Here is a 70242-nt window from a genome sequence, read left to right on the forward strand (position 1 = left end):
TCTCGGTAGTTAATTTTTAAGTACTATTATGAATGACACTTAAAGAAATTGCTAAATTCCAATTATTCATCGCTAGTATACAGAGGACCAATTGCTTTTTGTAGTTTGATTTTTGTATTCTAAACTTGATAAGCTTAATTATAAATTCCAAGGTTTTTTTTTTTGGTAAATTCCTTGAGATTTTCCACCTAGATAATTATTGACCTAGGAATAAAATGTTTTATTCCTTCCTTTCTAATCTACAATCTTTTTACTTCCTTTTCTGCCCACACACTAAGACTTCCATTAAATGTTGAAGAGAAGCAAGGAGGATACCCTTCCCTATAGTTTGTGGGGGAAGTATTCAGTCTCACTATTAAGAGAGACCTTGGCTGGATGTTTAGTCACATTAAGGTAGTTATTCCCTTCTGTCCCTGGGGCACTGACAGCTTTTATCTTAGATGGAAGTGCCACTTATCAATGCTTTTCCAACACCTGTGAGATGATCATCTGCTGCTACTTCTTCAGTCTGTCTATGTGCTGAATTATGTCAATTGATTTTCATTGTTGTGCAGCTTCTCATTCCTGGATAGACTTAACTTGGTTGTATTGTGTTCTCTTATTTATTTACTTAACAGATTTACTGCACTGTAAATTATGCACCATAAAACCACCCAGCGAATGACTTTAAAAACAAGTTTTTTGGGTTGTATATCTGCCACCTCAAACCAGTTGTGGAACATTTCCATCATGCCTGCCTTCTTTATATGTTGTTGAACCTGATTGGCTAATGTTTTCTCCAGATGTTTTCATCTTTGTTCAGGAGATGATGTTGGTCATGCAACGTTTTTGCTGGTTTTAATATTAGGGTAACGATGACTCAGAACATACAGAAAATTGCTGAATTTGTTCCTTTTTCTAGAGTACTCTGTGTGAACTGTCCTTTCTTTCTTAAGTATTTGGTAGGATTCACCAGTGAGATGATCTGGGCCCTAAGTTTTCAGTTTGGAAGGTTTTTAAACTAAGGACTCAAGTTCTCTAAGAGACACAGGATATTCGGGTACTCCATTTCTTGGTTAGGGACTTTGGTCATCTGTCTTTCAAGGATTCAGTTTCCTCACCACTGACAAATTTATGGGCAGACAGCTGTGTCCAGTGTTTCCTTATTATCTTGTATGTGTCCAGAGTCTGCGGAGATTTCAGTTCCTTAATTCTTGATGTTGGTAATTTGTCTTTTCTCCTTTCCTTCAATGTTCTGGCTAAAATGTACATCCAGCTGGTTGATCTCAAAGAACGAACTATTGGGTTCATCAATTTTCTCCTTTCTATGGTTTCAGTTTTGCTTATTTCCCCTCTTAAGTTTATTTTCTTCTGCTTGTTTTTTTCTCCAGTTTCTTAAGGGAAAACTTAAATTATTGATTTTAGAGCCTCCTTTTTTTTCTTTCATTTTTTTTGCTTTTTAAAAAAATTTTAAAATTTGTTCTAATTAGTTGTACATGGCAGTAGAATGCATTTATACATTTTGATAAATTATACATAAATGGAGTATGATTTCTCATTTTCTGATTGTACATATTGTAGAATAAATTGGTCATGTAGTCATAATGTACATAAGGTAATGATGTCTATTTCCCTCTACTATCCTTCCTACCCCCATACCCCTTCCCTCCCTTCACTCCCCTCTACTGATATAAAGTAACTCTATTCTTCCCTAGTGACCCTTACTTATTGTGAATTAGCATTCACATATTAGAGAAAAAATTCGGTCTTTGTTTTTTTGGGGTTTGGTTTATTTCGCTTAGTATGATGTTCTCCAGCTCCATCCATTTATCAGAAAATGCCATAATTTCATTCTTCTTTAAAGTTGAGTAATATTCATTGTGTATGTGTGGTGTGTGTGTGTGTATGAATCCATCCCATTTATTGGGATTTAACTTCTTGTGCTTTAGAGATCATGTTAAGTAAGTCAGATCCTAGGCTGATTTCTTCTATTAGAAACAGGGTCTCTGTTCTAGTGCCTAAGTCTTTGACCCACTTTGAATTGAGTTTGTGCAGGGTGAGAGATAAAGGTTTAATTTCATTTTGTTACATGTGACTTTCCATTTTCTCCAGCACCACTTGTTGAACAGGCTATCTTTTCTCCAGTGAATGTTTTTGGCACCTTTGTCTAGTATGAGATAACTGTATTTATCTGGGTTTGTCTCTATGTCTTCTATTTGGTACCACTGGTCTATTTGGTTTATTGTTTCCTTCATTTCGAGGATTTCCGTTTGTTTTTTTTTTTTTTTTTGAGAATCTCTATCTCTTTGTTGAAATGATCTTTTGCTTCCTGCAGTTGCTCTTTCAGTTTATTGGTATTATCATTCATTGCCTGCATTTGCTCTCTTATCTCATTCTTTGCTTTGCGAATCATCTTAATCATGTATAATCTGAAGTCCTTTTCTGATATTTCTTCTACCATACTGTCATTGAATTCTATTAATACAGAATCTAGATTTGTTTGGATCATTTTCTTCCCTTGTTTTTTCATGTGTTCATGTATCTTCCCCTCTAGCAGTGCAGATCTGGGGTATTGCAGATTTCCCCTATAGGCTTATAGTGGCCCTATACGTTTCCAAAACCTTTTCTGACAATGAGCTTCCAGTCTCCAGCAGGTGTCTCAGGATGGCATTTGCCCCACCTAAAGATTGGAGCTACGGCTTCCAGGATTATCCAAGATGGCTGCTCTGGCTTCCAAATGTGTCGGCAAATGGGGAGCTGCAGCTCAGGGTGTGGACATGGTCAGCTGGAGGTCCTGGAGGTGGGGTGCGGTTCGTCAGGCAGGGGTTCTGGATGTCGGGTGAGTTTGGTGTGGTTGCGGGATCCTGGAGGCCGGTACAATCAGTCGGTCTGGGGTCCTGGTGATAGGGCACAGTCAGTTGGTCTAGGGGTCCTGGCAGCAGGGAGCAGTCGGTTGACGTGAGGGCCCCAGAGGCAGGGAGTGATCAGTCGGGCTGAGGGATCCTGGAGATGGGGCTCAGTCAGTCCGGCCAGGGGTCCTGCGGGGCCTGGCAGTTGTCTCAAATGGCGGCAGCCACGTGTAATCAAACCTGCAGGTACTGTGACAGAGAACTTCAGGCAACAGCAGGCAGCTGGTGCTCCACTGGTGGTCAGCGATCAGTTTGCTGACTGTTGTCCGGACGATCAGAAGGTGAACCTCATGCGGTGGGTGATGGATAGGTGTAAGGCAGGTGATGGACAGGCAAGAGGCAGGCAAATGGTGGATGATAGGTGCCTGCCAGTGAGCAATCTGCACTCAAAAAAGGCGTCGATATGCTGGCAGGAATGCAGGTGATCACAGCAGACAAATGGGGTAAACAGCAGGGGATCAATAAGCAGCAAAACTGCCTCACCAAGAAACAGATATCCTCTGCTTGAAACTGGAGTTACAGAGCAACAAGGAACGCAGCCTCCCTCTAGTCCACCATCTTGGATCTCCTCAGTACCACTGGTCTAAGTGTCTGTTTTGGTGCCAATACCATGCTGTTTTTAATACTATAGCTCTGTGGTCTAGTTTGAGGTCTGATATTGTGATACCTCCTGCTTCACTTTTCTTGCTAAGTATTACATTGGCTATTCTGGGTCTCTTAATTTTCCAAATGATTTTCATGATTGCCTTTTCTAGTTCTATGAAGAATGTCATTGGAATTTTAATAGAAATTGCATAAAATCTGTATAACACTTTTGGTAGTGTGGACATCTTAACAATATTAATTCTGCCTATCCAGGAGCATGGGAGATCTTTCCATCTTCTAAGGTCTTCAACTTCTTTCTCTAGTGTTCTGTAGTTTTCAATGTAGAGGTCTTTCACCTCTTTTGTTAGATTGATTCCCATAGAACCTCCTTCTTTTTGAATAGAGGAATTTAATGTGTTAGTTTCTCACTAATCCCAGTTTAGTTGTAGCTCACAAATTTTGATATGCTGTATTTTAATTTTCACTTAGTTCAAAAGGTTTTCTGATTTCCCCAAAATAAAAGGCTTTATTTTGTCCCATGGATTATTTTGAAATGTGTGGTTTAATTTTCAAATATTTGGGGACTACCTAGATAAATATGTTGATGATTTTAACTTCAATTATAATAGGATCAGAGGGCATATTTTGCATAATATCTATTTCTTTAAATTTCCCAAGATTTATTATATGGCTTAGAGTCTGCTCTATACTGGTGACTTTTTGTGTTAAAAGAAGGGATTTTCCGATGCTGTTAATGGATGATATTTTGTTAGATAACTTCCTGTCCTTATGAAAAACTGCCTGAGAAATTCAACCTGAAGGTGGTAAGGCTTATTTTGTGTCAGTTTTAGAAGTTTCAGTTCATGGTCACCTGGTCTGGTGGCTTTGGGCCTGTGGTGGAGGAAAGCTACCCTCCTCACGGAGGAGGAGGGAGGGGTGGGGGAGGGGGGTCCCCTGCAGGATAAGTCCTTCAAGGTCATCCCTCCAATGACCCATGCCCTCCAACCAGGCCCCACCACCTCCTCTAAATTGTGAATCCATGAACAGATGATTGATTACTGCTCTGCTCAGAGCTCTCACGGCCTGATCACCTCTCACAGCCCCACCTCTAACACTGCTGCATTGGGACCAAGCCTTCAACAAGGAACTTCTGGAGGACATTTAAGATGCAAACCACAACAATGCTGGACATGAATTCAAGGTCAGTGACTGTTGCTCAAGTCTTCGTACCCTAGCTGACTGTCCACCTCCTCTACTGATTACTGAGAAAGGAGTGCTGGCTTGTCCAAGTGCATTTGTGAGTTTGCCCAGTGTTTCTTCAAGTTGTGTCGGATTGTGCTGCGTGTACTGAGGCTCCGTAGCTGTGTGCCTTTGCACTGAAGGTTTTGTTTTCTTACCAAATCAATCCATTTATCGTTGTATAATGCCATCTTGCAATATTTCTTATTCTGAAGTCTTTTTTATTTGATCTTAATACAATTAACCCATAGTTCGATTAGTATTTTTATTTATCTTTTTTCATCTTTAAATTGTAAACTTTGTCATTTTACTTAAAGTGGGTGTCTTGTAGACAGCATACAGTTAGGTCTTTGAAAATTTTATGTTTTGAAATAATCGTAGAGTCAGGAATTTGCTAAGAAGCATGTGGGGAGATCCTGTGTGTGTCTTACCTACCCTTCTCCAGTTTAGTTTAGCACTGTGCATAATTACAGTGCAATATCAAACCAGGAAATCAACATTGATACAACCTGTGGAGCTTATTAAGAGTTCACCAGTTACCTGTGCATCCTGTGTGTGTAACCTGTGATTTTGTCACACATGTGACTTCAAAGAGCCATCACAACGAGCAAGTTCCTTAGCTGCACCTTTACCACGGGCTCCCTGGGCTCCCCCTTTACAGTTGCTCCTTCATCGTCACTTACCTAATCTGATTGTGATCCATCTCCATGTTACTTCAAAAATGCTGTATAATGGAACTGAGCAGCATGTCTCCTTTGGGGATCAGCTTTTTCTATTCAGCATATTTCCTTGGGTTGCTCCAAGTTGTTGCAGATATAAATGGTCCATTCCTTCCATTGCACCACTGTTTCTTGTGCTCTTCACCCACTGAAAGACATTGGGACTTTCCAGTTTCTGGCTACTATGAATGTAAGTGCTGAGTGTTGTGTGTTCAATGTTATCACTATTTTAGAGAAGTCACTCTGACAATTCTGCTGTGATGGTTAGTTTCATGTGTTAACTTGACTGAGCCACAGGGTGCCCAGATATTTGGTCAAACATTATTGTGAATGTTTCTGAGGGTGTTTTGGATGAGTTAACATTCAAATTAACTGACTCTGTAATGCTGATCGCCTTCCTAACGTGGGGGAGCCCATTTCAAGCAGTAGAAGGACTGAATAGAACAAGACTGATCTTTCCCTGAGTGAGAGTGGATTTCCCTGTCTGACCGTCTGAGCTGGGACATCATTTTTATCCCACCTTTGGATATGAGTGGGAACATCAACTCTTCATGGGTTGTGAGCCTGCCCCTTTCACATAGAACCTGCACCATCAGCTCCCCTGGATGGATAGGTCCTAGCTGGATGTGCACCTGATGTGGATGTAAAATTCCTGGTTGGGTGTGAACCTACTCTGGATGCGGAGGTCCTGGCTGGATGTGCACCCCTCTAGATGCAGAGGTCCTATCTTGATGTGTACCTGATCTGGATGCAGAGGTCCTGGATGGATCAGTCCTGGGTGGGTGTGCACCTGCTCTGGATGTGAAGGTCCTGGATGGATCAGTCCTGGGTGGATGTGCACCTGATCTGGATGTAGAGGTCCTGGATGGATAGGTCCTAGCTGGATGTGCACCTGATGTGGATGTAAAATTCCTGGTTGGGTGTGAACCTACTCTGGATGTGGAGGTCCTGGCTGGATGTGCACCCCTCTAGATGCAGAGGTCCTGGCTTGATGTGTACCTGATCTGGATGTGAAGGTCCTGGATGGATCAGTCCTGGGTGGATGTGTACCTGATCTGGATGCGGAGGTCCTGGATGGATCAGTCCTGGGTGGATGTGTACCTGATCTGGATGCGGAGGTCCTGGATGGATCAGTCCTGGGTGGATGTGTACCTGATCTGGATGCGGAGGTCCTGGATGGATCAGTCCTGGGTGGATGTGCACCTGCTCTGGATGTGAAGGTCCTGGATGGATCAGTCCTGGGTGGATGTGTACCTGATCTGGATGTGGAGGTCCTGGATGGATCAGTCCTGGGTGGATGTGCACCTGCTCTGGATGTGAAGGTCCTGGCTGCATGTGCACTTGCTCTGGATGTGAAGGTCCTGGATGGATCAGTCCTGGGTGGATGTGTACCTGATCTGGATGCGGAGGTCCTGGATGGATCAGTCCTGGGTGGATGTGTACCTGATCTGGATGCGGAGGTCCTGGATGGATCAGTCCTGGTGGATGTGTACCTGATCTGGATGCGGAGGTCCTGGATGGATCAGTCCTGGGTGGATGTGTACCTGATCTGGATGCGGAGGTCCTGGATGGATCAGTCCTGGGTGGATGTGTACCTGATCTGGATGCGGAGGTCCTGGATGGATCAGTCCTGGGTGGATGTGCACCTGATCTGGATGTGAAGGTCCTGGATGGATCAGTCCTGGGTGGATGTGCACCTGATCTGGATGTGAAGGTCCTGGCTGCATGTGCACTTGCTCTGGATGCAGAGGTCCTGATTGGGTGTGCACATTCTCAGTCCCTGCCCAGCACCCTGTGCCCGTCTTGGTCCCCACACAACAGTTCAGGCACCACATCTCCCCAGGCTCCTCCTGGTAGTTTCTCAGACATCCTTGTTTTCCAGACCTGGACCTTTGGGGAGTGTGGTCAGGTGTGTGTGGGATGCTGCTGTGTCGGGAGTGGCCTGATCCCTTCCTGGTCAGGTAGTATTCTTGGGGTTTACAGCAAGGTGCAGAGGCCACATACTGCTCACCAGGTACAGCTGAGCTGCATGCTGCCAGCATGATCACCACTGGCTGAGTGGCGTCTGCCAGGCTCCTTCTGTGGAGTGAGCCTGTCTTTGCCCAGTCTGCAAGTCCTGCAAGACTGCTGCTGAGCGTGGCCTGCATGGGGTTGGCAGTGGGGTCCCCTCTGAGGCAGCGACCGCGTGACTTGTTTGCAACTCTTGTGGTAGGTGGTTGTCTCTTCTCCCTGTTATTCATTTACTCATTCATCTATACCAGTGTGGTTCATGGATGTCTACTTCAAACTTCAGATGATGATACAATACTGTTTTGTTTATTTTGTTGCTCAAATTAATGCAGTGCTGGTCACCAGGGGCTCTTCAGTTCCCAAAGTGTTGCTGCCCCCCTTTTGCCAGGACTTCTTGCTTTCAGGCACTACCAGGTGCTCCAGGCCATCTTCTGCCCTGGCACCGACCATTTCTCAGGGTGTGCCAGCCCCTTTCCTGGGTAGGGACCAGGATCTGGGCCTTGGGTGCCTGCTGCTCTTGGCCTTGTTCCTTCTAGGTCAGTCGGCTGGCAGCAAGGTGTGTGTGTGTCTGTGATGCTGTGCTGCATCTGTGAGCCCTGGGACAGTCTGTGTCTCAGGCAGAACCCAGGGCCTATGGCGGTGACTCTAGCCTCTCCAGCTTCCTATGTGTCTTCAGCTGCTTGCTCCAGCAGTGAGGAGCCCAGCCTTGGAAGAAGTTCAGTGACGATGTTTAATTCCTCACATGGCTGTTCTGGTTGCCTGTTTCATCTTGGCTGAGCTTTGGCAGACGGGCTTTCCAGGTCTTTTCTTTTAAGCAGCTGATGGACGCATGTGATACGCTCGCGGCCCACCCCCTTTTCCTTCTGGTGGCTTCAGAGTTCATCATGGTACCACCTCTCATTCCTCCTACTTGTGGTTTCTGTTTTCTCCTTTTAGGGGTTTGTCAGTTTTGCTGGAGGTTTATTATTTATTCTTTTATTATTTTTTTTTTTTTTAGAAAGGAAGCACCTTTTTTTGGCCTGGACTCTATTGTTTTCCTGTTCCTGGCTTGAGTTCTTCTTGACCACCCCTCCCAGTGCTTCCTTCTGCTCTTAATAGCCTCCCTTTTCCAGTTTTGTTCTGAGAGGGACTCAGCTGGCTGGTTTGAGTTCTTCTGACTTCAGCATCCAGTGCTAGGAATCTGCCTCTCGGCACTGCTTTGGCAGCACCTTGTGCATGCCGACAGGCTGTGTTTTCACTCTTATTCAGTTCCATGTGATTTTAGATTTCCTGCGAGGCCACAGTCATTTCCTCTGGCCCACAGGTTATTAGAAGTGTGATGTTTGGAGACTTTTCTGCAGTCTTTCTGTTACTGATTTCTTGTTGCTTTCCACTGTGATCAGAACTTACTCTAGGATTTCAGTCATTTCAAGCTTGTTTCCTGATTTGAGGCTGTCCCTTCTGGGGAGCTCCATGAGTGCAGGGGCCTCGTCGCCTCCTGGGGTGCCTGTGCCAGGCCCTATAGCTGTTGGTGACCCTGGTTCTTCTGGACCTTTCTGACTTTCTTCCCACTGGTCCTCTCAACTATGAGTTGACTAGAGGACCTGTTTATTTCCCCATATGGCTGTTGGTCTGGGGTCTTGAAGTTCAGTGACTTGGTGGACACACTTAGGATTGCTCTACCTTTGGGTGGATGGATCCTCTCTAGTGATTCTCTCTTGTCTGGAACCTTTTATTCCAGCATTAGTGCAGCATGCTGCTTTTTTTGGATCAACATACATCTTCCACATTTGCTACTCTCAGCTACCTGTGTCATGTTGTCATGTTGGAAGGGAGTTTCACATATTTTGATATTTTTAAAAAAATCGTGCTTCTAATGTCTGCCTTCTAATGCTCGAACTTAGTCATTTACATTTCTAGTTATGACTGACATGCTGATTTTCCATCTTACTTTTTGTTTTCTACGCATTCCCATGGTTCCTCACACCTGTGGGTTAGGCAGCTGTTTCTAGAGACCTAGTATGATGCCCTGCTGAACTCCTTGATGTTTCGCTCACAGGCTTCCTCACTGGTTTGCCCTTGGCGCTGCCCACATGCTTGTCTTGGTGACCACTGCTGACGTTTCTCGACTCTGGCCTGTGGAGACCCTTTTGGGTAGGTCTTTACTCTTGCCCCGACTAAAACTTTGACAGTCTGGAGCACTGCTTCTGTGCACATGGGGTGCCAACTCAGGAAGCATCGTGACTTTGCCTTCAAGTAAAATGTACATGACAAATTCAGGAGATGAGGGGCAGCTCATCCTGCCTGCTTCTGCTTTGGCCTGTCTTGCCCCCTTCCCTGACGGAATCCTCTGTTACTGTCTTCTTCCTGCTCAAGAGCTCTCTTTGGCCCAGGTTCTTTGGCAACTGTACTCTGGGGCAGGTCTTTACTTCCCCACCTCCAGCGGGCAGCTTCACCAGGCATGGGTGGGCAAGTGGCTGTTCCACTCCACTGGCTTCCCTCTCAGAGGGAGACTGCTGGCATCCAGGTTGGCAGCACAGCCTTCTGTGTGGCTGCTTTAGGACTTTTCCCCTAGTCTTCAGTTTTCAAGTCTCATTGTGATGTGTCCTGCTGTGACTTTCTTTGAATTTATCTTACTTTGGGTTTGCTCATCTTCTTAAATCTGTAGGTTTGTGTCTTTCACCAAATTCGGGGAGGTTTCAGCAATTATTTCTTCAAATTCATTTTTGGTCCTACACTCTCTCCTTTACTTCCTAAACATCCAGTGACACAATTATTAGAACTTTTTCTGTTCAACAGATTGGGGCTCTACTAATTTCTCTCCTTTTTTGGTGAATGAATTCTATTGGTTTGTCCTCAAATTTATTGGTGCCATCTTCTGTCATTTCCATTTTAGCATTGAGACCATTCACCAAGATTGAAAAAAGAAGTTATTATATTTATAGTTCTGTGATATCTGCTTTTAAATAGCAGCTTTATTGAGATATAATTAATGTACAACAAATGCACTCTTCCAAAGCGTATGATGCAGGGAATGTCAGGATATTTAGAATCATGCCACATCACCATTACTACTTTCAGGACCATCAGAAGGGACCCTTTGCCACATCCTCCGGCCCAGGCCCACGCCTGGGGCTCCTGTTCTGGACTTTTCGTGTGAATGGGATCACGCACAGAGTCCCTATGCATTAACTAACATGTGCTTCGGGGCTCATCTGCACTGCCCATCAGTGCTCGTGGTGAGTGACATTTGTGCAGAGGACAGGCCACATCTCTCTGACTCACTCACCACTGCTGGCTCTGGCCTGTCTCCATCTTTGTCGATGATGCGCATGCTGCTGAGACTGTTCCTGTACAGGTTTCGTGTGGACATAAAGTTCCATTTCCCTTGGAGATATGCCTGAGGGTGGGATTGCTGGGTAGCAGGGCACCTTATGTGGTGGCACTGTTCTCCCATCCCACCAGCAAAGGATGAGAGTTCTGCCTGCTCCAACTCCTCACCATTGCCTCATTGTTATAACTTCTATTTCTTTGGTAAGCTTTCTGCTTTTTTCCCATTTGTTTCATTTGAAACATATTTGCAATTTTGCAACTTACTGTGGGAGCATTTTCCTGACAGTTTCCAAACACTTTCAGGTAATTCTGACATCTAATCCCTCTTGGTATTGGCATAAGCTGATGGTCTTTTATCCCCCAGATTGTAGCTCTCCCAGTTCTTCATGGGGTGAGTGATCTCGGCCGTCCCTGGGCATTCTGCTGGCACACCAGGAGACTCTTGATCTACACATCTTCTCTTTGAGCAGGCAAGCACCCAGGCTGGCATGCGATGCTGCCTGCTCTATGGGCTTTGGTTTCCGTGGCACCTTAGTCTCCAAAACCTCCCAAAGTACCCTAGTCTGCCTCAACCTTATGGTGCTGCTGACTCTGCCCAATCTCTAGGGCACTGCCCGTGGGGGCAAAGGTGCTGGCCTGGCTGTCTGGGTATGGTCTTGCCAACTGTGCTGTGCTGGAGCTAAAGAGTTGGAGTGTGGAGAGACACCGGGCTGGCTGTGTGGTGCTGTGGGCGGATGGCCACCTGTCGATCGTGGGGTCTGGCTAAGGCTCCCCATCAGCAGTTATCAGCAAGGGAGGAAAGCCCCAGCCTGGGCCCCTTGCTCACGTCTGGTGGCGCATGGGGCCAGCAAGGTCATTGGCTGCTCTGCTCACAGAGGGAGACATCTGCCGACTCACTCTGGAAAGGCCTCCTGTCCCCATTGGCCCAGGCCAGTGGTGGCTTCACATCTATATACCCAGCTCCGGGCCGCGAACTCCGCCATTGCCTCAGCTGTGCTGTGAAAGCTGACTGAGCCACAAGCTCCGTGGAACCATGTGGCAGCTCTCTGGACCTTCTGGCTGGGGCCCTTTCTCACTCTCAGGGCAGCCCCCATCGGTGAGTTTCTCCTTCATCGTCCACAGGACTTTCTGGAGGCAAGTGGCTCTGTGGATGCCCAGGCCCTGGGACACGAGCATCCCCTGCTACCTCCATCTGTCTGCCTGACTCTCACTAGCCCTGAGGGTGGTGGGACTCCTCAGGAGGGATATGGGCTGTAAAGGACCCGACCTCTGACTGAGAGGTTCCAATCCAGGGTAAGCTTGGAGCTCAGGTGCAGGTCTGGGTTGGCACTGGCCCCAGGGACCCAGATGGACACTCAGTGCTGATAGGTCCTGTGGGGGCTGCTGTCCCCTGGGTTAGGGTTGGGCCCACAGGGCAGTGAGGGCAGCATGGAGTCCCAGGGTGTGGTGTGAGGGCCACTGGTCAAGAGTAGAAAGCTACAGAGAAGGAGACCTGCAGAAGAGACAGCACGTGAGGCGGACAACAGGGAGCCCAGGCTGAGTGTGCAAGAGTGTGCAGAGAAGGAGACCTGCAGAAGAGAGAGCACGTGAGGCTGGACAACAGGGAGCCCAGGCTGAGTGTGCAAGAGTGTGCATGCGAGAAGGCATGGTGGGCAGCTGCAGGGGTCTGCAGCTTGCAGGGCCCTTGAAACTGAGGGAGGAATACTGCTCTGCTGGGCTGGTCCAGGCTCAGCAGGAGGAGCCCTGTGTGGACAGAAGCCACAGGTGGGAGTGGAGTTAGAGCCTGTGGGCAGCTGGGGGACAGCGGCAGAAAGGGCGGGCACTGGCACCTACAGAGGTCAGTGGTGTGTTGCTGTGGCTGGGGTCATGGTTGAGGGCTTTGTGCTGGTGTTCAAGACGGCAGACCAGATTGTGATCCTTCCATAAACCAGGTGGGAAGGATGAGGAGGGATGAGGAGGCTCTTGGTGGAGGAGTGCAGGGCAGTGATGGCCAGGGCCCTGCAGGAGACACAGGCTCGAGGGAGAGACACAGGGCCATCTCCCTCTCTCTGAGCCCACCCCATATGGGACCTTCTCTCTTCTGAGGGTACAGGGTCCACTAGAGTCTCTGGAGGTGAGTCTGGGGTTGCTGGTAGGCTGCCCAGGTTGGAAGAGTGGTGAGGTTTTAGGGGACCGCAGAGTCTCAAATGGAAGTGGGAGCACAATATCTGGGAGCTCCTGGCCTCCAAGGACAAGGGGACTTCCTTGCTTTGCGGGGCATCACCATGATGTTGGTGCTCCAGGCTAGGCTGGGATCAGGGAGAGAATGGGGGGAGATGTGGGGTAGTGGACTGGTCTCCATGCAACCCCCATTATCTTTCCAGAATTGCATGGGGTGCTGATTTGCAGAGCAAGTCCTTGGAAGCAGCCCCAGGAGGATTCAGGCTGCTCACATGTGCTGGTTCCTCTCTCCACCAGACCCAGGGGCATTCTGCCCTCTAACCAGACCTGCCCTTCCCAAGACAGCTCTGGTGACCTGAGGCTGGCACTCAGACAGAGTGCGTGCGACGGAGTGGTGCAGGTCCGACGTGATGGGGAATGGGGACACTTGTGCAACCAGGAGTGGACGCTGGCAGAGGCCTCTGTAGTCTGCAGGCAACTGGGCTGTGCCGTGCAGTTGGTGCTCCCAAGTATGTTCCGCTACCAGGAGAGGTGGCTCGGCCCTGGCTGCACAATGTGTCCTGCCAGGGCAGTGAGTCCTCCCTCTGGGAGTGCAGCCTGGGCGCTTGGAGTCAGAGCGCATGCCCCCACGAGTGGGTGGTGGTTGCTCTCTGTGCAAGTGAGTAGGGTGGGAGGTTGGGGGTGGGTCTGGAGGACCCCTGTGAGGCTGAGGAGGACCTGGGGAGGGTTGGGAAGGGGATAGACCTGGGGGAGTGAGGGGTGGGTTTGGGGCTCTCTGGCAGGGGTTCTTGGTCAGGGCCCTGGAGCACTCTGACTGCAAGTTGCTGCCATCTCTTCTTCCGGTTAGTCCCTTGTGTGTTAGAATCCTTTGGCTGTTCTTTCAGATGCTAGGCCCTCCTCCATGGGCTGGTGCCGGCCTTAGGTGTAGGATGATGGGCCAACTGAACAAGGGTCCTGCTCCACTGAGCTTAGGCTGCTTTAGTGAAGCGGGCAGGCTTTAGGAGGCCAGAGGCCACACAGGCGTGCATTACGGTCTCTACATAGGTGGCTGACAGGCAAGTCCTTTCCTTTGGATGTCTGGCTTGACATTGTTCAGCTGTGTCTGGGCGCTTTGTGTGGCCTGGAGCTAACCGACCCCCACTGATTAGTGTGAGGCCACCATGAAGGCCTTGCTAAAACATGCTGAAGACTTCAAGGGGGTGACCACAGAGCATTGGACAGGGTCACTGGACTCTGAAATCTGGTTCCTGACTCCATTTCCTGCGGGAGATGTAGGCAGATCTGCACTGTTACGGGCTGTCCGGCTGAAGGCACACCAGGTAGGCACTGTTATGGCCACACAGAAGCATCGGGAAAGATCTGTCACAGGGTGCTGCAGCCTTCACGCTGACCATGGCCTAGCAGAGTCTGAATCATTTTGTAACATGGGCCTGTGCTTCACAGATGGCACTTTTACGGGAGGTCCGGCTGGGTGAAGGGCCACAGTCCCTGTGCAGGACTCCCTGCGATCAGATGTGAATGGGGTGGACCGCCTCTGTGGCTTGCCACCTGGAAGAGGCCACAGTGTTCTGCCAGGAGCTGGGGTGTGGCCCTGCACTCCAGGCCCCCCGCCAAGGTGTGGGCATCATCAGGAAGTACATGGTTTGCAGGGGGCACAGGAGCCCACCATCCGCAACTGCAGACTCAACAACAAACCTGCGTAGCGGCTGTGACCTCCAGCTGGACGCAGAGGTGGTTGCTCAGGTGAGCTGTCTGCCATGCTCCCAGGGTCCCTCAGGTGATGCCAGGCCTGGGCACTGCAGAGGTGCCAGGGAGCCATCCTGCCTGAGGCCTTGGGTGCAGATCACTGTGGGTGCAGTGGGAGGGGAAGGCCTGAGTGTTCATGGTGGTCCTCTTCATGGACACCTGCACAGATGGCTCACAGAAGGGATGGACAAGCAGGCTGGGAAGTCAAGGGAAAACCAGAGCGGAGAGGATTGTTTTGAAAAATCTGAAATTCTCTAGCTCATAGTTGCCTTTGGCAGGGACCTAGAGACAAAGGGCCCAGGAAGTGCTTTAGTAGGGTGCTGCCAAGTGCGAGCGGCATGGCTGCAGGTGTGCTGAGTCTGTGTGCTGCACCACACAAGAGTGGATCAGGTTTCTGGCGACCCAGAGAGGTGCCAACTCAGCACACCCAGCCATGTAGGGTCCTTGCTGAAGGTGCAAGGGCTGACCCAATTCACCTGAGAGAGTTGCAGGCTAACAGGCACTTGGTGAGCAGCAGGTCAGTTCCTCCCAGCCCTGTCTCAGGTGTGGTGAGCTGCACTGCGCTGAGTGTGGGGGGCACAATCTACCTGCCATGGTGCCCACAAAGGCAGTGCCCTCTGGCCTGAGGGGACCTTGATCTTGCCTCTGAGATTGCAGACGAACTTGATACTACCACCTGGACAGGCAGAGGCTGTGACAAATGTGCCTGTCGGAGCAGGTGACCCTGACCTCTGGCCTTAGGTCTAGGGTGATGGGCCAGTTTGGGCTGTGTCTGGCAGACCACTGGACCCAGACGATATTCCCTGGCTTGAGCCTCCTGTGGGTGTGGTTGAAAGGGTTAGCTCAGGGCCATTCATCTGACAACACCTATCTCCTACCTGAGTGAATGTCGATTCTCCCAGGACACATGGAGGCCCGGCTGGTGGGCGGCGAGCACCCCTGTGCAGGGCGCCTGGAGGTCCGTCGGGGCCTGAGCTGGGGCACTGTCTGCCACATGGACCTGGACCTGCCCACAGCCCACGTGGTGTGCCGGGAGCTGCAGTGCGGGTTGGCCGTGTCCCACAGTCCAAGGGCGCCCTCTTTGGCCAGGGCTCAGGGCCCGTGTGGACGGAGGCCTCCCGCTGTGCGGGCAACGAGTCCCTGCTCTTCCACTGCCAGAGGGAGCCGGGGCACCAGTGCAACGCATGACCAGGATGTGGGACTCAGGTGCTCAGGTGAGGCCTAGCGTGGACCACAGAGGTCAGCCCTGTCTTCTTGCCAATGTTCTTCCATGGACCAAACCTATGGCTCTGAGGTGAGGCCCTAAGGGTCCTTTGGGGCAGGAGTGTGTGTGCAGGAAGTGTTTGGTTCTGCTGGTTGAAAGGAGGGGAGGAAAGGAAGGGGAAGGATTCTGGCTATTTAGGGATAGACTCAAGGGCCACCCTGCAGACTGAGGCTCCTCTGCAGTTGTAGGAGCTGAAGGCTGATCTCTGGTAGGTGGGGGGCTACAGGAATCAAGGTTCCACTCTGTGCAGCACACTGGGTACAAAAGAAAGAAATGGCCAAGCAGGGTGGCATTTAGGGTGTTCGAATCTGGGGGCCACAGGACTCTGTCTCTCCCCAGAGTTCCGGCTGGTCAATGGCAGCAGCAGCTGTGAGGGCCGCGTGGAGCTCCAGGTGCAGGGGTCCTGGGCGCCCCTCTGTGCCACCCACTGGGACTTAGAAGATGCCACCGTCCTCTGCCACCAGCTGAATTGCGGCAGGGCTGTGGCCACACCCCAAGGAGGCCACTTTGGGGAAGGAGGAGCTCCCCTCTGGCCAGATGTATTTCACTGTGTGGGGACAGAGCCCTATTTGTGGAATTGCCCAGTGAGCACGCTGGGGGCACCAGGCCTGTGCCCAGGAAATTCGGCCTCTGCCCTCTGCTCAGGTGGGTGAGTAGGATTGTGGCAGAGGAAGAGGAAGGTCAGCAGGAGGTTGGAAAAGTGTTCAGAGAGCGCACTCCAAGTGTGCGAGAGTGGGAGGGGCTTTTGTGGGGGTGGGCTTGCCCTTTCTAGGCCGGGGCCACTAACCCTGAGACCATGGGACCCCTCTTGCTCGCCCAGGTCTCCTCGACGCCCTGCGTCTGAGCGACGGTCAGAGCCGCTGCGATGGTCGAGTGGAGATCGCCCTAGACGGTGCATGGGGTCGCGTTCTGGACGACGCCTGGGACCTGCGAGGCGCCAGCGTGGGTGCGGGCAGCTGGGTGCGGAAGGGCAGAGCGAGCCTACGATGCGCCCGGCCCCTGTCCGCGGTGCCCTGCGGGTGTGGCTAAGCCGCGCAGCGCTGCATGGGCTCCGAGACTCGCCTGACCCAGTGCAATGTGTCCAAGTTCCAGCTGGTGCCCGCGGGGGCCTTGCGGACGTGGGCGTCGTGTGCTCTGGTGAGTGTGGAAAACAGTCTCTTCCCCCAGTTCCCAGGCCCCCAGAGTCCAGGCGCCCCTGACTCAGTCTCTCCGCAGGGAGCCTGCGGGTGCGGCTGGCCGCTGGGCCAGGGCGCTGTGCCGGGCGCCTGGAGGTGCTGCACGGGGGCGAGTGGGGCACCGTGTGCGACGACTCCTGGGACCTGCAGGACGCGCACGTAGTCTGCAGGCAGCTGGGCTGTGGCCACGCCCTGAGCGCACCAGGGTCCGCCCACTTTGGGGCTGGGGCTGGACCCATCTGGATGGACGAGTTGGCCTGCGTGGGCGACGAGTCTGCTCTGTGGCAGTGCCCGTCGGGAGGCTGGGGACAACACGACTGTGGGCACAAGGAGGACGCTGGGGTCTTCTGCTCAGGTGGGTGCCTTGTCTCCTGGTGTCTTCAAGAAGGGGATGGGCATCTAGAAAGCCTCAGGGTTCCTGGAATTCTTAATTTGGCCCATGTTACTGTGTGGACTTTCTGCAAACCACATTTAAGGTGGTATATGAAGTTCTTGGCTCACACACCTGCCTCCCTCTTGGTGGACATTCTTGGGTCAGGGTTTGTCATTGTTCCCAGAGATAACCACTGTTGTGGTGGCCAGTCACCCTCAGGGTGGACATCGCCTCGGGCGGGCACTTATGGAGGTCCAATCCTTGGCACTGCTTGGTGCAGGTGCAGTGGAGCCTCTGTTCTGTCATGACCCACAGGCTCCAAAGGGAGGGAGGTGGTGCTGATCTTACCCCAGTAGCCAAAGTTCCAGGCAGCCTTCCTTCAGTGCTGCTCCTAAGTTATCTTACTTAGTTATGACCATTAAAAATTGTTATGATCTTGCTGGAGGCAATTTTTATCAAATTTTCTATAATTATCTGGCACAGTTACATAATGTTATTATCGCTCTTGAGGTATAATTTAAAGGGTCTCCATGCTGTACTCTGGGGTGTATCACACAACCCTGCCACACATCACCCAGGGCCACACTGGGCATATCTAGACCTTGAGCCATCAGGATCAATGCCAATTTACTGCATGAAGCCCTGGACTAAATCATGGTTTTGACTTATTTTTTAATGTCATTAATCAAATTTTTAAAAATTATTTTAAACTGACACACAGTAAGTGCATATCTGCTGGGTGCAGTGTGGACATTGCAGTGCACAGTGTACAGCGAGCCCTGGCCAGGCCAGGGCACTGGCTCGAGCGTCCCCTCAACGTAGCCCACCTCTTGGTGTTGGGAAGAGTCCAGTCTTCTCTACTTTCCACTCTGCAGTGTCCAGTTCATTGTTGACAGCACGGTTATCCTACCTGCCACGGGACACTGGGGACCAGCCCTCCTGTCCAGCTGCACTGGCAGCCATGTCCACCTCCCTCCCCTCCCCTGCCAGAGGCTGCTGCACACTGGAGGTTGTCCCTTCCCCTTCCTTTGGGTGCAAGGCTTCTCAGGGAGGTGCCATCCCCCCCTGTGTCGTGGCCTTGTTGTGCAGACCAGGTCCTGGGTGTGCGTCTTCCTCCAGGAGGTGGCAGTTTGGGTCTTGCCCCGCCCGAGGTGTTTGTTCCATCCTGATGCATCTGGCTTCCTCCTCCTGAGTGGCTCCCAGGGCCCCCACTTCCACGCAGCAGGCCTTCCTTCCTACAGGATGTGCTTGTGTCCTGCAGAATCTGTGGCTCTGAGGCTTCAAGGAGGTCCTGATGGCTGTGCTGGCTGGCTGGACATACTCTACAATGGGACCTGGGGTTCTGTGTGCAGCAATGCCCTCAAGGACATCTCCTTGACTATCATCTGCCAACAGCTGGGGGTGCGGGGATCTGGGCTGGCTGGAGAACAGGCCATTCCCAGGGGCAGGTTCCAGCACCTCCTGGGTGGACAATGTCCAGTGCCGCAGGCTGCACAGTTCCACCCTGTGGCACTGCCCTTCTGCTCCCTGGGACCCACACTCCTGCGCTCTGGGAGAAGAGGCCTGGATCACCTGTGCAGGTGGGCATGGCTGTGCTGGGTGTCCTTCTGACAGTCACAGAGGGCTGAGGTCAAAGCTGCTCTGACCTGCAGCCATGGGATCTGCACACTTCCTCTGAAGCTGCCCACCCATTAACACGCTTACACGTGTTGGGTGCTTGTGTACAGGACTTTCGCCGACAAGGGCAAGGGCTTCTGGAGAGACCTTCAACTGTTCATCAGCCCTCAGCTGCCCAGGTACGCCCCTGTCGGCACGCAGGTGCCCTGCCCCCGCTGGTGCGCCCGAGGTAACCTCTGTATCTTTCCAGAGGAGGGCGCAGTGCGCCTGCGCGGCGGCGAGGACAGCTGCTCTGGACGCGTGGAGCTCTGGCACGGGGGTTCCTGGGGCACCGTGTGCGACGACTCCTGGGACCTGGCGGACGCCGAGGTCGTGTGCCGCCAGCTGGGCTGCGGACCGGCGGTGGATGCCTTGCGGGGCGCCGCCTTCGGCCCTGGCTGGGGGCCGGTGTGGCTGGATGAGGTGGGGTGTCGCGGCAGCGAGGCGTCCTTGTGGGGCTGCCCGGCGGAGCCCTGGGGACGTGGAGACTGCGAGCACAAGGAGGACGCGGGCGTGCGCTGCTCAGGTGAGCTGGGGGACCCCGGGGGCGTGTGCCTGCGTCCCCCTCCTCTGCTCGGCCACATGCCACAGCGTTCGGTGGGTGCTCCTGGCACAGGCTGCCACCTGGGTCCTGGGTGCCTCTGCCGCGGGTGGCCAGCAGCCCCTGGGTGCTGGCAGGTGGGTGCTGCTAGGGCGTCTCTGCCTCCCCATGCTGGTGCTCAGGCCCTATTTCTCCAGCAGGTGTCCCTGGGACCACTGCATCTGGTAGGTGGCATCCTGTCCACCCGACCCCAGTCCTCGTGTGCCTAGAGGCCCTGCAGTGGGGCTCAGCTCTGACTGCCTGGGGACCTTTGGGAGCAGGTGTCTGGTCAGACCCTGTTCAGGTGATCCAGGCCCCTTCCCTGAGGACAGCCGCTGACCCTCCAGTGCCTGGGTGGGCGAGGAGCCTGTGAGGGGACCGAGGCCAGGCCCTGGTCTCATGGGATTTTCCATGGTGCCTGGGGTGGGCCCTTGCTTGCTGTGGCCTCTGGGGACGTCGTGGCTGTAGGTCCACAGCAGAGCAGAGGTAGGGGCAGAAAGGCGCATAGGTGCTCTTCCCTGGGTGCATGGGCTGGTCCTGAGTCCTGTGCCCCCAACCTGGGCCTTCGCACCCGGGCCTTGTCCCCTGGATTTTCCTGGCTGAGCTCCAAGCCCTCTACCCAGGCCCTCACACCAGGACCTTTGTTCTGAGCCCTCTACTGGGGCCTGGGCACTTGGCAGTCCCGTCCGTATCCTCTCACCTGAGCCTTGAACCTTGGGCCTGCCCCCTAGGCACCTCTGCCATGGGACCTCTGGCCATCTGAGGGGGGCACTGCCTGTCCCGGGGGCACTGAGACCCCACCCCCATGCACTCACACCTCCTGAGAGGCTGAGGTCATCCAGACCCAGGGTCACAATGCCCCAGGCAGCCAGTACTCAGGAGGCCCCTCCTGCCCACAGCCCCTTCCCTGGCCCCTCCACCTGCTGCTGAGGCCTGGACCCTGCCCGGGATCGCCTGCCTGGTTCCTTGGCTGTGTCCTGGGCCTCGTCTCTCGTGGTGCTGGGTGTCCAGAGGTGCCACAGCAGCGCTGCCTGCATGGGTAGGTGGATGAGTGGGCATGGGGAGCAGGTCCCTGGGGGCAGAGGCTGGGGCAGCTCTGGGAGATGCCAGTGGGCAGGCCCTCTCTGTTCTGGCCGCTGTCCTGCCTGCTGCAGGTGTCTTCCTAACAGCCACCGCTAGGTGAGTTTCTGTGGAAACCACAAGGTGTTGGGGACCCGGGACCCTGGGCTTGAGTCTCACTCCGTTTTGAGAAGACCTATGAAGAGAGTCCTCTTTCCTGGGCACCAAGGATGTCTCATCCATCCCTACACTGCCCTTTTATCTGGGGCCTGTCAGGGCGTGTCCAGGGCCTGGGACTGACCCCTTCCCCCCAGGACCCTTTGATCTGTGGTCCAGGGTGGGGCAGAGCGTGACTGAAGGTCCCTGCTGTGCAGGGGCTGTTGCAGAGGAGCCGGGGTTTCTGCATGTGTGAGAGCCTCCAGGGGCCAGTGGGAGAGGCTCTGTCTGCAGGAGTGGTCCTTCTGTGAGGTCGTTGCCTTCGCAGGTTCTGGACTGTCGGGACAGCAGCCCTCGGAGGGCGTGTATGAGGACATCGAAGCTGTCCCTGTCGGGGAGAGAGATGACGCATCCCCGGAACCCAGGGACCCCGTGCAGGAGAGGACTATGACGATGCAGCAGAGCCCGAGGAGGGCCACCAGGAGGAGGGGGAGGAGGCTGGGGCCCTGCTGAGCCCCACAGGTGTGCACCTCTGTGCCCTGGGGTCCATGGTGCTCTTCTTGCTGTACTGCTCCCACGTGCAGGGCTCTGCTCTGGCCAGCACCTACATTTAAAGGTCCCAAGTGTTGCTTCTGTGTGTCTGGGTCCTCACTGCATCTCAGGTCGGGGCATTGGACAGAGTCCTGTCCCTCAAGGCTGCTGCCTAGGCTGGAATCCTGCAGTGGGCAGGATGGTGCCCAGCAAGGTCCTGCTTCCCTTTGTTTCCCAATGGAGCTGTGCCCAGTGTGCTTCCAACACCAGGTCCCTGAAGGCTGAAAGGGAGGCCCTGGGTGGCTGGTGGAGTTGGAGGGTCTCCATGTTAGAACAAATCCCACGGCTGCACCCAGCCCGTCCGTCCCTCTGCGCTTCCCCTGCCATGGGGAGCAGGAGCTGAGCACTGGGGGCTCTGGAAGTCCCTGAGGACCACAGTGCACATCTCTCTCCTAATCTCAGGTGGGGCTCCCCACAGCCTGGTTCCTGGAGCTCAGGCTGGGAATGAAGACAGTGGTGGCCCCTGGCCCAGCCCACGATGACCTGAGATGACCTTCTGGACTGTGTGAGCGGTGGGTCCAGAGCATGAGATGAACCCGGCAGGCTGGGGTCTTCCTTGCCCTCATTCTTAAACCAGATGTTGTTCAAGTGCCTTTGGCCTCACTCATTCCTCGCTAGTCCTCCAGGACTATGTACTCCAGGGTCCCCCTGTGTCCGGGCCCCCTCTCTGCCTCTCCTTGAGCTTTGTGCCCTGTGTGACCCATGCTTTGCATGTTCCCAGCCCATGGTTGTCCTGGCAGCTGTCCTGAGATGTTGGGTGAGGTTCCCCGATGGAGGTCCCATGGTGACCACCTTTGATGTGCAGGCAGGGACGTACTCCTCAGCAGGAAGCTAATGTACCTCAGGCCACCTCTCACAAGTGTCCTGGTCTGGATCCCATCACATCCTGCACACTTGGTCATGTGATCAGTGCATATGTGAGCACTGCCTTCCCGCCCCCCTTGAGCACTGCCGTCCAGGACCATGTGCTCCATTTGCCACCTACCCTGGCCTCCCATCCAGGAACACCTACTGCTTGTCCAACAGTGACTTGTTGTACTCAATAAACATCATGGTACCCAGGACAGACCTAAACAACTTCTGTAGTGCACTTGGTCCCAAACGCCCTAAGCCACACCATGCTGGAGGTCAGGTGGCCCTGTTATACGTCAGTGGTCTGTATCTCACTGTTCTCTAGATCACACCTCTGATGTGGGTTATGAAACTGCTCGCCTGGAATACTCTCCAGGGCCTTGTAGTCAGATTTTGTTCAAAACACTGACTTGGGCCCGTAGATGTCCCGTGGGTGGCTGGAGTGGGCTGAAGAGGCTTGGTATCTGTCTTCACTTGGGGTCTGTGTCCTCTGCTGCCTTCACCTTTGGGTCAGAGTCTCGTCGCACCACACATAGGCTTGTGGAAACACTCGACACATCCTTTGCAAACTCTAACATGGGCTTAACTTGACCCAGACTTGCCTAGCCTCCCTCTCCCCTTTTAAGACTAAAGACACCTGCCAGCCACCATGAAGGGAAACACTGTGCCTTAAAGGGAATGATAAGAGGTGGCATCCAAGTTCCTGGAAGATCTCTGCCTGTTCCCCAAGAAGATCTGGCTGCTCCTCTGCTCTGTTAGCCTATCCCTCCACCCTCCGGAGTGCAGGACCTGATTTGTGAGCCAAGCTCCACCTTCCTTCTCTGGCCACTGAATACAGTCTTTCTTTTCCATCCTTCTTGTGGACAAGGTTTTTCTGGGGATGAGCTCTGAGTTGGGTAACGTCCACTGTTTACCTCCATCTGCAACCATGTCCACTGTGTCCACCATCCTTTCCCCCCCAACCATCATGGAAGCCACTGTGAGCATTCACCACAGGACCAAACATCTCTGACCCCACCATGTGTGGGAAATGTGTTCCTGATATCATGCTTCCTTACCATTTGGAATCCACTTTTTCAGAGTGAAAATATTCATGGTCTGATGAGGATGGGCCCTGACAAAGTCCTGGTGGATAATGGATCCTCATGGTATTCCCTGTGTGTGTAGTATTTACCTTCCTGGTGTCCTGGTGGAGCAGTGGATCCTGCAGGAAGGCTCATGTAGAGTGGACCCTCCAGGTGTCCTGGTTGGCAGTAGACTGTCCTGGTGGGCCATGGACCCTCCTGGTGAATCCAGGTGTGTGCGAACCTTCCTGATGTCCTGGTGGGGAGTGGACCCTTCTGGTGTCCTGAGAAGAGTGGAACCTTTCAGTGTTCTGATTGGGAGTGGGTCCTTCTGGTGTCCTGGTGGAGAAGTGAATCCTCCTGCTGGGTCCAAGTGCATCCAGGTGGGGAGCGGACTTTTTCTGGGCAAGAACACTGCAATTGATGGGTGCGGTTGCCCCAAGTCTACTCTGGGTAGCTTGGGGTGTGGTGGCTTTCCAACTGTTCATCCATATGGAGCAGACCTCCATGGAGTGTGGGCACTGGGCAGGACTTCGACGACCATGTGGAAGCTGTGTCCATGAACGCCAGGTCACCTAAAGCCTCAGAGTGCACTGGGGCTCCACAGTAGAAGAGGATCTGGCCCTCAGCCTCCCATTTCCCTGCTGGCTGCCTCGTCTTCCTTGTGGTGGCTGCAGGCCTCTCTCTGCCCTGTATGTCCCCTGCTCTTTGACCTTTTGAAGTATTGGAAGCCCCCAGTATAGCAGGAGTGGTCCCAGTTTCTTCCTGCAGGAAATGGGGAGTTTGCCACATGCCTTCGACTCTCAGTTGCATCTGCGGGAACTTCTTTAGAATTCTGGTGGGTGGAGTAAGCTTCTGGGGCTGCATTTGTCTTTGGGGCTGGCTTCCCGTGATGGGTCTGGATCAGGGCTGGGGTGTGGGGGTGATCATGTGGGTGGGTGGTGACCTTTCCCTGTGTGATCAGTGCCTCTTCCTGTTCAAGGAACGATGGCACCTCTGCCCGCATCCTCTGCCATACAGCCCTCTGCTCCAGTCGTGCTCCTGGGATGTGTCCCTGGTCCTTCTGGCCTGCTGCAGTGTCTGCTCGGCAGGGCCCACGGGCTCTTGGTCTGTGCTGTCCCCTGCCATCCTGATAATTGCTCACTGAGGGGCCTTGGATCTTGATCTGTACTGGGTCTCCATAGGTCAGGTTTCAGATTCTGGGATTTTCTTTGTGTTGACTGAGATTATTCTATTAAAAACCGATGGTCATTTTGACATCTTTAGAATGTACAGATGCACAAGGAAAAGTGAAACAGTCACCTCACACTAGTGCGTAGCGTGAGGCCGCCCTCCGAGAAGTGAGCGTGCTCAGCCGTGGCGAGCCTGTCCCCTGCACACTCTATCTGCACAAGCGTTTAGAGGTGAGTTCAGTTCTCAAAGTCCACTTGGTGGGAATGCCACCTTCTCCTGCGCTTCCCCCTGACTGTTGGTCAACCCACGTGGCTCTCAGGTAATAAGCACGTGTGTCGTGGTCTTCATGGCCTGGTCATTTCCCCTCCTACAGACAATCCTTCCTTCATCTAACTGCCCTCCGTGACTGCACACTTGGCTGTCTGTAGATGGGCCTTCCCCACGGGGAGCTGAGTGCCCTTCAGGCCCTGCAGGCTTGAGTATGTTGATTACATGGCCAACTGTCTATTCCTGGTGTTCAGATCACAGAAGGACCCAGATCTTCAGCCACATCTAGTGAGTGAGGCACAGAAAGGCCTCACTTCCCCACAGGCCCTGGTCTCGGAGGCTGGGGCCATCAGGTCCTGGCTGGAAGCAGTTCCTCAGCCTCACACTGGGGCTGCATGAGCCCCAGCTGCAGGAAAGCCAGTCTGGTCTCATCACACGCTGCTGGTGCTGCCTGGCTCCAGCATGGTGGGTGTGTGCAGCTACAGGTGACAGATGTCTGCTGTGCTGTGGGGGAGGCCCCGGGCGCTGCTGGGCTACCGTCTCAGAACAGCGTCACTGCAGCATCTGAGTCCACCTTCCGCGAGGTGGCAGAGCACACCCCGTTGTGAGAGAGCCAGTGTGAGCTGCAGCCGCCATGTGGCCAGGCACAGTGATGTCCCCTCTGAGGCTGTGGCCCCTGCTCCTGGCCTGCTGGGCGCACCCTTCAGGTGAGTGTGTCCTGCCGTCTGCAGGTTCTGGTGGTGGGGACACAAGTGGGGCATCTTGGGTGGTCGAGTGGCACAGTGCTGGTCACTCCTGGTACCTCGTGTCTTGGTGCACATTTTGCTGTCTTGCATTTCATCAGAGTAATTGTTCTGATGCCACCAAAATACAGTGTCAATAGATAAAAACTTGGAAGGAGATAAGTCTGGGACTTGGGATAGAAAGCGAGGGAAACTTTCTACTCCCGGATCATTTGAAATAAATAACCCAAACCTTCTCCCTCCATTTAGTCCTCGTCCCTGAAAGCCAGGCTGGAGCAGCGTCCCTGAGTCTCCTGGCGGGCGGGAACCCCTGCGAGGGCCTCGTGCAGGTGCAGTACAGCGGGCAGCAGGGTGCGGTGTGTGGGGACGGCTGGGACATGCAGGAGTCCACGGTGACGTGCAGACAGCTGGGCTGTGGCCCTGCCTTGTCCACCTCCAAGTATGTTCTGCGGCCTAACGAGATGGAGCCGCCCTGGCTGCATGGCGCCCAGTGCCAGGCGAGGAGGCCTCCCTGTGGGAATGCTCCCAGGGGACCTGGGTCCCCCTCAGCGGCTGCAACTGCCAGTGTGTGGTGGTAGTCATCTGCTCAGGTAGGTTAGTGGGGACCCGAGCCCCCTGGCCTCTGGGACCTCCTTCGCCTACTGGGCTTCAGAGGCCCTGAATGCCGGGTAGGAGGGCAGGTCTGGCCGGGTGTGAACCCTCATCACCCTAGAGCCCCTGTTCCTGGGGTGCCCCCTGCTGTAGCATGAGACAGGGTTTTCCTCCTCCTTCCTGCTGGACAGCCTTATTACTGATGCCCACCCCGGTCTTCAGGTCTCTGGGCTCATCTGCCCAAGCTGTTTCCCTCTGGTCCTCGGGGGCCCTCAGGGAAGGCCTTGGCCTGTACCGCGCCATGTGCAGAACTGCACCCAGTTTCCCAGCTTCCCAGGTGGGTGCTCACAACAGGTGCCAAGACCCTGGAGGCTGCTCTCCTGCTTCGCCCACCCAGACCAAGACCCTGCAGCCCTAGGAGGAGGGGTTTTGTCACCCAGATGTCCTGGGAACCAGCACAGGATGGAGGAGCAGCAAGGGGCCTCATGGCTGCCTGTTGGGGCTGGCCAGTCCAGACTCGGCCTTGAACACGTGCCTCAGGCAGAACTGGCAGGGCTGTTTCTCCTCTGTGCCACCAGGCGGCACTACGCGGCGAGTCCGCCTGCGTGGTGGTGGCAGTCCCTGTGCTGGAAACTTCGAGCTGGTGAACCCAGACAGCTCTGTCCTGAGATGCAGCCTGCACCAGGAGGAGAGGACTGTGCTGTGCAGACAGCTGCAGTGTGGCGCCGCTTTGCAGTGGTTCAGAGCCCACCCAGGAGGGACCCCTGGGGGCCAGGTGCAGAAGTTCGTGACCTGCCAGGGTTCAGAGCCTGACATTTTCCAGTGCAACATCAACCTGAACTTCCTGCAGCAGTGTGACCTTCCTTCCTACACCGAGGTGGTGTGTGCAGGTAGGACTCCTCGCCCAGAGCCTTCTGGCTTGGATGTTTGTATACCAGGGAGGGCAAGGCGTCTGCCTCACAGAGCCGGGGCAGCACCATGGAAACCTCTTCCCCGCAGGGGGGTTGACGTGACTTTGCCTTTCCTCCTAGTGGTGGTTTGGGGGTCCAGGAGCTGTCCCCTGTGGCTGTGCTGTAGCTTTGGCTGCTCTGGTCAGGGCTCCTATCCAGCCTGAGCCCTGAAAGGGCATCTACCCCTGCCTGTGGTGTCCCCTGGGCCCATGACTGCCCAGGGGCCCAGGGGTGGTGGGTAAACCTTTGATGACAGACTCTGTGAGGGTCCAAGGCCCCAGGGAGATGTGGGGAGGGTGGTAGGATCCTTGGTCTGCAGGTCCAGTACTTGCCCAGCAGGCCTCCAGACCCCTGGGTGGGCTGTGCCAGATAGTCCCGGGTTCTCCTGCACCCTTCGTCCCGTGGACTGGAAGGTGGGTCATCATGTGGCTTCACACCAGGGTCCTTCCTGGAGGTGGTCCTGCCCTCTGTTGCTCCAGTTCAGCATCTTCCCCCAGGACACATGGAGGCCCGGCTGGGTGGGCGGCGAGCATCCCTGTGCTGGGCGCCTGGAGGTCCGTCGGGGCCTGAGCTGGGGCACTGTCTGCCACATGGACCTGGACCTGCCCACAGCCCACGTGGTGTGCCGGGAGCTGCAGTGCGGGTTGGCCGTGTCCACAGTCCAGGGCGCCGTCTTTGGCCAGGGCTCAGGGCCCGTGTGGACGGAGGCCTCCCGCTGTGCGGGCAACGAGTCCCTGCTCTTCCACTGCCAGAGGGAGCCGGGGCACCAGTGCACGCATGACCAGGATGTGGGACTCAGGTGCTCAGGGGAAAGTGAGTGAGGTCTCAGGTGCCCTGGTGGTGCCTGCGTGGCTGTGTTGGTCCTGGGCAGGGAGGCTCTTGGGGGGCGTCTCTGGCTCGATGGCTGACTGGACAGGAAGGCTCTGGCTAGGTTTGTCTGTCACTGGCTATCTTGGATCTCTTGTCTCTTCCTCTTCCCCAGCTCTGTTTGTGCGCCTCTGCTGTGGTTATGGAGAATTGTCTGTGGACGTTCTTCACCCATTTCAGAAATGAGGTTCTCATCTTTGGAGACCCCCTGTGAGTTTTTGGTACTTCTGTGTAGCAGACCGTTATTAATGTGTGACCTGCAAATACTCCCCACTCTTGTTGACCTCCCCTAGGCATGTGTCCTTCAGTGCCAATGTCCCCAAGTGTGATGAAGCCCAGTGTCTCTCTTGCTGCTTGTGCTTTGGTGTCATAGCTGAAAATCTGATGGCAGGATCTCAAACCCTGGAGCTCCCCATCTGCACTTTCCACTGAGCCTTCTGGGCCGTTCTCACTCTGAGTTCCTTTTGTGTCCGGTTAGGAATGTGCCAGCATTACTCTCTCACCTGGACGCCCAGTGTCCCCAGTGCACTTGTTCTCAGGCTGTGTTCACCTCCCTGGTGGCCCTGGTGGGTCTTCCAAGGTGTGGGACACCAGCGTGTGTTTGATTCTGGCCCTCGGCTCCCTTCCACAGAGCCCTTGGCCCATCTCCGTGGCTCCACGCCGTTCGCTTCAGTGGAGATCTGTAGCAGCTTTCGAGTAAGGACGTGAGTCTCCGACATTGTTCTGTTCATGTAACTTGGCTGTTTGGGACCCTTTTTATCTACATGAATTTGGGATTAACTCTTACGTTTATTCAAAACCCCGGCTGCTTGGATTTTGATGGAGATCACAGTGAACCTTCGGAATGCTCTGGGTGGTCTGCCTTCTTCACAGAACCACGTCCTTCCACCTTTGAACAGGAGGCGTGTGCCCCTGTATGTAGGTCTTGTTAAAAATCTTTTCAAATGAAGTGTATTTAAAATATTTTTATTTTAAACTGACAGTAAGTGCATATCTGCTGGGTGCAGTGTGACATTGCAGAGCACAGTGTACAGCGAGCCCTGGCCAGGCCAGGGCACTGGCTCGAGCGTCCCCTCAACGTAGCCCACCTCTTGGTGTTGGGAAGAGTCCAGTCTTCTCTACTTTCCACTCTGCAGTGTGCAGTTCATTGTTGACAGCACGGTTATCCTACCTGCCACGGGACACTGGGGACCAGCCCTCCTGTCCAACTGCACTGGCAGCCATGTCCACCTCCCTCCCCTCCCCTGCCAGAGGCTGCTGCACACTGGAGGGTCGTCCCTTCCCCTTCCTTTGGGTGCAAGGCTTCTCAGGGAGGTGCCATCCCCCCCTGTGTCGTGGCCTTGTTGTGCAGACCAGGTCCTGGGTGTGCGTCTTCCTCCAGGAGGTGGCAGTTTGGGTCTTGCCCCGCCCGAGGTGTTTGTTCCATCCTGATGCATCTGGCTTCCTCCTCCTGAGTGGCTCCCAGGGCCCCCACTTCCACGCAGCAGGCCTTCCTTCCTGCAGGGGTGCTGGAGCTGCCTGCGCTGAGGGGCAGGTGGCTGTGGACTATGGACTTGCTGCTGGCTCCTGTTGTGTCCTGCGGGTCTTGAGTCTGCTCTTGTGCCAGTTCCAGGCAGTTCTGGCGATGCTGCATTGGAAGGTGTCTTGGAGCGGGGTGTTGTGACGCTTGCCCTGTCCCCTTCACTCAGCTCAGGATTGCTGTGGCTGCGCAGGGCCGTTCCCGGCCCTGTACGGGTTTTAGGAGTGTTTTCTATCTCTGTGAGGAATGTCACTCCATAGTCCACTTTGGGTAATGTGGGCATCTAACAACACGGGGGTCTTTCCCGTTCTTGGTGGCCCTTCCTTTCCTTCAGTAGCACTTGGTGACTTCACCATGGAGCCTGTTCCCTTGGGGTGAACTCCATGGCAGGAGTTTGGGTTTGCTGCCTTGTGAGGGGAATGGCGTCACGGACAGGCTTCTCAGCCATCTTGGTGTATGAACAGCTGTGAGTGTGGCAGACTGCCTCTGTGTCCTGCAGTGTGATCAGATGTGGACATCAGTTCTAAGAGTGGTTCGTGGTGGAGCCTCTCAGGTTTCTGACGTGCAGAGACCTGGTCTGCGGACGTGTGGGGGCCTCCGCCGGCCGCCGCTGCTCTCTGGCGGGGGTCACTGCACACCGCCATGCTGGAGACCTGCTGGGGACGGCTACCTCCTCCCCACCCAGTGCCGTGGGCTGTGGCTCATCGCGCGACCTTTCCATGCAGGCTGCCCTTCTTCTTGCTTTGCTTCTGAGGGTTCTTCTGAGGGTGAGGTTGGATTTGCAAACGCTCTTCTGCGAGTGCTGGGAGGCGGTGTGGTCTGCACCCGTGCTGCTGAGGTGACGTGTGTCCTCGCTGGTCCCAGTGCACTGCCCAGCTGTGTGTCCCTGGGTACCCTGCTCACCCACGTGCAGCTGCATTTGATTTGCTGTGTTCTGTGGAGGTTTGGTGCCTTTGCTCACTAGGTCTTTGGTCGTGTGTTTTCTCTTTCTTCTGTGTTTATCTAGCTTGGTGTCAGGATAGGTCTGGCCTCACAGATGGGTTTGGAAGGTTCTCCTGCTTTTGCACATTCAGATAGTTTGAGAAAGAATCGATTTAGTTCTTCTGCAAAGGTTGGTGGTATTCGGCAGGGAAGCTGCTCTGACCGGGCTTTTCTTTTCGGGGAGACCCTTTCCTGCCAGTGTGTCTCATTGCTTGCTGTTGGCGTGCTTAGCTGCGTGGGCTGCCCGCGTCCCGTGTCCACCATCCTGTCCTGTTCTCGGGGCTTGTGATCTGTTGCTCTGTGGGTGTTCAGGATGGTCGCGATGGGTTTCGCTGAGTTGCTTTGTCTGGGCGTTCCCGCTCTCTTCCTCTGTCTCCTGGTTGGTCTAGCTGCAGGTTTCTCGGCTTTGCTGATTTTCAGGACTTCCTCTCTGTCTCGTCAATGCTCCAGGCTTTTCATTCATTTTCATTCATTTCTCCTGCTCTGCTCTCTTCTCTCTCCCCTGCCAGGGTTGTTGGGCCTTTTGCTGCTTCTCCTTGGGATGCGCTGCCAGGTGCCAGCTGGGGTCTCCTGTTCTCAGGCGCCGGCTCGCTTCAGCCTGCTGCTCCCTGCTGTGTTGGCAGCGTCCTCAGGATTAGATCTCTCCCTCCCTCGTTTTCTGTGGCCGTGGGATGAATCCCAGGTCCTGGCGCACACCGCCCACACGGCACCACTGCGCTCTGACCTCCGTCCGCCACACGTTCTCTCAGTTGTGTTTTCATTTCCTTGTGTTTTTAGAAAAGTGTGAAATTCCCTCTTGATTTTTCGTTGACCTGCTGGTCATTCAGGGTGAAGTGCTTCAGTCTCCCTGTATTCAGTGTTCCTCCCGTTCCTGGTGTGGATTTCTGTTTCTATTCCATTGTGGTCAGACAACGCAGGCCGAGTCCGTGTTTGGACTGGTTGCGACCTGACCTGTGCGCCACAGGTCTGCAGGAAAGGCGTCTCCGGCAGCTCCTGCTGACGTGCTTGGCCACAGGCCCAGGTCCATCTCCTCGTGAGGTTGGCTCCCAGGATGGTGCTCTGTGAGCTCCTGACTACCCGACCTGTGCCCTGGTGAGAGTGGGGTGCTGCGCTCTCTGCTGGACCTGGAAGGTGGCCCTCACTGGGACCCTGTGCCACATGCCCAGGGAAGTGGAGTCTCTGTTGCCAGGGGCACTTCCATTCACAGCTCACGTCCCTGTGCTGCACCGACCCCACGGCAGCAAGTGCACCTTTGTCTTTTCATAGTTAACATCTGCTCCATCCAGCGTGGGCAGAGCCTGTCCCGCCCGCTTTGGTCTCTGTGTCCTTCATTCTGTAAGTGGGGTGCCATTGGCTGACGTGCATGCTGAGTCCCCTCAATGCCTGAGATAAACCTTACTTCGTTTAGCTGTGTGGTTGCTTTAGATGGTGGCTCTACCTCTCTGCTTTATTTTGTTGACGGCAGGTTTCCCGGGTGTTGGTTGGCACATTCACTCTGACAACAAGTCTTTGTTAGGCTTGACTGTCAGGGTGACGCTGGCCTCATGGTGGCCAGGACAGTGCTCTGCTCCTCTTACTGCTTTGGGAACCTCGAGGAAGGCTGGTGTGAATTTCCCTAGCGTTTCCAGGTGAATTCTGCAGTAAGCAAAGCAAGCCCTGCCTGTTTGTTGGGAGGTGGCTGCTGACCAGACCTCGCTGCCAGTTTCTACGTCCCGTTGGTTCCGTTTGGCCTCTTGTGTTTTGGAGGACTTGCTCCTTCGGCTGGGTTTTCTGGATCGTTGGCAGAGCTATTCAGAGTCCCACACGTTCCCCAGGACCCCTAGGGGCCCGCTTCACTTTCCATGTGAGCCGTCTGGGCCTCTGCTGCACTGCCTCCTCCATCTCAGACTCCTAAGGATTGGTCTTTCCTGAAAACCGATCATTGCTCTGGTAGGTTCTTTATGATGTCCTCGTCCCTGTGCTGCCCACCTCCTACAGTCCTCTGGGCTCATGGCCTTTGGCTAACTTTGTTCCTCTTTGTAACAGTTCCTTGAGGAATAACGATAGGGTCCTGAGTGGAGTTCATTCTTCTTTCCAAACGTCCTGTCAGCAGCCTGGAATTTCCCACTGAGGACAGACATATTGCACCTGTGAACTGGCATGTGTTGGTTCTGTTGCCAGATATCCTGTAATTTCCACTTGGATTTGAGTCTTCAACTCATTATTTATGAATTATATTGAATTCTACACATTTGGAAAATTGACAGGTTCCTTCTGCTATTGAATGTTGTCTCGATCATTGTGGTCAGAAAAATATCTCACAGGATTAAATATTTGACAGTTATGTTATATGGTCTAACATGTGTAGTGTGCTGGAGGGTGTCCCCTGCACCTAGGGACAGGGCGTCCTGACGTGTGGAGTGTGCTGGAGGGTGTCCCCTGCACCTAGGGACAGTGCGTCCTGACGTGTGGAGTGTGCTGGAGGGTGTCCCCTGCACCTAGGGACAGTGTTTCTTGAGCTTCCTGGATGCACAGATTCTGGTATTTAATTTACACAATACATACCTTCTCACGATTGATCAAATGCTGATTTCTTCAAACGTTCTTTCTGTCCCTCTCTCTCTTCTTCTAGGACTTCCCTTAGCCTGGTGGCATCCACAGTTCTCTTAAACGGTGTTAATTTTGGAGATTCTCAGTTGGTCTGTGTTTTGCCAGAACTGTAACTTTGTTGTTAAGAATGGACATTTTGAATATTGTGAGGAGGACCTGCAGACATGATAGTGGCCCTTATCCAGAGCTTTCTTGTGGATTTGTTAGTCACCTGCACATTCTGGCAGCTTACCTGAGTTTGTTGTGCAGACTGTTCCCCCACGTGCAGTCTTGATAGTCTGCAGAAGTATAAGGTTAGTGAGATTTGACAGAGACTTCCTTTGAAGAGGGGAGAAACTATTACTCTCCTAGGATTTTCAGACCAATTCTGAACCAGAGTTTGAACTTTGTTCCTTTCCTGCTGTGAGTAGTTGCTTCTCTCTCATTAGAACTCACTCCCATGAGATTTTGGCACATTCCCCAGCTGATACACAGCACCAATACTTGGAGTGTCCCCACCTGCCCCTGGTGATTCCACCAGCAAAGCTGTACTTCCTACCCTTACCTGTGCCAGTGCTGGGTGTGTGCAGAGTGTAAGGAGGCTTAAAGGGAACAACAGTTCTGGAATCTGGGGCCACAGGACTCTGTCTCTCCCCAGAGTTCCGGCTGGTCAATGGCAGCAGCAGCTGTGAGGGCCGCGTGGAGCTCCAGGTGCAGGGGTCCTGGGCGCCCCTCTGTGCCACCCACTGGGACTTAGAAGATGCCACCGTCCTCTGCCACCAGCTGAATTGCGGCAGGGCTGTGGCCACACCCCAAGGAGGCCACTTTGGGGAAGGAGGAGCTCCCCTCTGGCCAGATGTATTTCACTGTGTGGGGACAGAGCCCTATTTGTGGAATTGCCCAGTGAGCACGCTGGGGGCCCAGGCCTGTGCCCCAGGAAATTCGGCCTCTGCCCTCTGCTCAGGTGGGTGAGTAGGATTGTGGCAGAGGAAGAGGAAGGTCAGCAGGAGGTTGGAAAAGTGTTCAGAGAGCGCACTCCAAGTGTGCCGAGAGTGGGCGGGGCTTTGTGGGGGTGGGCTTTGCCCCTTTCTAGGCCGGGGCCACTAACCCTGAGACCATGGGACCCCTCTTGCTCGCCCAGGTCTCCTCGACGCCCTGCGTCTGAGCGACGGTCAGAGCCGCTGCGATGGTCGAGTGGAGATCGCCCTAGACGGTGCATGGGGTCGCGTTCTGGACGACGCCTGGGACCTGCGAGGCGCCAGCGTGGTGTGCGGGCAGCTGGGGTGCGGAAGGGCAGAGCGAGCCTACGATGCGCCCGCCCCTGTCCGCGGTGCCCTGCGGGTGTGGCTAAGCCGCGCGCGCTGCATGGGCTCCGAGACTCGCCTGACCCAGTGCAATGTGTCCAAGTTCCAGCTGGTGCCCGCGGGGGCCTTGCGGGACGTGGGCGTCGTGTGCTCTGGTGAGTGTGGAAACAGTCTCTTCCCCCAGTTCCCAGGCCCCCAGAGTCCAGGCGCCCCTGACTCAGTCTCTCCGCAGGGAGCCTGCGGGTGCGGCTGGCCGCTGGGCCAGGGCGCTGTGCCGGGCGCCTGGAGGTGCTGCACGGGGGCGAGTGGGGCACCGTGTGCGACGACTCCTGGGACCTGCAGGACGCGCACGTAGTCTGCAGGCAGCTGGGCTGTGGCCACGCCCTGAGCGCACCAGGGTCCGCCCACTTTGGGGCTGGGGCTGGACCCATCTGGATGGACGAGTTGGCCTGCGTGGGCGACGAGTCTGCTCTGTGGCAGTGCCCGTCGGGAGGCTGGGGACAACACGACTGTGGGCACAAGGAGGATGCTGGGGTCTTCTGCTCAGGTGGGTGCAGTGGGTCCATCCCTTCCCGCACCTCCACTCCTCCTGAGCTCTGCCTTGCTGACCAGCATCTCTGTCTGCAGGGTTCACAGATCTGAGGCTACAGAACGGCAGCCAGCCATGTGCTGGGCGCTTGGAAATTTTCTACAATGGGACCTGGGGCAGTGTCTGCCAGACCCTGAGCTCTGCCTCCCTTGGGATCCTGTGCATGCAGCTGGGCTGTGGGCCCCAGGGGCAACTGCTGACTGAGGCAGGAAGCTGGCGTTCCCCCGCGGCTCGCTGGGTGGCCTCCATTCATTGTAGGCACAGGCACGACAGGATCCTGTGGCAATGCCCTTCAGCACCCTGGAACCAGAATTCCTGCTCCAGCGGGGAGGAGGCCTGGGTCCTGTGCGCAGGTGACAGCCGAGGAGGTAGGCAGTACCTGTGGATGGCTGAGGGGTGGGTTCCTGCACTGAGGCTCTGTGCTGAGTGTGCTCCAACTGGAGCCATCTCAGTCCCCTGGAATTCCACCAGTGGGGGAAACAGCACCCCTGGGCACCCAGCTACTTTTAAGGACAGTCCGTGAGGAACAGTGTGTGGATCCCCTCAGGTGTGAAGCTCTCCCTGAAAGAAGCAGAAACTCCTGATCAGGGGGAGACAGGAAGGAAAAGGAGAAGGAAACTAGTATTCCACAGATTAAGTGGCTGAGCACACAGACACTGATGTGTCCAAATTCCACACAGAGAAAGCAGAAGTTCCTCAGGAAGGTGAGCAGACCTTCAACTGTTCATCAGCCCTCAGCTGCCCAGGTACGCCTCTGTCAGCACGCAGGTGCCCCTGCCCCCGCTGGTGCGCCCGAGGTAACCTCTGTACCATTCCAGAGGAGGGCGCAGTGCGCCTGCGCGGCGGCGAGGACAGCTGCTCTGGACGCGTGGAGCTCTGGCACGGGGGTTCCTGGGGCACCGTGTGCGACGACTCCTGGGACCTGGCGGACGCCGAGGTCGTGTGCCGCCAGCTGGGCTGCGGACCGGCGGTGGATGCCTTGCGGGGCGCCGCCTTCGGCCCTGGCTGGGGGCCGGTGTGGCTGGATGAGGTGGGGTGTCGCGGCAGCGAGGCGTCCTTGTGGGGCTGCCCGGCGGAGCCCTGGGGACGTGGAGACTGCGAGCACAAGGAGGACGCGGGCGTGCGCTGCTCAGGTGAGCTGGGGGACCCCGGGGACGTGTGCCTGCGTCCCCCTCCTCTGCTCGGTCACATCCCACAGCGTTCGGTGGGTGCTCCTGGCACAGGCTGCCACCTGGGTCCTGGGTGCCTCTGCCGCGGGTGGCCAGGCAGCCCCTGGGTGATGGCAGGTGGGTGCTGCTAGGGCGTCTCTGCCTCCCCATGCTGGTGCTCAGGCCCTATTTCTCCAGCAGGTGTCCCTGGGACCACTGCATCTGGTAGGTGGCATCCTGTCCACCCGACCCCAGTCCTCGTGTGCCTAGAGGCCCTGCAGTGGGGCTCAGCTCTGACTGCCCTGGGGACCTTTGGGAGCAGGTGTCTGGTCAGACCCTGTTCAGGTGATCCAGGCCCCTTCCCTGAGGACAGCCGCTGACCCTCCAGTGCCTGGGTGGGCGAGGAGCCTGTGAGGGGACCGAGGCCCAGGCCCTGGTCTCATGGGATTTTCCATGGTGCCTGGGGTGGGCCCTTGCTTGCTGTGGCCTCTGGGACGTCGTGGCTGTAGGTCCACAGCAGAGCAGAGGCAGGGGCAGAAAGGCGCATAGGTGCTCTTCCCTGGGTGCATGGGCTGGTCCTGAGTCCTGTGCCCCCAACCTGGGCCTTCGCACCCGGGCCTTGTCCCCTGGATTTTCCTGGCTGAGCTCCGAGCCCTCTACCCAGGCCCTCACACCCGGACCTTTGTTCTGAGCCCTCTACTGGGGCCTGGGCACTTGGGCAGTCCCGTCCGTATCCTCTCACCTGAGCCTTGAACCTTGGGCCTGCCCCCTAGGCACCTCTGCCATGGGACCTCTGGCCATCTGAGGGGGGCACTGCCTGTCCTGGGGGCACTGAGACCCCACCCCCATGCACTCCACCCTCCTGAGAGGCTGAGGTCATCCAGACCCAGGGTCACAATGCCCCAGGCAGCCAGTACTCAGGAGGCCCCTCCTGCCCCACAGCCCCTTCCCTGGCCCCTCCACCTGCTGCTGAGGCCTGGACCCTGCCCGGGATCGCCTGCCTGGTCCTTGGCTGTGTCCTGGGCCTCGTCCTCGTGGTGCTGGGTGTCCAGAGGTGCCACAGCAGCGCTGCCTGCATGGGTAGGTGGATGAGTGGGCATGGGGAGCAGGGTCCCTGGGGGCAGAGGCTGGGGCAGCTCTGGGAGATGCCAGTGGGCAGGCCCTCTCTGTTCTGGCCGCTGTCCTGCCTGCTGCAGGTGTCTTCCTAACAGCCACCGCTAGGTGAGTTTCTGTGGAACCACAAGGTGTTGGGGACCCGGGACCCTGGGCTTGAGTCTCACTCCGTTTTGAGAAGACCTATGAAGAGAGTCCTCTTTCCTGGGCACCAAGGAGTCTCTCATCCATCCCTCACACTGCCCTTTTATCTGGGGCCTGTCAGGGCGTGTCCAGGGCCTGGGACTGACCCCTTCCCCCCAGGACCCTTTGATCTGTGGTCCAGGGTGGGGCAGAGCGTGACTGAAGGTCCTTGCTGTGCAGGGGCTGTTGCAGAGGAGCCGGGGTTTCTGCATGTGTGAGAGCCTCCAGGGGCCAGTGGGAGAGGCTCTGTCTGCAGGAGTGGTCCTTCTGTGAGGTCGTTGCCTTCGCAGGTTCTGGACTGTCGGGACAGCAGCCCTCGGAGGGCGTGTATGAGGACATCGAAGCTGTCCCTGTCGGGGAGAGAGATGACGCATCCCCGGAACCCAGGGACCCCGTGCAGGAGGAGGACTATGACGATGCAGCAGAGCCCGAGGAGGGCCACCAGGAGGAGGGGGAGGAGGCTGGGGCCCTGCTGAGCCCCACAGGTGTGCACCTCTGTGCCCTGGGGTCCATGGTGCTCTTCTTGCTGTACTGCTCCCACGTGCAGGGCTCTGCTCTGGCCAGCACCTACATTTAAAGGTCCCAAGTGTTGCTTCTGTGTGTCTGGGTCCTCACTGCATCTCAGGTCGGGGCATTGGACAGAGTCCTGTCCCTCAAGGCTGCTGCCTAGGCTGGAATCCTGCAGTGGGCAGGATGGTGCCCAGCAAGGTCCTGCTTCCCTTTGTTTCCCAATGGAGCTGTGCCCAGTGTGCTTCCAACACCAGGTCCCTGAAGGCTGAAAGGGAGGCCCTGGGTGGCTGGTGGAGTTGGAGGGTCTCCATGTTAGAACAAATCCCACGGCTGCACCCAGCCCGTCCGTCCCTCTGCGGCTTCCCCTGCCATGGGGAGCAGGAGCTGAGCACTGGGGGCTCTGGGAAGTCCCTGAGGACCACAGTGCACATCTCTCTCCTAATCTCAGGTGGGGCTCCCCACAGCCTGGTTCCTGGAGCTCAGGCTGGGAATGAAGACAGTGGTGGCCCCTGGCCCAGCCCACGATGACCCTGAGATGACCTTCTGGGACTGTGTGAACTGTGTGTCCAGAGCATGAGATGAACCCGGCAGGCTGGGGTCTTCCTTGCCCTCGTTCTTAAACCAGATGTTGTTCAAGTGCCTTTGGCCTCACTCATTCCTCGCTAGTCCTCCAGGACTATGTGCTCCAGGGTCCCCCTGTGTCCCGGGCCCCCTTCTCTGCCTCTCCTTGAGCTTTGTGCCCCTGTGTGACCCATGCTTTGCATGTTCCCAGCCCATGGTTGTCCTGGCAGCTGTCCTGAGATGTTGGGTGAGGTTCCCCGATGGAGGTCCCATGGTGACCACCTTTGATGTGCAGGCAGGGACGTACTCCTCAGCAGGAAGCTAATGTACCTCAGGCCACCTCTCACAAGTGTCCTGGTCTGGATCCCATCACATCCTGCACACTTGGTCATGTGATCAGTGCATATGTGAGCACTGCCTTCCCGCCCCCCTTGAGCACTGCCGTCCAGGACCATGTGCTCCATTTGCCACCTACCCTGGCCTCCCATCCAGGAACACCTACTGCTTGTCCAAACAGTGACTTGTTGTACTCAATAAACATCATGGTACCCAGGACAGACCTAAACAACTTCTGTAGTTGCACTTGGTCCCAAACGCCCTAAGCACACCATGCTGGAGGTCAGGTGGCCCTGTTATACGTCAGTGGTCTGTATCTCACTGTTCTCTAGATCACACCTCTGATGTGGGTTATGAAACTGCTCGCCTGGAATACTCTCCAGGGCCTTGTAGTCAGATTTTGTTCAAAACACTGACTTGGGCCCGTAGATGTCCCGTGGGTGGCTGGAGTGGGCTGAAGAGGCTTGGTATCTGTCTTCACTTGGGGTCTGTGTCCTCTGCTGCCTTCACCTTTGGGTCAGAGTCTCGTCAGCACCACACATAGGCTTGTGGAAACACTCGACACATCCTTTGTGCAAACTCTAACATGGGCTTAACTTGACCCAGACTTGCCTAGCCTCCCTCTCCCCTTTTAAGACTAAAGACACCTGCCAGCCACCATGAAGGGAAACACTGTGCCTTAAAGGGAATGATAAGAGGTGGCATCCAAGTTCCTGGAAGATCTCTGCCTGTTCCCCAAGAAGATCTGGCTGCTCCTCTGCTCTGTTAGCCTATCCCTCCACCCTCTGGAGTGCAGGAGCTGATTTGTGAGCCAAGCTCCACCTTCCTTCTCTGGCCACTGAATACAGCCTTTCTTTTCCATCCTTCTTGTGGACAAGGTTTTTCTGGGGATGAGCTCTGAGTTGGGTAACGTCCACTGTTTACCTCCATCTGCAACCATGTCCACTGTGTCCACCATCCTTTCCCCCCAACCATCATGGAAGCCACTGTGAGCATTCACCACAGGACCAAACATCTCTGACCCCACCATGTGTGGGAAATGTGTTCCTGATATCATGCTTCCTTACCATTTGGAATCCACTTTTTCAGAGTGAAAGTATTCATGGTCTGATGAGGATGGGCCCTGACAAAGTCCTGGTGGATAATGGATCCTCATGGTATTCCCTGTGTGTGTAGTATTTACCTTCCTGATGTCCTGGTGGGGAGTGGACCCTTCTGGTGTCCTGAGAAGAGTGGAACCTTTCAGTGTTCTGATTGGGAGTGGGTCCTTCTGGTGTCCTGGTGGAGAAGTGAATCCTCCTGCTGGGTCCAAGTGCATCCAGGTGGGGAGCGGACTTTTTCTGGGCAAGAACACTGCAATTGATGGGTGCGGTTGCCCCAAGTCTACTCTGGGTAGCTTGGGGTGTGGTGGCTTTCCAACTGTTCATCCATATGGAGCAGACCTCCATGGAGTGTGGGCACTGGGCAGGACTTCGACGACCATGTGGAAGCTGTGTCCATGAATGCCAGGTCACCTAAAGCCTCAGAGTGCACTGGGGCTCCCACAGTAGAAGAGGATCTGGCCCTCAGCCTCCCATTTCCCTGCTGGCTGCCTTGTATTCCTTGTGGTGGCTGCAGGCCTCTCTCTGCCCTGTCTGTCCCCTGTTCTTTGACCTTTTGAAGTATCAGAAGCCCCCACATTGAGCAGGAGTAGTCCCAGCTTCTTCCTACAGAATCTTTGGAAATTTTGGGAAATGTATTTCATGATCTGGCATCTGGTTTACACTGTGGGGTCACATGAAAAATTACTGTGTTTTATTAGACTCTCACATTGTACTGGCCACGTGTGTTCTGCTCCCGAGAGTGGACTGGCAGTTGGCATTTGGTCCTGGAGCTGCTTGAAGGGAATTCAGGCTAGTGGGGATGAGTTCGTGGGGTTGGGAGTCCTCCCACTGTTCTGGCCTGAGTCTCCAGGCAGCGTCCATTCTTTTGGAGTCACTGCTTGTGGTTGCTGTGAGAGCGTTTGAGAGGCAGATTCTGGCAGCGGGGACCTGAGCTGGGCTGCCATTCTGGCTTCCTGCCCATCATGGTGCTCAGAGGAGTCAGGTGAGAGGATTTGGGGAGGTAGGACTGGTAAGCTCCACAGGCCCTGCTTCCTGCAGCTTGGCCTGGCAAGTGAGGCTGGATGGACCTGGTCTGCTTGAAGTTTTGTGTGTGGAAAAGATTGTGAAAGTGTATGTGTGAGTGTGTGTGCATTTTGCCTTCACACGTATGTGTGTGTTTGAATTGCCTGTGTATTGAGAGCACGTGTGCATGTGTGTGATTACGTGTCTTGCATGTGTGGGAGCAAGCAATGTGTGTGCATGAGTAGTGTTGTGCACTGGGTTGTCATGGGAGAAGCCCGTGTCTGGATGGCTGGTGAGGTGTGTGACAGGGCTGGGCGAGGGCCGCAGGGCTCTACTGGATACTGTGCTGGGCCCAGGCTCAGGTCCCCAGGGCCTGTGAACCCACAGATGGGCATCTGGTACACATCTGGGGTTGAGGGTTGAGCCTGGCTTGAGAGGGGGCTGGCGACCCTCCAGTCCTCATGCCGCAGATGGACGGAGGCTGGAGTCAGGTTCACGATGCTCACTCAGTCCATCCCAGGAGGTCATAGGTTTTGAGCCCTGGGCCTGGGCCCAGCTGTGCCGCCTCTGTCCTGCTGCGTCCAGTCTTCTAGGAAAGTGGGTTTGTGGGGGGGAGGCAGAGGGCGTGACCTCACCCAGGCGGGCTGGTCTCCTCCAGGTCTCTGCCCTTGCCTTCTGCCCTGGTGCCCCTGCTGTGGCACCTGGGTAAGACCCTGGCACTGCTGCTCCTGAGTCCTCTGTGGCTGGCTGTCCTGTGACCAGCAGTGCCAGGGTCAGCATTCCCTCCTGGCCATTGCACACCATACCACACACACACAACATGCTACACACAACATACCACACACAGACCCCATACACATGCCACTCCACATACAGACAGTCCTACATCATGCACACAAAATTCACACTTATACACACACACCACACACACATGTACACAGAGCACACACATTGCATCATACATACCACACATGTACAGACATACCACTCACATGTACACACATAACACACCATGTCACCACACATGTGCACACACATGTGCACACATCACACAGAGTCACACATGGACCATACACATAAAGTGCGCACACACACCACATCACACACACATCGTATACACGACCTGCCACATACGCCACACCACACATACGCAACAAACACTCCACAAACTATACACATCAGATGCACAACACACACACACACACACACACACACACACCCCACACACCCCACACATGCACCAATAGCTGAAACTCTGCCCAGGTTCTGACGAGACCCTTTCCTTCAGGGATCCACGTCAGGGTCTGTCCACGTGGTCTCAGGGCGACAGCAGGCCTGCTGGATGCCCTAGCCTGTTGGTGTTTCCCCGTGGGGAGGGTGAGGCTCCTGGTAGCTCACAGCCTGGTTGGGGTGAAGACAAAAGATGAAGAAACCGGAAAGCAGGAGGGCACTCTGGGGGCAGCAGGGGTCCTGTCCTCTCTGCTGTGGCCTGGACTCTGCACCTGTTGTGGGAGAGGAGCCCCCCGCCACCACAGTGGCCCTGGGAGCTGGGGGCACTGCAGGTGAGCTTGGTCTTACTGGTGGCTACCTTTGCTTCCTGAATCTTGGCTCAAGCCCCAGGTCCTCTGAGGAGAATTAATAGGGAGCAAGAGGTCAGTCCTGCTGGCATGGGGGTGCTCTTCACAGTGAGGCCCCAGGTGGCTCCAGGAGCTGTCCTGTCCCCACCCCACTGCTTCTTTTCTGTTGTTTCTCCAGCTCCTGGTCTGGCCGTGGGGTCTTAGGTCAGCTCCTCTCCTCTGGCGTCTGGGAAGCCTCCTCCCTTCTCTGCAGCTGCCTGGTGCTGCCTAGACGTGGTGGTCTCTGCGGAACCCCGACTGTTGACAGGGCCCAACTAGCCTGCAGGGGAGGAGCCAGCCAGGGCTCTTGTCTTCATGGCATCGCCCTCGCAGGGCAGCTCTGGACCACCCTGTGTGAGCTGCATGGCCACGCGGCTGACTTCATCCTCCTTTGGAGTGGGCGTTGTGATGACCTCATGAAACACGCTGGGGAGGGTGTTGCCTTACTTTTTCTGGGTGAAGAGTTTTTAGGAGCTTGGAGTGATTTCACCTATAAAACCATTTTTTTTTTTTCCTGGAAGAAATTTTAGATAAACTTGTCGGTTACCTTCAAGGCATAGGACTGTTGAGGCTTACTATTTCTTCTTGAGTCAGTTTGGTAAGTTATATTTCTCCAGAAATTTGTTCATTTGACCAAAGTTCAAAATTGTGGAATCCTCTCCTTGTTGGATCTGAACTAGTGTCTCCAGGTGATTGATTGGCATCCTCTTTTTTCTCTTTCCCAATGTCTCTATAGACTTATGTTGTGATGCTTCAAAAATCAAATAAAAACTTTCAATATTTTCTGCACTATTCAATTCTCCTTTTATCTACTTCTAATTTTCTTTGTTTCATTGTGGTCCTTCTTTCACTTAAAATTTCAGCCTATTCATTCATTTTAGCATTTATTTTTTTCACATTAGCATTTAAGCAATCAATTTCACTTTATGTATTATTTTCATGGAATCCTGCATGTTTTGACATGTGGCACACTTTGTTATCATTTAGTTCTAAATACTTAAAAAATATTTCATTATGTTTATTTCCTTGACTATCAAGTTATTTAAATTGGTAATTTAAAATGTTCAAGTAACAAAAGATTTTTATCTTTTTCCAACTTTCATTGTGGAAAATTTCAAACATACAACCGAGTGGAAGGCTTTTGTAGGGAAAACCCACATATGCACTATTTGGATCCCATCTACCTGACCTGCCTTACTGCTGCCCGCCTGCTTATCCAGTGGGTCACTCAGGAGTCTGGCTGTCCACTCCCCTGGGATGCCCATTTGTCCGGGACTCCCGCTCTCCCACCCAGAGGCTGCATCGAGCACCGCTGGAGCGGCACACTTGCTCAGTTTTTCTTCTGGTGTGTGATTTTGGGACGTCAGTCTCCTGTCTGTAGTTTGCCTTGAGTTTGACAGATGCGTGAGCTATGCAGGGCGACGGATGCCTGTCAAGTCCAGAAGGTAGTCCTCGCCCCAGTAGGGCCCTGCATGCCCTGCCAGCAGCGCCCCCTGCAGCCATGCAGGACAGGCCAACACGTGGAGAAGCTGGCCCGGCCGGGAGGGAGTGATGTCGACTCGTCTGTTGCTGAGATCCCTGTCTGGTCTGCTCTGCATCTGCTGATGTGCTCTCCTGGACCAGTTTGCGCTTTCTCTTTCTTTCTGAGGACCAGCTGGGCTACTTAGCATTTTGGGTGTTATGGATGAAGCTGTTTCAAGCATTCTACCTGAGTCTTTTTGGACTGTGTGTTGTAATTTCTCTTAGGTGTGGGCATGCTGGGTCACGGGGAAGGACAGGCTGCTCCTGAGCATTCCACCCACTCCCACACAACAGCAGGAGTGTTCCAGGAGCTCCACCTCCCCCAGGTCCTGAGACCACACTCCTCACGACGTTCTCCAACGCAGGTGTGATGGTATCTTGGCGGGTTTAGTCTGGTTTCCTGCAGTGAGGTGAGATGAAGGTGGGGAGAGCCTCAGAGTGGCCGTGGGAGCTTGCTTCCCGTCTCCACCAAATCCTCCTCCTGTTACCTTTTCATGATATTTTTCTTGTTTCTTGGCTCAAATCCTTCTCTTATTCGCTTGTCATCTATTATATTTTTAAAAACGAACTTTATTTTTAGAGCAGGTCTAGGTTTGAAGCAAGACTGAGTGCAGAGGATGTGCAGCTCCCAGGAGCCCACCTGCTCTGTCTGCACCCCCAGAAAGTACTTCTGTTGTGACCGCTGAGCTCACACCAGCACCGCATGGGCCTGGGAGTCTGTGGTCCCTGGTGCACCGACTGTCAACCTAGATGACAATCAGACAGCTCCCCGAGCATAGCACTGTCCCTGGGAGAAGCAGAGCTCTGCGGTGGGAACCTGGGGCCCTAGGAACCAGGGTGCCCCGGAGAGGAATAGGGTCCAGATTTCCTGTAGTGTAGACGCCCTGTGACCTGGCACGTCCACACCAAGAGCAGTTGAACATGCACCCACCAGGTGAGGGAAGGGGAAGCTTTCAAAGTCAAAGGTGGGCAGGGCAGGATGACACCAGATATTTTGAAATAGTGTTGCCTGGCCGCAGGGAGCAGCAGGGGCAGATCTGCAGCTGGCCACACCCTCTGGCTCCCTGTGTTCAGATGTGGTTTGGCAGAGCCTCTTTTAAATTAATTAATTTATTTGTTCTACTTAGTTGTGCATGACAGTAGAATGCATTTTGACACATCAGACATAAATGGAATGTAACTTCTCATTCGTCTGGTTGTGCATGGTGTTGTACACAGGTCGTTGTACGCAGGTCATTGTACACAGGTCATGTAATCATATGTGCACATAGGGTCATAATGTCCCATTCATCCTACCATCCTTCCTCCTCCTGTGCCCCCTCCCCTCCCTTCCCTTCACTCTCTTCTGTCGAGTTCAAATTACCTCTGTTCTCCCCCGCTCCTTATTGTGAATTAGCATCCATGTATCAGAGAGAACACTTGATCTTTGGTTCTTTGGTTTTGGCTTATTTTGCTTAGCATAATATTCTTCAGTTCCATTCATTTACCAGCAAATGCCATAATTTCATTCTTCTTTAAGGCTGAGTAATACTCCATTGTGTGTATATAGCACAGTTTCTTTATTCATTCATCTGTTGAAGGGCACCTAGGTTAGTTCCATAGCTTAGCTATTGTGAATTGAGCTGCTATAAACAGTTATGTGGCCATCTCACTGTAGTAAGCTAATTTTAAGTCCTTTGGGTATAAACCTAGGAGTGGGATAACTGGGTCAAGTGGTGGTTCCATTCCAAGTGTTCTGAGGAATCTCCACACTGCTTTCCAGAGTGGCTGCACCAATTTGCAGTCCCACCAGCAGTGTGTGAGTGTGCCTTTTCCCCCACATCCTCGCCAACACTTATTGCTGTTTGTGTTCTTGATGATTGGCAGAGCCCTTGTGACCACTGTCTGCACATCATGTGTGGGATGCCCCTTCATGGCCTCGCAGCTTTATTTATTTATTTTCTCAGGGTGACATAAGCAAGTTCATTTTGATTCTGACAACTTTCATACTACAGTATTTGAGTAACGAAATGGCTAAATCTCTATGTTTGTTTTTGGCTTATTTCACAGCATTAAATTTAAAAAATAAAAAATTGTAAAGCGTAAGGAAACTCAACCACAGAATGAGAAACTTTTGCCTGGTTTTCTCAGAATCCAACTATTAGTAATAGTAAAGGGGAAATCTAACACTTGAGAGCTCCCTGTGTCCAGGCCGGTCTCAGCCCTGCAGGAGGATCATGAACTGCAAACTCTGAGCTCCTCCAGTGACTATTCCTTCTCCAGTTTTCAGGGAGGGAAATGGTGTCGTGTGGGAGTTTGATGAGACCTTTGCAACTCCCTCATTCATTACATGCCCAAGGGTTGGTGTTCTTATTTTACTGTCCACAGAACATTTGAAAAGTTCCGCCGCATTGAACTGAAGAGGCGTGCACGGGAGACGCCCAGCATGCCAGAGCAGCATCGGCTCCACAGCAGCAAGACTCAGGGTCACTTTTGTCACAGTGCATGTGCTGGGCCACAAGGAAATCTCAGCAGACTAAAAGTGTAGACCCTTCGTGGTCCTTTGCCATTGCCGTAGCCGATATTTATGGTTTGGATATGAAGTGTCCCCTAAGAAAATCTCCTGTGCTAACGCAGCAGTGTTCACGGTGAAAAGAGTAGGTGAGAGCGCTGGAAACTCATCGGTGGACAGATCCGCGGCGGGTCAACGAACGGATCACTGGGCGTGGCCACCGGGTGGGCGTGGCCACCGGGTGGGCGTGGCCACCGGGGGTGACCTGGGGTCTGTTTCATCCCTGTCATCTTGCTTGCTTTCTTCCCACTTCCTGGTCATCGTGACCCAGCTGCTTTCCTCCACCACCCTCTCCCACCATGAGGCTCTGCCTCGCCTCAGGCCCGGGCGCGGGAGCTGGTTGGCCTCGGACTGAACCTGACGCCCCGAGCCCAGGCTTCCTCCTCTGAGTTCTTCCAAGTTGCTGGGTATTTTGCTTCTGCCAACGAAAGGCTGAGTAGCACAGCAAACACCTGAGATAAACAGACTGAGGAAGAGGAGAGGTTGCTTGTGCTCATGGTCTGGAGGCTCAGCCCTGGTGTGGCTGTCGCTTCTGGGCGTTGGGAGGGTAGCAGAGTGTGTGGTGGAGGACCGTTCACATCATGCTGGAGAGTGGAAAGGAGAGGTAGGACGGCACTGGGTCCCTCATCCCCTCCCAGGGCAGCCCCTGAGGGCCCAGCTTCCTCCACTCCCCAAGGTTCCGTCTGCTGCGAAAGCTCCGCAGCCGGGGCCAGGTCCACACGCTGCTCTGGGCGTCCCTGAAGATGCAGAGGCGGCATCAGCAGAGCTCGGATTAATGACAAGGAGGCACGGAACAGGAGGTCCCTGGGACGAGCGGCGCCCGGCCGTGGCTCAGGTAGCCCTGTGGAGGCCTTCGGTGGCCTCCCCGGGCGCGTGGGCCAGCTGCCGGATGTCCCTGCTCCTGCCCTCTGTGATTTCTCATTCTGCCGACTCCATCTGCTGCACACCTTGAACTGAATAAAATACAGCAAATAAGAAACACAGAGAAGCACTGCGAGCTCTTGAGAGGGGGAAGGAGCCGTCTCAGTGCCACGCTGGTGGCTTCTGCCAGCAGAGGGCCTCAGTGGTTTGGTTTCTCCTAGGCACAACCTGGGAGGCGCACGGCTGGGCCGGGGGCCTCCAGGGGAGCACACGGGAGCTGGGCGCTGCGTCCTGCCCGCCGTCCCACGGCTGCGATCCGGCTTCTCACACCTTCCTCCACACCCCCGCTGTCTCGTGTTAGACTCACACCTTTCTAGTGACTGTGCACTGCTGTCTCCTGTGGTTTTGGCCGGGATTCCTGATGACTCAGGATGCCAAACGTCTTGCCTGCGCTAGTGGCGATTTGTGTATGTTCTTTGGAGAAACATCTGCTCAGATCCTTTGCTCATTTTAATCACGTTACTTGTGTTTATATTACTGAAATGTAGGAGCTGAAAACTTCCTAGATGAGAGTCGTCACCAGACACGTGGTTTGCAGGTGCTTCCTGCTGTCCCCAGGCTGTCCTGTGGTTCTCAAGAGTGTCCTTTGAGGCAAAAACTTTCAAAGTCCAATCCATCAATTTCCTTTGGTTGTTTGTGCTTTTGGTGTCAAATCTCAGGTCATGATGACTCACCTGTCTTGGTCTGAGGTTTTTTATGATTTTGGCTTTTAAAGTTGGGCATTTGACATTTTAAAGGAATTCTTAGGAATGATGTGAGGCATACGGGTGTCCAGTCATACCAGTACTGTTGGTTGCAAAGACAATTCAATGGTCTTGGCACCCTTTAGTTGTCAAAAATCAGTTGACCACCATTATCAGGATGCTTCTCTGTACTCAGGTCTGTTGCACTGGGCTGTGTGCCTAGCTGCACACCAGCGCCGCGTGTTTCACTGGGCTGTGTGCCTAGCTGCACACCAGCACCGCGTGTTTCTGCTGCTATAGCTTTGTGCTTTGCAGTCTTTTAGAAATTTTTATTCATTGTACACAAATGGAGTATAACTATCCTTTCTCTGGTTGTACACTAACTGTGCATCCTTCTATTTAATTATATCGTAAAGATTGTTTTGGGATGTTCTGGGTTCCTTGAGCTTCCCTATGGATTTTAGGGTCAGTTTGTTGATTTCCACAAGGAAGCCAGCTGGGATTCAGATAGGGATTGCTCTCAGTCTTTAGAAATACTGGGAAGAGCTGCCTTCTCCACCGCATTAAGCCTTCCCACCCGTGAACACGGTGTCCTTGAGTCTTGTGAGCTCCTTCATGTTTTTCTCTTATTATTATTTAAATTTTTTTATTTTTACAGACTGCATTTTGAGTCATTGCACACAAATGGGGTACAACTTTTCATTTCTATGGTTGTACACAGTGTAGATTCACACCATTCATGTAATCATACATGTACATAGGGTAATACTGTCTGTCTCAGTCTACTATCTGTTCTTCCCCCAAACCCTCCCTTGCAATTTTCCTCTATACTATCCAAAATTTCTTTCATTCCTCTCTCCCCCCAGACCCCCTCCTTATATATTGTCATCTACTACTTCTCAGAGAAAATATTCAGCCTTTGGTTTTGTGGACTTGGCTTATTTCACTTAGTATGATATTTTCCAACTTCATCCATTTACCAGCAAGTGACATAATTTTATTCTTCTTTATGGCTGAGTAATATTCCATTGTGTATATACACCACAGTTTCTTTTTTTTTTAAGTGATGAATAGAATGTTTAATAATAAAATGTTCATACTTAACTTTACACATAAGAATTCCTTTAAAAAAGGTGTAATAAAAATGAAACTGTATATATAGCAAATACCCCCAAACAACTATGCCTTCTGGACCTTAGCTGGATTTAGGTATTTAAATAGTTATTATAAACACAGGTACAATCAGAGGCTCTTAAGAAAAAGGACTATGATTACAAGTCAAATATTAAGATTTTAGTGAGGAGGAACCCTCAAAGATAAAAAGACAACTGATTAAATTGCATCTAACCAGGTTACAAAACAAAGAGTGCTCTCTGGATTAGAGGGTGATGGAAATGCATTATCACAGAACACCAGAGCTGAAGATCTCAATTCTATTCTTAACTCTGCCCACTGAACTCCAATTCATTAGTAAAATGAAAGGTTATAATTAAATTAAACTAAATTTCTCCTGGCTCTTATAAGCTACCAGGTGTAGAGAATGAAATTATGTCAAATGTTTACTCTCTACAACAAAGAAAGTATTTGCATGACAGTCTTTCCACCTACATCAGTTCACTCCACCTCCTATGATACTGTAAGACTCTATTCAGCCATATAAAACCATATCAATTTGAGAAATAATAGAGGAAAGCAATTTTGCCCTTTGGGCAAATTTTTATTTTTAAAAACTAAATTCTAAATTAGTAAGACTGTATTTTGTAATTGTTAAGGACTTTTGAAAAAATTTCCAAAACTCTTGATATGTATACACACACATGCATATGTATACATACAGATGTGTATACAGTCATGTGCTACACAATGATGTTTTGGTTAATGATGGACCAATATACAACTGTGGTCTCATAAAATCACGATGGAACTAAAAAATCCCTACCACTCCGTGGCACTGCAGGCTATCATGAGGTCACAGCTGTTGTAACATGTTAGCACATGATTCATTTGTGTGATGCTGGCACAAACAAACCTGTGCTGCCAGTCAGAAAAAAGTAAGCACATACAATTATTAAAGTACATGATATTTGATAATAATGATAAACAACTGTTACTGGTTTACATATCACTATACTATACTTCTTGTAATTTTATATACATTCTACTTATTAAAAAATACTACCAAACAGTATGCTGTGTTATACCATAGCAGCCCCGTGTATCTTGTGTTTGCTCACATTTCTGGATTGCATCAAGAGGGCATACAAATTGATCTGATCATCGAGGTTTGTGTAACGACACAAAGTATTGTCTAACAATGCATTTTTCAAAAACATACCCACTGTTACATACACACGACTGTACATGTGTATACATAAATGTATGTGTGTGTAGACACACGCAAATACTTTTAACTTGCTTATGGGGCAAAAAGGGCTTTGTTATTTCCACATGAAAGATTAAAGAATTCCTTTTTATCTTTAGCATCTCTTTATTAATAGGAATGCTACCTATGTGGACCTGCCATTTTTATTTGTTTTGTTTGTGGCACCAGGGATTGAACCCAGGACACCAGTTTCTTTATCCATTCGTCAATTGAAGGGCATCTAGGTTGGTTCCACAATCTAGTTACTGTGAATTGATATGCTGTGAACACTGATGTGGCTGCATCACTGTAGTATGCTGATTTTAAGTCCTTTGGGTATAAACCTAGGAGTGGGATAGCTGGGTCAAATGGTGGGTCCATTCCAAATTTTCTGAGGAATCTCCATACTGCTTTCTAGAGTGGCTGAACCAATTTGCAACTCCACCAGCAATGTATGAGTGTGCCTTTTCCCCACATCCTCGCCAATACTTATTATTGCTTGTGTTCTTGATAATAGCCATTCTAACTGGAGTTAGATGAAATCGTAGGGTGGTTTTAATTTGCATTTCTCTAATTACTACGGATGATGAGCACTTTTTCATGTATTTGTTGATCACCTGTATATCTTCTTCCATGAAGTGTTTGCCCATTTCCTTAGCCCATTTATTGATTGGGTGCTTTGTATTTTTGGTGTAAAATTTTTTAAGTTCTTTATAAACTTTGTAGATGAGTGCTCTGTCTGAAGTGTGTGTGGAAAAGATTTTCTCCTACTCTGTAGGCTCTCTTTTCACATCATTGATTGTTTCCTTTGCTGAGAAAAAGATTTTTAGTTTGAATCTACCCCATTTTTTGATTCTTGCTTTTATTTCTTGCACTATGGGGGTCTTGTTACAGATATCTGGTCCTATGCCAACATGATAGAGATTCGGGCCTACTTTTTCTTCTATTTGGTGAAGGGTCTTAGGTCTAATTCCTAGATCCTTAATCCATTTTGAATTTTGTACAGGGTGAGAGATTGGGGTTTAGTTTCATTTTACTGCACATGGATTTCCAGTTTCCCCAGCACCATTTGTTGAAGAGGCTATCTTTTCTCCATTGTAAGTTTTTGGCACCTTTGTCTAGTATGAGGCTACTGTACTTATGTGGGTATGTCTCCGTGTCTTCTATCCTGTACCATTGGTCTACCTGTCTATTTTGGTGCCAGTACCATGCTGTTTTTGTTACTGTTGCCCTATAGTAGAGTTTAATATCTCGTATTGTGATACCTCCTGCATCACTCTTCCTGCCCAGGATTGCTTTGGCTATTCTGGGTCTTTTGTTCTTCCAGATGAATTTCATGACTACTTTCCCTATTTCTATGAGAAATGTCACTGGGATTTTAATTGGAATTGTGTTAAATCTGTATAGCACCTTTAGAAGTATGGCCATTTTGATAATATTAATTCTGCCTATCCAAGAACATGGGCAATCTTTCCATCTTCTAAGGTCTTTTTCAATTTCTTTCTTTAGTGTTCTATAGTTTTCATTGTAGAGATATTTCACGTCTTTGGTTAGATTTATTCCCAAGTATTTTTTTTTTGAGGCTATTGTAAATGGGGTTGTTTTCCTCATTTCCCTTTCAGATGTATCATCGCTTATGAATAAAAATGCTTTAGATTTATATGTGTTGATTTTATATCTGCTATTTTGCTGAATTCATTGATGAGGTCTAGAAGTTTTCTGGTGGAGTTTTTTGGATCCTCTAAGTAGAGAATCATGTCATCAGCAAATAGTGACAGCTTAAGTTCCTCTTTTCCTATTTGTATCCCTTTAATTTCTTTAGTCTGTCTAATTGCTCTGGCTAGAGTTTCGAGGACAATGTTGAATAGAAGTGGTGAAAGAGGACATCCCTGTCTTGTTCCTGTTTTTAAAGGGAATGCTTTCAGTTTTTCTCCATTAAGAATGATGTTGGCCATGGGCTTAGCATAAATAGCCTTTACAATGTTCAGGTATGTTCCTACTATCCCTATTTTTTTCTAGTGTTTTGAGCATGAAGGGGTGTTGTATTTTGTCAAACGCTTTTTCTGCGTCAATTGAAAGAACCATATGATTCTTATCCTTAAGTCTATTGACATGATGGATTATGTTTATTGATTTACGGATGTTAAACCATCCTTGCATTCAAGGGACGAACCCCACTTGATTGTGGTGCACAATATTCTTGATATGTTTTTGGATACAGTTTGCCAGTATTTTGTTAAGGGTCTTTGCATCTATATTCATCAAGGATATTGGTCTGAAATTTTCTTTCCTTGATGTGTCTTTGCCTGTTTTGGGTATGAGGGTAATATCAGCTTCATAGAACGAGTTTGGTAGGGTTCCCTCCTTTTCTATTTCCTGGAATACTTTGAGAAGTATTGGAATGAGTTCTTCTTTGAAGGTCTTGTAGAACTCAGCTGAGAATCCATCTGGTCCTGGGCTTTTCTTGGATGGTAGGTTTTTAATGGCTTCTTCTATTTCATTGCTTGATATTGATCTGTTTAAATTGTGTATGTCCTCCTGGTTCAGTCTGGGAGGAGCATATGTCTCTAGAAATTTGTCAATGTCTTCGGTAGTTTCTATTTTGTTGGAATACAGGTTTTCGAAGTAGCTTCTGATTATGTTATGTATCTCAGTGGTGTCTGCCATGATATTTCCTTTTTCATCACAAATTTTAGTAATTTGAGTTTTCTCTCTCCTCTGTTAGTGTGGCTAAGGGTTTGTCTATTTTGTTTACTTTTTCAATGAACCAGCTTTTTGTTTTGTCAATTTTTTGAATTGTTTCTTTTGTTTCAATTTCATTGATTTTAGCTCTGATTTTAATTATTTCCTGTCTTCTACAACTTTTGCTGTTATTCTGTTGTTCTTTTTCTAGGGTTTTGAGCTGTAATGTTAGGTCATTTAGTTGTTGAATTTTCATTCTTTTCTGGAATGCACTCCATGCAATGAATTTTCCTCTTAGTACCACTTTCACAGTGTCCAGAGATTTTGATATGTTGTATCGTCGTTCTCATTGACCTCTAAGAATTTTTTTATCTCCTCCCTGATGTTTTCTGTTATCCATGTTTCATTCAATAGCATATTATTTATTCTCCAGGTGTTGGAGTAATTTCTGTCTTTTATTTTGTCATTGATTTCTATTCCCAGTCCATTATGATCTGATAGAACACAAGGCAGTGTCTCTATTTTTTTGCATTTCCTAAGGGCTGCTTTGTGGCATAACCTATGGTCTATTTTCGAGAAGGTTCCATGTGCTGCTGAGAAGAAAGTGATTGATGGATGATGGATGGAATATTCTATATATGTCTCATTGATGGATGGAATATTCTATATATGTCTATTAAGACTATTAAGTGATTGATGGATGATGGATGGAATATTCTATATATGTCTCACTGATGGATGGAATATTCTATATATGTCTCTTAAGTCTATGTTATTGATTGTGTTATTGAGTTCTATGGTTTCTTTGGTTGGTTTTTGTTTGGAAGATCTATCTAGTGGTGACAGTGATGTGTTAAAGTCACCCAGAATTACTGTGTTGTGGTTTATTTGATTCCTAGAATTGAGAAGGATTTGTTTGATGTACATGGATGCACCATTGTTTGGGGCATAAATATTTACTATCATTATGTCTTCCTGATTTATGGTTCCCTTAAGCAGTATGAAATGTCCTTCTTTATCCCTTCTGACTAACTTTGGCTTGAAGTCCACTTTATCTGATATAAGGATGGAAATCCCCGCTTTTTTACTGAGTCCATGTGCGTGGTAGGTTGTTTCCCATCCTTTCACCTTTAGTCTGTGGATGTCTTTTTCTATGAGATGAGTCTCTTGCAGGCAGCATATTGTTGGGTCTTTCTTTTTAATCTATTCTGCCAGTCTATCTCTTTTGATTGATGAGTTTAGGCCATTAATGTTCAGGGTTATTATTGAGATATGATTTGTATTCCCACTCACTTGGGCTTATTTTTGGTTTTTGACTTGGCTTGGTTTCTCCTTTGATTGGTTTTTCCTTTAAGGTAGTTCCTCCCTTTGCTGACCTATGTTGTTGTTTTTCATTTCCTCCTCATGGAATATTTTGTTGAGAACATTCTGTAGCGCAGGCTTTCTATTTATAAATTCTTTTAACTTTTGTTTATCATGGAAGGATTTTATTTGGTCTTCAAATCTGAAGGTTAGTTTTGCTGGGTATAGAATTCTTGGTTGGCAACCATGTTCTTTCAGAGCTCGAAATATGTTGTTCCAGGCCCTTCTAGCTTTTAGAGTCTGGGTTGGGAAGTCTTCTGCTATCCGTATTGGTCTCCCCCTATATGTAATCTGATGCTTTTCTCTCACAGCCTTCAAAATCCTATCTTTATTTTATATGTTAGGCATTTTCATTATAATGTGCCTTGGTGTGGATCTGTTGTGATTTTGTGCATTTGGTGTTCTGTAAGCCTCTTGTATTTGATTTTCCATTTCATTCTTCAGGTTTGATAAATTTTCTGACATTATTTCATTGAATAGATTGTTCATTCCTTTGGTTTGTATCTCTGTGCCTTCATCAATCCCAGTAATTCTTAAATTTGGTCTTTTCCTGATGTCTCATAGTTCTTGGAGATTCTGTTCATGATTTCTTACCATCTTCTCTGTTTGGTCAACTTTATTTTCAAGGTTAAATATTTTTTCTTCATTGTCTGAGGTTCTGTCTTCCAAGTGGTCTAGTCTTTGGTGATGCTTTCCATTGAGTTTTTTATTTGGTTTATTGTTTCCTTCATTTCAAGGATTTCCATTTTTTTTAAGAATCTCTATCTCTTTGTTGAAATGATCTTTTGCTTCCTGCTTATTGGTATTATCGTTCATTACTTATTGCTTATTGGTATTATCATTCATTGCCTGCATTTGCTCTCTTATCTCATCCTTTGCTTCACGAATCATCTTAATCATGTATAATCTGAAGTCCTTTTCTGACATTTCTTCTACCATACTGTCATTGAATTCTATTAATATAGAATCTAGATTTGTTTAGATCATTTTCTTCCCTTGTTTTTTCATTTTGTTCATGTATCCTCCCCTCTAGCAGTGCAGATCTGGGGTATTGCAGATTTCCCCCTATAGGCTTATAGTGGCCCTATAGGTTTCCAAAACCTTTTCTTTAAGGGGAGATCAATATTAGCAGTGCCCAATTCAGACACTGTGCAATCCTAGACCAAATAACCCCTATGAAGACAATAACAAAATTGTCATAATAAACAGAATGAGTTCAAATATTATCTTCAGTATAAGAAACAGATTCACAATTAGGTCTGCAGTTTCTAATGGAGGACAAAAAGGATTCAGAGGGATATAGGATGTAGCTGATGATGGGATAAGAAAAGAATATACAGAAATTCTAGATAATAGAAAGGATGAGAGTGTAATCAAAAGAAATTGAATGTTAGTATGCAAAAAGGGAGAAAGAGACTCTGAGGAAACAGGTAAACAAAATAAAAAGAGAGCCAAAAAAAAGTAAGGAAATAAAAACTTAAAATCGTTCAATAAGGAGAAGAAAGAAAATCTACAGTATAACAATCATATAGTATTCAGACCTCCCAGTCCTCAGTAGCCTGATGCATGAGAGGTACCTGGCATTAAACTTCAAGTCTCCAGCAGATATCTCAGGATGGGATTTGCCCCACCTAAAGATCGGAGTTACGGCTTCCAGGATTATCCAAGATGGTCAGTCTGGCTTCCAAATGTGTTGGCAAATGGGGAGGTGCAGCTTGGGGTGTGGATGTGGTCGGCTGGAGGTCCTGGACGCGGGGTGCGTTTGGTCAGGCAGTGGTCCTGGAGGTTGGTGTGTTTGGTGTGGTTGTGGGATCCTGGAGGCTGGGTGCAATCAGTCGGTCTGGGGTCCCAGTAATAAGACACAGTCAGTTGGTCTGGGTGTCCTGGCGGCAGGGAAGAGTCAGTCGATGTGAGGGTCCCAGAGGCAGGGAGTGTTTGGTCGGGCTGAGGGCTCCTGGAGACGGGGCTCAGTCAGTCCGACTAGGGGTCCTATGGGACCTGGTTGTTGTCTCAAAATGGCGGCAGCCACGTGTAACCAAACCTACAGGTATGGTGACAGAGAACTTCCAGGCAACAGCAGGTAGCTGGTGCTCCACTGGCGATCTGTGGTCAGTCTGCTGGCAGCTGTTGGATGATCGGGAGGTAAACCTTGGGTGGTGGGTGGTGGATAGGTGAAAGGCAGGCGATGGACAAACAAGAGGCAGGCAAATGACGGATGATAGGTGCCTAACAGTGAGCAATCTGCACTCAAAAAAAAGTCGTCGTCGATATGCTGGCAGACTGCAGGTGACCACAGTAGAGAAATGGGATAAACAACAGGGAATCGATAAGCAGCAAAAACTGTCTCACCAAGAAACAAATATCCTCTGCTTGAAACCGGAGTCACGGAGCGACAAGGAACGAAGCCTCCCTCTAGTCCGCCATCTTGGATCTTCCTGCATTATCTTCTTAATATGTTTTTGTATGTGATTTTCCAGAATTCTGTTAAAGATTTTTGTGTCTATATTCATCAGAGGTATTGCTCTAAAATATTCTTTCCTTGATGTGTTTTTATCTGGTTTTGGTATCAGAGTGATACTAACTTCATAGAATGAGTTTGGAAGGGTTCCCTCCTTTTCTATTTCCTGGAATACTTTGAAGAGTATTGGAATGAGTTCTTCTTTGAAGGTCTTGTAGAACTTGGCTGAGAATCCATCTGGTCCTAGGCTTTTCTTGGTTGGTAGGCTTTTGATCTGTTTAAATTGTGTATGTTCTCCTGGTTCAGTTTGGGAGGATCATATGTCTCTAGAAATTTGTCACTGTCTTCGAGATTTTCTATTTTTTTATACAGATGTTCATAAAAGCTTTATTTGTAGCAGCCAAAAACTGACAATAGCATGAGTGTCCATCCATAAATTAGTAGATAAACAAACCGTAGTATAATATAGCCATATAATAAAAAAAATACAAAAAAGTAATTAACTATTGATACACTCTATAAAATTGATGAAATTCTTAATTATGCAGAACAAAAATAGCCAAAAAGTACATATGGTATGATTCTACTTGTTATATAACATTTTTAAAAATTCAGTGTTGGGAATTGAACCCATGATTTCACATGTGTTGAACTACATGCCCACGCCTAGAACATTCTTTTTAAGAAGCAAAATAATATCTAGCAACAGAAAGGAGATCAGTGTTTGCTTGGGGATATGGGAGGGGAATGCTGGGAGAAAGAGTGTACAGAGGGACACAAGAAAATTTTTTGTAATGAATGTGTTTTTTAAAGTTACAGAGAATGTCACTGTAGACATATTGTTTATTTAATCAGTTCCCTATAGGCTGTTTTCAATCTTTTATTACAAACCATGTTGCAATTAATAACCTTGTACATACAACATTTCACGTGCAGGTATACCTATAGGATAAATGTTCAGAAGTGGAATTGTTGGGTTAAACCATGCACTTTTACTCTTGATAAAGATTACCAAATCACCTGCCACAGAAGTTGATCATTTTTCATTCCACCAGTATGACAACAGTCATTCCTTATATCTTACCAACAACTGGGGTTTCCAGCATCTGAATTTTTGCCTATCTACAGGTAAGAAAGAGTATATCAGTGTATTTTCAACTGGCATTGTTCTTACTATGAATGAAGATGATCATCTTTTATACAGATTTAAATACATGTGTTTGTCTATGCAGCATTTATTCATGTCTTTGCCCATTTTTCTCTTAAGTTAGTTTCAATTTCCAGGTGCTCTTTCAATATTAGAGAAATTTACCCTTTGTCTATATGTGATATTTTTTTCTCAGCTTGTCATTTATCTTTTGAAACTTTTAGATAGTTCTTTCTTTTTCCAGTTGGAACACTTTTTTAAGAATTACTACCTATCTTTAGCTGTAGATCCTGGCCTTCTCTGGTGTGGTCGATCCCAAATTTCTCCTGTATCTCTAGACTGCATTTTGCCACCAGGATAATGATGTCATTCCTTTGATTTTTCTCCACTGTCCCCAGTGCCAGGAGTACATTCCCTGTGATATTTAGGATGTCCCCTCCAAAAGAGAGCACATGCTCCACGATGTCACTCATGTAATAACTGGAGATGTGGGCCAGATTGTCCATGTCATGTTTCCACTTGCACATCAGGTTGAACCTGTCCATTAATGCTGTAAAGCCCATCATGTGGTTGCCTAGGAGGATGCCGTGGGCAGTGGCGAGCTTGGTTCCCATCCCCCGGGCTTCCTGAAGACCAGCAGGTCGGGAAGCAGTGCTGCCAAACGGGCCTCCACAGCCACAGAGGCGGCAATGCCGCCCGCTCACTGGTTGCCATGGCAGCAGCGGGGCTGCCTGCTGTTGAGATTTTCTATTTTCTTGGAGTATAGATTTTCAAAGTAGCTTTTCATTATGTTGTGTATTTCACTGTTGTCTGTCATGATATCTTCTTTTTCATCACGAATTTTAGTAATTCGAGTTTTCTCTCTCTTTCTCTTTGTTTGTGTGGTTAAGGTTTTATCTATTTTGTTTAGTTTTTCAAAGAATCAACTTTTTGTTTTGTCAATTTTTTGAATTGTTTCTTTTGTTTCAATTTCACTGATTTCATCTCTGCTATTAATTATTTCCTGTCTTCTACTACTTTATCTGTTGTTCTGTTCTTCTTTTTCTAGGAGTTTGAGTTGTAATGTTAGGTCATTTAGTTATTGACTTTTCATTCTTTTCTTGAATGCACTCCATGCAATGAGTTTTCCTCTTAGTACTGCTTTCACAGTGTCCCAGAGATTTTGATATATTGTATCATCATTTTCATTGACCTCTAAGAATTTTTTTATCTCCTCCCTGATGTTTTCTGCTATCCATGCTTCATTCAATAGCATATTATTTAGTCTCCAGATGTTGGAGTAGTTTCTGTTTTTCATTTCATCATTGATTTCTAATTTTATTCCATTATGATCTGATAGAACACAAGGTAGTATCTCTATTTTCTTTCATTTCCTAAGGGCTGCTTTGTGGCATAACCTATGGTCTATTTTTGAGAAGGTTCCCTGTGCTGCTGAGAAGAAAGTAAATTCGCTCATCAATGGATAGAATATTCTATATATGTCTGTTAAGTCTATGTTATTGATTGTGTTATTGAGTTCTGTGGTTTCTTTGTTTAGTTTTTGTTTGGACCATCTATCCAGTGGTGACAGTGATGTGTTAAAGTCACCCAGAATTATTGTGTTGTGGGCTATTTGATTCCTGGAATTGAGAAGGATTTATTTGATGTACAGGGATGCACCATTGTTTGGGGCATATTTATGATTGTTACGTCTTCCTGATTTATGGTTCCTTTAAGCAGTATGAAATGTCCTTGTTTATCCCTTTTAACTTTGACTTGAAGTCCACATCCTTATTTATTTATCTGAAATAAGGATGGAATCCCTGCTTTTTTACTGAGTCCGTGTGCATGGTAGGTTTTTTCCCATCCTTTCACCTTTAGTCTGTGGATATCTTTTTCTATGAGATGAATCTCTTGCAGGCAGCATATTGTTGGGTCTTTCTTTTTAATCCATTCTGCCAGTCTATGTCTTTTGGTTGATGAGTTTAGGCCATTAATGTTCAGGGTTATTATTGAGATATGATTTGTATTCCCACTCACTTGGGCTTATTTTTGGTTTTTGACTTGGCTTGGTTTCTCCTTTGATTGGTTTTTCCTTTAAGGTAGTTCCTCCCTTTGCTGACCTATGTTGTTGTTTTTCATTTCCTCCTCATGGAATATTTTGTTGAGAACATTCTGTAGTGCAGGCTTTCTATTTATAAATTCTTTTAACTTTTGTTTATCATGGAAGGATTTTATTTGGTCTTCAAATCTGAAGGTTAGTTTTGCTGGGTATAGGATTCTTGATTGGCAACCATGTTCTTTCAGAGCTCGAAATATGTTGTTCCAGGCCCTTCTAGCTTTTAGAGTCTGGGCTGAGAAATCTGCTGATATCCATATTGGTTTCCCCCTATATGTAATCTGATGCTTTTCTCTCACAGCCTTCAAAATCCTATCTTTATTTTATATGTTAGGCATTTTCATTATAATGTGCCTTGGTGTGGATCTGTTGTGATTTTGTGCATTTGGTGTTCTGTAAGCCTCTTGTATTTGATTTTCCATTTCATTCTTCAGGTTTGATAAATTTTCTGACATTATTTCATTGAATAGATTGTTCATTACTTTGGTTTATATCTCTGTGCCTTCCTCGATCCTGATAATTCTTAAATTTGGTCTTTTCCTGATATCTCATAGTTCTTGGAGATTTTGTTCATGATTTCTTACTATCTTCTCTGTTTGGTCAACTTTATTTTCAAGATTAAATATTTTTTATTCATTGTCTGAGGTTCTGTCTTCCAAGTGATAGTCTGTTGGTGATGTTTTCCGTTGAGTTTTTTCATTTGGTTTATTGTTTCAAGTATTTCCATTTTTTTTTTTTGATAATCTCTTTCTCTTTGTTAAAATGATCTTTTGCTTCCTGCAGTTACTCTTTCAACTGCTTATTGTAGTGATCATTCATTATCTGCATTTGCTCTCTTACCTTATCCTTTGCTTCACAAATAATTTTAATTATGTATATTCTGAACTCCTTTTCTGACATTTCTTCTACCATGTCACTGGATTCTATTAAAATAGAATCTAGGTTTGTTTGGAACATTTTCTTCCCGTGTTTTTCATGTTGTTCATGTATCTTCCCCTCTAGCAGTGCAGATCTGGGGTATTGCAGTTTCCCCCCATAGGCTTATAGTGACCCTATAGGTTTCCAAAACCTCTTCTTTAGGGGGGAGATCAATATTAGCAGCACCCACTACAGACAATATATGGTCCTAAACCAAATAACCCCTATGAAGATGTTAACAATATTGTCATAATAAACAGAGAGGATGAGTAAAATTATTATCTACAGTATAACAAATAGATTTGCAATAAGGTCTGTAGTTCCTAATGGAGGGGTGTAGGATGTAACTATTAATGGGATAAGAAAAGGGTATATAGAAGTTCTAGATCATAGAAAGAGTGAAAGTGTAATCAAAAGAAGTTGGTTGTTAGCATGAGAAAAGGGAGAAAGAGACTCTGAGGAAACAGGTAAACAAAAGGAAAATAGAGCAAGAAAAGTAAAGAAATAAAAACTTAAATTTTTTCAAAAAGGAGGAACAAAAAAGGAAAAAATCTACACCATGACAGTCATATAATATTCAAACCGCCCAGTCTTCAGTAGCCTGATGCATGAAAGGTACCTGATAATGAGCTTCCAGTCTCCAGCAGGTGTCTCAGGATGGGATTTGCTCCACATAAAGATGGGAGCTTTGGCTTCCAGGATAATCCAAGATGGTGGCACTGGCTTCCAAATGGGTTGGAAAATGGCAAGCTGCAGCTTGGGGAATGGGTGTGGTCATCCTGGGGTTCTGGAGGCAGGGTGCGGTCAGTCAGGCTGAGGGGTTCTGGAGAGGTGGCTTGGTCAGTCCATCTGGGGCTCCTGCAGGTCCTGACTGTTGTCTCAAAATGGAGATAGCCACAAGTAACCAAACCTGCAGGTACGGTGACAGTGGACTTCCAGGCAACAGCAGGCAGCTACTGATCCACTGGGGTCTGTGGTTGGTCTGCAGGCTACAGGTGGACAATCAGCAGGTGGACCTCGGTGGTGGGTGATGAGTAGGTGAAAGGCAGGTGATGGGCAGGCAAGAGGCAGGCAAACAGGCAAATGGCGAATGATAGGTGCCAGTCAGTGAGCAAGCAATCTGCACTCAAAAAGTAGTCGATATGTTGGCAGACTGCAGGGGATCCAGGTGGACAAATGGGGTAAATGGCAGGGGATCAATAAGAAGCAAAGACTGCCTCACAGAGATATCCTCTGCTTGAAACCCAAGTTACAGAGCAACAAGGAACCCAGCCTTCCTCTAGTCTGCCATCTTGGATCTCCTGAACCCTTCCATTTTTAACCATGTCTTATCGTGTTGAGCATACATGTCTGGTACCTCCTTGGTTAACTATTCCTAAGCATATCTGTTGCTTTTCATTCTATTATAAATGGAATTGTTTTCTGTGTTTCATTTTTGAATTGTTTTTTGCAAGCTACTACTATTTGTATATTGATCTTGTGTCCTGAGCCTTGTTGAATCTGAGCAGAGGGTCTGCTGGCTTTTAGCAGATCTCCTAAGGTTTCCTATCTACAAGGTCAGGTCATCTCAGACCAGAGGGAGCTTTCCTTCTGCCTCCCCATTCTGCTTCATTTGCTCCCCTAACCCAAGCTTCCTGCACAGTGCCCAACAGAAAGAGGTAGGAATGAACATCCTTCCTTGCTTGTGACCCTGAGAAGGAACTCCCTCCCACCATCCAGTGTGGGGTTGGCTGTGGCTTCTGTAGGTGCCCAGTATCAGGGTGAGGAGGCCCCTTTCTCTTCCTGGCATGTAAGATACGTTTATCCTCGAAAGGTTTGCTCTTTTCCTGCCAGGTGTTTACTCTGCACCAATGAGGAGACTGGTTTTCATGGTTTTCTGCTGGGGAGATGCAGCACATCTGTTGATTTCCAGGCATGAAGCTTTCCTTCAGGACCTGGAGCAAAGCCCCTCAGCCAGGGTGCACCGTCCTCTGTATCTGCCACTGAGCTCGGTTTGGTCTATAGTTTTCTTTGTAGTGATATCTTCGTCAGGTTCTTGTATAATAATATTGGTTTCAAAAGAAGGAGTTGGGAAGTGTTATGACTTCTAATGTTGGGGGAGATATTTGAAGAATTTGCATTAAATTTTCATTACATGTTTGGAAGAATCAATCAGGGAAACTATCTGAGGTGGGCCTTCTCTGTTGGTGTTTTGCTTTTCTCAGTTACTGAGGCAATCTCTTTGTTATGTTTCCTTCTTTTTCTTCTTAAGTCAACTTGGAAAGTTTGTATTTTTCTAGGACTTTGGTTGTTTTATTTAAGTTGCCTAACTCTCCAGTATAGAAACCATGGGAATGTTGAGTTTCTACAGCTTGCAACAAACAATCCAAAAATGCAATGTAGAAAAAAATTCCACTTATGACAGAATGAAAAAGAAAAAAATGCTTAGGAATTAGAATGAAAAATAATAAACATGCTTCAGAAGAAGTGTATCCAAGGAGGACCAGATATGTACACTGAACACTACAAAGTGTTGTTGAAAATGAGAGAAGGTCTAAATAAATGTGAAGATGTCTGTGCCCACATATTAAAAGGCTTAATATTGTTGAGATGGCAACACTCCCCCAAATTCATAGTATTCCTTCATAATCCTTTTTATTTCTGCAAATTCTTAGCAATGTTCTTTCTTTCATTTGTGATTTTAATAATGAGAGTCTTCTCTCTTTTTTCTTGGTCAATCTAGTTAAAGGTTTGCTTTAGTCAGCTTTTTCACTGATGTGACTAAGTGATCTGACCAGTACAATTGTAGAGGAGGAAAGGTTTATTTGAGGGCTCATGGTTTCAGGGGTTTTAGTCCATAGAAGGCTAGCTCCGGGGTTTGAGGTGAGGCAGAACATCATGGCAGAAGAGCATGGCAGAGGGAAGCAGCTCACATCATCAGGAAGCAGAGAGACTCCACCCTCCAGATATAAAATGTATCCCCAAAGCCACGCCCAATTCCCACCTCCTCCAGCCACCCCACCACTTCAGTTAATCCCATCAGGGGTGAACTCACTGACTGGGCTGAGACTGTCGCAGCTCAACCATTTCTCCTCTGAACCTTCCTGCACTGTCTCACATGTGAGCTTTTGGGGGACACCTCACTTCCAAACCGTAATTAGGTTTGTCAATTTTGTTTATCTTTTCAAAGAACCAGATTTTGGCTTCATTGACTTTCCTACTTTTCTTTTCTTTTCTATTTTGATTTCTGATATAATTTTATGATTTCCTCCTTTCTGTTCACTTTAGATTTAGTTTCCTATTCTTTTTCTCAGTGTCCTAAGATGTAAAGTCAAGTAATTTTTTAAAAACACCCTTCTTTTATTTTTTTAACATTGGTGTTTACAAATAAATATAAATTCTCCTCTGAACACTGCTTAGCTGCAGTCCATCAATTTTGTCAGGTTTTGCCTTCATTTTCATTATTCTCAAGATATTTTCCAGTTTAGCATGTACTTTTCTGCTGTGTTTTTTTCAGAGTGTGTGGTTTAGTTCTCACTGACTTGTGAACTTCCCGAGCTTCTTTAGGCTTCTGACTGTTGACTTCTTCCCTGGCAGTCACGCCACACGTGCTGTGTGGTCTCCCCTGTGCACTGTGCTCTTCGGGGTGGCGAGGACGTGCCTGTCCTGCTCTGTGTCCTGGTGTCCGTCAGCGTGACCTGCAGGACTCTCCCAGCAGCTGCCTCCATATGCCCTCCCTGCCTCCATGCCCAGCACACCCTTTCCAGTCTGGGGCTGGGTGGGGGACAGCCTGTAGGTGCCTCTGATTCAGAGACAGGGGTTTCGGGCTATTGGGCTCCTTCCCATCTCCAGGAGCAGAGCTCAACTCTGGCATCACTCACCCTGAGTCTTCTCTGTTGCTGTAAGGGTAGAGGACATGGCAGAAGCAGAGCCACCCCACCCTGGGTCCTGTCTGCCCTGCCTGCTCTGTGCCCCTGTCCCATGGGTCACCTCTGCTGTTGGCTGTCCATGCCTCCCACTGAGGAAGAACTTTACACCTGGCCAGCCCAGGCCACATGGCCCAGAGCCCACTCAGGATCACCTTCTGCCTCTACACATGGTCTCACTTCCTCTCAGGCTCTGACTTAAGCCTGGAGCTGCCCCACACCACCCATTGCTCAAGACACCCAGGTACCACTGTCCCCTAGGGGATGTTCCTGTCTTGTCATTGTGTGTCTGACTGACCTGTGCCTGAAGAAGGCGGTTAGCTCTACTTCTCATGGTGTGACACAGCCTCCCCACCTGGGGCTATCCCTGGAAAGATGCTGAACAATCAGCCGATCCATCCTCACTGGGGGACTGCCCTGTGGCCCTTAGAATCCTGGAACGGCTGTCAGAGAGACACTGGCTCTGAGGACCCTGGTTGCCCCAGGACGGCCCACAGTGGCAGGCCCTGACCATGTTCTCATTGACTGGTTACCTCCAACCTTGAGTCTTATACACTACAAATACAGCCACTCATTTTTAGACCATGAGCTGACCTTAACTCAGTGTTGCAGGGACTTTTGATCTCTGATTATTCTTATAAATCAAAACTCAGGCAGAGCTGAAAGTACAGGGCAGCTGAGCAGATCAGAGAACTCTCTGGATCCTGTGTGCATCTGCTGCATCTGCTGAGGAGTACGACTGGTAATCATTGGTCAGATTAAACACATGCTGACTGGTTCAACTAAAGAACACAGGGGTGTGGTGACTTAAAGGCCAGTGGTCATGATGTTTGTGAAGTTAAGAGCTATGCTAAATGAGCAGTGGTCCCGTCTCTGGTTCCTGGCAACGACTGACTCTGAATGGTATTTTCTGCACAGGGGTTTCCTTGCACAGGTTATCTTTTCTATTCTGCCTTCTCGGTTCTGGATGCATTTTCCACCTACCTGCTGCAGAGCATCTGGCCACACAGGAAAGTGAACTTGCTGCGTTGAGCTCACCATGTCTTGCCACCTGCTCCAGGGCCGGAGGAGGCTGGCAGGGGCTGGGCACAGGCTGCCAGTGCCAACCTGCGCCACTGCAGCCCCTCTGGATGCTCTGTCCTCAAGGCAGACTTGAGAACACCCACAGGAATGCAAGAAGCGTGCGCCTTTGTCTTTCTCCCCCAAATCCGAGAGACCAGACAAACCTTAACCAAGGGGAATTCCACAGAACGCTGATGGGCATTCCTCACAACTGTCAAGTTCACCCAGAGCAAGGAAGTCTGGGAAGCGATCAGTCAAGAGAAGCCTAGTGAGACCGTGGGCAGGAGGGCATTGGAGCACGAGGCTGCACCGGTGCACAGACACAGCTCTGCCGCTGCACTGGAGCCGCCGGTGACAGAGGAAGCTGGGGGGCTCCACCCGCACCCTGCTTGTAGCCCCATGTCCCTGCAGGGCTCAGTTGCACAAGGCCCTTGTGCCCCCTCCCCACAGGCAGAGACTCATGGGAGGGATTCTTGGCAGTGGTCTTCATCCTGAACCCCTTGCCCCAAGGCCCTGCTTGTCTCTGTGACCTCTAGATCCTGGTTGCACCCCAGCCTGGGGACCAGGCCCCGCAGGAATCCATGTTTACCTCTAGACAGGTAATTGCTCCCCAAGGGCCACTCATGGGGACACCCCAGGATCCCTAGCAACCACAGCATCCAACCCCTGAGTGGGTGAAAGCCACTGAAGGTCAACGGAAAACACAGGCCACACCAAGCAGGAGGAGGTGCTAGCCTCAGGCTGCACCCCTCATCCTTGCCAAGTGCACAGCTCCTGGGAATGCAGTGCCTGCCCCACCATCCACGTGAGTCTCTGTTCCCTACACCTCCTTCCTTTTGGACTATCCACCTATTTACTGGGGAAAAGGAAGGCTGCTTCTAAAAAGGGATTTGTTTTGGCCCTGACCTGTTTAATGTTAAAAGAAAGATTTCACACTGAAATCATTGTGCTCTCATGTTTCATGGTTTCTGTTTGAAACTGCAAATGCCCCAGGGGCTCCACAGGTCTGCTCTGTGCTGTTTGGGCTGTTGGTCAGCCCTGTGGCTTGGCCTCTGGGTCTCCAAGGGAGCCACGAGTTTTCCGTGGTTCTGCTGCAAGGCTGGTTCAGAGCCACCTGCAGCCGGAAGAGCTGCCAGCAGACAGGCTGTGGGGCGCAGAGGCTGCAGACACAGGGGCTTCAGGGACTGGTACTGGCTTGCGGCAGGTCTTCGTGCTTTGCTGAGAGCTGTGCGTATGGCGTGGGGTGCTGGACAAGCCCAGTGGGGAACTGCAAGAACAGCTTACCAACCCTCCGCTCTGCAGGGATGAGTGTGGGGCCCTTGAGGGTCTGTGGGTGGCTCAGCTCTTTTGTGGCTGAGGAGGGTCAAACTGACAAGAAGGGCTGTCAAAGGCTCGGAGTAGTCCTGTTCTGAGTTCCACCCATAGGAGGATAAGGCCCCCACCTACTGTAAAGCAGCAACGTTCGTTCACATCTCGGTAGAGATGGGCCTCCTTATCGTAGTGTGAGCTCTTTGTTTCCAGGTAGCTCCCAGCCACCTGTGAGTGTGCCAGGCAGGTTCTGGGGTCTTCTGCATTCCACTTCCATGGGGATGCCTGGGATGGGGGCTGACCCAGGAAGGGAAATGGGGCTGTCCTTGTCCCCCTCATGCTGACTGACCCACTCACTCCTCTACCTGAGCAAACCCCATCCTGCTGTGGGAGGTCTGGGTGGTCACAGATAGTCGTGGTGGGCAGGTTGTGTGGGGGGCTGGGAACCAGGTGAGTGTGTCAGTTGGAAGGTCTGGGAGCTGGGGTGTAGCTGGGCATGTGCCTTTCTTGCTGTGTCCCCAGCCCTGACACAGCTTTACACTCACTGAGGGGCAAGCCCAGGGGAAGGAGTCACCCCCCCACAGGGGTTTGCCCTCCCTTGGAGCTGCCTGGGTGACCAATCACGAATAGGCAGCTGTGGTTTCTATGAAAGAACTGTGTCCAGCAAAACCAAGCCTGAATCTGATAGCTGAGGACATTTGCTCCCAGGAGCAGGCCACAGCCTGGCCATGCAGGGGCTGCTTCTCTCTCCCAAGGCCCCTTGTGATCCCTGGGTATGTCCCTCCCCTTGGAGAGTAGTGCACACCGCTTCCCTCCCTGCAGCCTGGCCCATCCCAGACAACATGGCTCGTCCTCTATGGGGCCCCGAAGTCGTGCCTGGTGTCAGCTTGGTCCCTGGCATGCCCAGGTGAAGCTGGCACCTGGTGCACACAGTGAGCTCCATATCTCTGGATATTGTAGGACATGTTCAAAATCAAAGTGAGCAGAAGCCCATGCTGTGCCTTCTGTGGGGTATGGAGGGTGCTGCCTGGCACAAAGAGGCAGGGGTATTGTTCTGGGTTTGGTGTCTACAGAGAGAAGAGTTGATGCTCTGCCTCCCTGGGGGCAGGGACCATGTTACCATCTGTATTATGTGCCTTCTGCAGCCAATGTGCCCTCAGCAAACATTCCTGGTTTCAGCAGGACCTGTTCAAGAGGCCAAGTCCGTGCCTCTGCCCTGGGCCCTGTCTGCCAGGCCCAGCTGTGTTCTAGTGGACCTCCAGGGATCACCCACAAATGGCAGCCAACAACCACACGGCTGTGGTGGAGTTTGTCCTGCAGGGTTTCTCTGAAGACCCTCGGCTCCAGGTTCTCTTCTCAGCCTTCTTTCTCCTCCTCTACCTCATGGCTTTTGCAGGAAATGTCATCATTGTCATGGCCATTGGCCTGAATCCCAGCCTTCACACCCCAATGTACTTCTTCCTCACGAACTTGGCCCTGTTGGATGTTCTCTGCACATCCACTGTCCTCCCCAAACTTTTGGAGGGCCTGGTGGCCACCAGAAGCACTATCTCCTATGGCGACTGCATGGCCCAGCTCTTCTTTCTGACCTGGTTTCTGGGGGCTGAACTGCTGCTGCTCACAGCCATGGCCTATGACCGCTACGTGGCCATCTGTCGCCCACTGCACTACCATGTGCTGATGAGCTGGCCCTTCTGCGTCCTGCTGGCTGGCAGTGTGTGGGTGGTCAGTGCAGTGAGCACCTCTGTACACACGGGCCTGATGGCTCGGCTCCATTTCTGTGGTCCCAACCAGATCCACCACTTCCTGTGCGAAGTCCCTACCCTGCTGCTGCTGTCCTGCAGTCCAACCACACTGAACGACATCATGATCGTCATTGCAGATGTCTACTTTGGCGTGGTCAACTTCCTGCTCACTGCCCTGTCCTACGGCTGCGTCGTCGCCAGCGTCCTGCGCATGCGCTCGGCTGCGGGCAAGCGCAAGGCCTTCTCCACCTGCTCCTCCCACCTGCTGGTGGTCACGCTGTACTACTCCACCGTCATCTACACCTACATCCTCCCAGGCTCCAGCTCCTCCGCGGAAAATGGCAAGGTGGTTGCCTTGTTGTACACCGTGATCAGTCCCACTCTGAACCCCCTCATCTACTCCCTGAGGAACAAGGACGTCAAAGTGGCCCTGGGGAAGGTGTTTGCCTGCACTTGGAGGAGGAGGGAAGGCCAGTGAACTGTTCCAGCTAATTCCAGTGTATGACTGAGAATCTGATGCTGTGGCAAGGAGAAAATGATTTATGCAGTGGATTTATAGCTATGCGACTCCCATCTGGCCACCGCCCTCCCTGTGCAGTGCAGATGTCTGAGGCCTGAGTGTAGAGGCCCTCAGGTTGTGCAACAGGGAGAGTCGGTAGCCGGTGGGGAGAGCAGGACACTACTTCTCCTTCCTCCCACCCTGGCTGAGCTGCCCTCCCACTGGAAGCCCCTGGATCCCCTCTGTGAGAAGTGCTGCTGGCCATGTCCTCCTTCAGGGGTCAGGCTCAAGGGATTGCAGAGGGTCAGACTCACCCATCCCGCCCACATCCTAGAGCGGTGTCTCCAATGGCTGTCTCAATATTCTGCTTGGTAAAAAGTCACACAGACTGGTATCCAGCTCACGACTGTTGGTGTGCGCTGGCGGAGGATTGGGGGATACTGCTCCTCACTGTGGGAGTGAGAGAA

The 70242-nt window shown here is 50.7% G+C and overlaps 2 protein-coding genes across 2 annotated transcripts; both read left to right on the plus strand.

Annotated features, from left to right (window-relative positions):
• Window positions 1–10746: 10746 nt before the first annotated feature.
• Window positions 10747–38280, plus strand: Scart1 (scavenger receptor family member expressed on T cells 1). The gene is given in 42 exon segments (XM_047537860.1): window positions 10747–10783; window positions 11118–11144; window positions 11796–11855; window positions 13246–13401; window positions 13404–13575; window positions 14375–14425; window positions 14427–14457; window positions 14459–14566; window positions 14569–14607; window positions 14609–14681; window positions 15562–15719; window positions 15722–15841; window positions 15843–15873; window positions 16263–16568; window positions 16744–16867; window positions 16869–16953; window positions 16956–17034; window positions 17037–17060; window positions 17139–17453; window positions 18733–18869; window positions 18871–19051; window positions 19199–19267; window positions 19339–19653; window positions 19869–19892; window positions 20607–20671; window positions 20673–20696; window positions 20698–20746; window positions 21251–21385; window positions 25862–26104; window positions 26107–26202; window positions 26782–27093; window positions 27651–27670; window positions 27672–27966; window positions 33747–34052; window positions 34230–34547; window positions 34625–34939; window positions 35020–35349; window positions 35662–35727; window positions 35800–36114; window positions 36328–36474; window positions 37072–37209; window positions 37716–38280. Coding segments are annotated over 42 exon segments (6183 nt in total). The 3' UTR covers window positions 38003–38280.
• A 30526-nt stretch (window positions 38281–68806) lies between these two features.
• On the plus strand, window positions 68807–69754 carry LOC124974910 (olfactory receptor 13A1-like). The gene has a single exon (XM_047537862.1). The coding sequence runs from the start codon at window positions 68807–68809 to the stop codon at window positions 69752–69754; it is 948 nt and encodes a 315-aa protein (XP_047393818.1).
• The last annotated feature ends 488 nt before the right edge of the window (window positions 69755–70242 follow it).

This window comes from Sciurus carolinensis, unplaced genomic scaffold (genome assembly GCF_902686445.1).
Source record: "Sciurus carolinensis unplaced genomic scaffold, mSciCar1.2, whole genome shotgun sequence".
Taxonomy (NCBI): Eukaryota; Metazoa; Chordata; class Mammalia; order Rodentia; family Sciuridae; genus Sciurus; species Sciurus carolinensis.

Coding starts and splice junctions, on each gene's coding strand:
- LOC124974910 (XM_047537862.1), top strand. CDS start 68,807: ATGGCAGCCAACAACCACACGGCTGTGGTGGAGTTTGTCCTGCAGGGT.